The sequence below is a fragment of the Argopecten irradians genome, chromosome 1, assembly GCF_041381155.1.
Source record: "Argopecten irradians isolate NY chromosome 1, Ai_NY, whole genome shotgun sequence".
Taxonomy (NCBI): Eukaryota; Metazoa; Mollusca; class Bivalvia; order Pectinida; family Pectinidae; genus Argopecten; species Argopecten irradians.
In genome coordinates this window covers 50,321,215-50,393,303 of record NC_091134.1, presented here as the reverse complement: position 1 = coordinate 50,393,303, position 72,089 = coordinate 50,321,215, and the positions used below count along the sequence as shown (strand labels likewise).

The window sequence follows — 72,089 nt, the reverse complement described above, 5'->3', positions numbered from 1 at the left end:
CATGCCCGGTCGGCCAGTTCCGGCAGCCTCCCAATGCCGTTACCAAGGTATTTGAGGCCATAATCTCTCAAGATGAAGACGATGTTCCAGTGTCTCTGCGAACGCGGTCAGCAACAAGAGGCTTCGCTAATGGCCAGGGCGACAGGTCAGTGCTTCAGCTGAAGGGGCTTGTCCCTTCATTACCGAGTACTGGCAATTTTGAAGCAGATGTTGAAACAAATACTCGAACTAAATATATGAGGAGCCCGGATGGTCACATGGAAGTGGTAATGGATGCACACGAAAGTGTCCGGATATGTCCGATGGAAGTGGATGACGTAGAGCCGGACTGTCCAAATGACCATGTTGATGGATTCGAACCTGTAGCCAAAAAAGGTAAATGTCCATTCACTACTATGGTAGAAACAAGCATTGATTTAAGTTGTGCATCTGAAAAAAGAAAGTACATATGCAGTTAGTATTTGCATCTGTTTCAAACATTTTAATCAGTTTCATCTAATAAGCAAACATCCTTTTCTATTGCTATACAGGCCGTGGAAGTAGTCGTCGTAAACGTATACTGGGAAGCGAGAATTCACTCCCATTCGATGAACTGTCTCAAGAGGAAAAGAATAAGCGTATAGAAACTGTGGCCAACCGCCTGGCGGCTATAGCTGATAACTACGTCACAAGGGCGGAAAGCAGTCAATCTGACAACGAATGTCACTCACCTATTGGCCTCCCGCCGGGCAGAAAACCTCCAGGTAGGTACCACTGGTCTTTAGAGGACAATAGTAACAATTCCTACGATGTAAACTGTAAATATATTGTAAACTGTAAATAAATTATATCTGACTCTCTATCATTTAATTCCAATGATTGTCTTTCGAGAAATATCTGTCATTGCATTGGTTTCAGTTCTAATCATTAACTGTAGATAAACGTTAACTGACTGCCTATCATTATAATTCCAACCATTTACTAGTTTCCATTTGTTTCATTAAGGGTTTCATTAATAGTTGTTATTTTGACTAATACTTATTGCTTACAGACATATTTGATGAATATTTTGTTTTCGTCCATTAGATAGACTAAATTCAATCGAAAGAGACATAATCATGGAACTGCGGAAGGAAGGAGACCGTCTCTCAGAAACTGTAAGTAAAGTTCATTTTATAGTCAGTGTTTTGCATTATTTCCTTCATGCCGTTGGCATTATATTCTTTTTCGTACTCCTGATTCGATTGTCCCAAATCATGGAAACAATATATATCATTTAATAATTTTGATTCTCTTTAATTTTGTTACACATTAAATTGGAAATAGGACGGCAACTATCAGTCTGTAAGATTACAAAGAAGACCTTGTACTTCTGTTATAGCTATCTATCTAGGCTTTTATGTTCATGCCATGGCTTTTAGAATACACCGTATTTCACATAATACTTTTCAGTTATACAATTCCTAATTGTTTTTTAAGTTGGTCATATTACAACTTCATGATTCCCTTTAAACTTACACAATTCCTAATTGTTTTGTAAATTGGTCATATCACAACTCCATAATTCCTTTTAAAATTATCATACCTCTATTGATATATTCCATTACTCCACCCACAGATCAACATGCCATCGGTCATCATGCCTATAGCCATACAGTTGATAAAAGAGACTGACCAGTACAGCCGCTTCACCAATGTCGTGGAATCGTCGCTAGGGGGCACTGTCGGCTGGCATAATGTTGCCATGTACTTCTATGTCACCAAAGCAGCAGTACATATGGCGGGTGCAGGAGGCGCCGTGGCGTTAAGACTTAAGGATATGGCTCTGCAGTATTTCTCTGATAAGTTTGCAGGCTGGATAACTGACAAAGGGGGATGGGTAAGTAATTCAAATGGACATTTCTAATACCTTACTAGAACAATTCCTCACAGCCCTTCAAACTCATGCCCATCAATGTATTAATTTCTGATTTCACAAAAATTAGAGTAAATTTCATTTTGTTAAAATTTTACAAATAAATGAATATCTAATGCATATTCCCTTTTTTTCTTCTTTAGATGAAATGTACAAACTATCTTGACACTACATTGTATTTTCTTATGTCGTTACAGGACTCTGTGTTGGAGGAAACTGATTCAGAGCTAGACTGAGTGTGTGCTAGTCATCAAAGAGGACCCAAAATCTCTAAAGGATAACGTATAAGCCGATTGATGGTTAGGATATGCGAAATCCGGCCTCGAATACCGTGCCAGTGTTGTTAACACCGAACCAGACAGAGAAATATCAAAGAAGATATCGCTAAGGTACGCACAACTGGATAATAAAAGGCGCATGTGTTCGTTTCACCTAAAGCTTGCGGTATAAAATGGAAATGTATATTGCCTCACCGTCATTATAAGCTTATAACATACATGTATGCGTCTGTGAATTGTATATCATGATGAGCTCAAACTGAAAGGATGCAAAAAGAACTATTTCATGACACGTTGGAACAATAAAAAATCGGGTTGTGATCGTTCAAGTAAACATTGACATCAAATTGTACAAATCAGAATACAGTGTATGCATACATTGAAACTTTCGACCTATCAGAGAGATCCAGAATGCGCCAGAACCATCAGAGTGGTTGTTGGTGGGCAGGTCTACCTGTACATGGACTTCATTTGACGGTGGGACAGAACATTGTATCGATATATCATTGAAATCCAGAAACATTATTGACATTTTTAGTAGACCTGAATCCATAGTTTGAAAGATTATTATAAAAATTGAAACTCTTTAATTGGTAAATGTTTGGATTAGTGACGTTTCCTCTTATAGTTGTGCTCTTCTAGATGTTGTGATGGAATTCTTAACATACAGATTTTGTTCTAATGATGTTCAATTCTTTTTTCCATTAGTTTCCTAAACACATTGGACACATTTGTTTTCACACTTAGGGTTTGCATGACTAGACTTGGTGGTTATGAAAACATACAAAGTGTCTTATTGTCATATTGCATTTATATTCCTTTTTATTCTATTCTTTCTTTATTTTCAGTCGTTAATGTGATTTTTTTTTAATTTTCAGTTGTTAATGTGAATATCATGTATTGCTGATCTCATTCAAAGTTACATAAACATGTCATGTGTATTTTTGCACTTTTAAGTGTTATTTGCAAGTCATTGCTAGGTAAGAGATATATGTTTACGTTGTCAAACAACGACCGAATACAATGATAACAAAACTGCTTAAGTGTTCGACTAAGCATGTACAAGAGACGCCTAAGGAATTCTGTGATACAAATATAACACGATTGCTCAAATGAACAAGGGATAAAGGTACTGATGAAATATGTATCAGTAGAAAGCTGTTATTTGATATGGAGATCTCGTCTATCTGTAGGATATTAATTGATAAAATGTCATTGATTTGCAGTTTATTCTTTTATGTTTGTGGCTTGTGTGCAATAAACTATTTCTTTTAATGAAGTCATATTCTTATTTATTTTACTGAAGCTTTATATTGGCTTGCTGAAGTGATACTGTGATTTTGAAATACATGTAGTGAAATCACATTTCCATTGATGATTCTCCAAATCAAATTCCTATTTTAGCCTTCGAGGCAAAGTTAATGATTAAAATAATATTTGTTCCACTAAAATGTTTGAAACAATGACATCTTGTTCTGTTCTATTACGCAATCATTCCACTGTAGTACTTCACTGGATTTCAGTATGTGCCATTGGACACGTACGATTTATCTGTCCAGAAGTAATGCAATAAACAAGTTATGATATGGTATTGATGTAATACCTGTCGGCCAGGTGGATAACTAATCAATTATCTGATTAGCATACAATGTATACAAATAATTATCCGTGTTGTCATGTTGTAGAAGTAGGAAATATACTTTCCACTACATAGTTTGTCAAATCTTAATGTGTATGACGTCATATATGTGATTTAATACTATGATTTAAATGTTGTGATTTGCTTTTTTAACTTGTTGCTGTTAAAACGCACAGCTAAATCAAAATCGAAATCCATTTCTATTTTTGATTTTATTTATTTTTATATGTGTTGTCGGTAACCTTTAAAAAGGTTCTGTGTCATATGTATATATAAAATAAAATTTACAAAAGAAAAAATATCTTGTTGTTAATACAACAGATAATCGTTACTCAAAAAGATTAAAACAATCTTCAGAACGATATTAGGAAAATATTCTTTAACCCAAGCCAAAGTTCATGGGTATGACATACATGTACATCATGATGACATGATATCTGTGAACATAACAACCGTTGTTATACTGGATCATCTTATCAATTCAACACAATATGAAAATTAAAGATTTTTTTTTATCATAAGCTGTTTACATCATGTAGTAAGAAAACGATTATTATTTAAGCCTTATAGTTCCACTGTATTAGATTCCTAGTCCCACTTTATAAGATTCCTAGTTCCACTTTATTAGATTCCCTGCGATTGGAGTCCACTAGGAAATATCACTTTCACACAGTCTTCACAAGCTGTGCATTTATACAAGCTACAACCACCACATCCATTAAAATACGTATCTTAACAGAAAATAAAAAAAGCTTTCTAAACCGAGAAGTCATCCGTTAGATATATACCTGATTTGATACCATTTAACATGATATTTAATTAATTACCTATTGTTATATTCTCATTTTCCTCAAGCTACAGAAATCATAGACAGACATAATAAGCGTGAAGCTTGTTACTGTAAACCAACATATTTTCGCGGCGATTTAATTTCACGTTTTGCTGCCGAAATGCGTATTCACGATGATTTAATTTCACGTTTTGCTGCCAAAATGCATATTCACGATGAATTAATTTCGCGTTTTGCTGCCAAGTGGCGTATTCACGACGATTTAAAATTTCGCGTTTTGCTTCCAAGTGGCGTATTCACGACGATTTAAAATTTCGCGGTTTGCTTCCAAGTGGCGTATTCACGACGATTTAATTTCGCGTTTTGCTGCCAAGTGGCGTATTCACGACGATTTAAATTCGCGTTTTGCTGCCAAGTGGCGTATTCACGACGATTTGATTTCGCGTTTTGCTGCCAAGTGGTGTATTCACGACGATTTAATTTCGCATTTTGCTGCCAAGTGGCGTATTCACGACGATTTAATTTCGCGTTTTGCTGCCGAACGATGTATTCACAGCGGATTAATTTCACTTTTTTTTTCTGCCGAGTGGCGTTTTCAAGACGATTTAATATCGCCTTTTTCTGCCGAATGACGTATTCACGACGATTTAATATCACTATAAAGACCAACGATTTTACCTTTGCTGTATTTAAAACTATTTCGCGGAGATTATTTTTTTTGCGATTTCCTATCGCCCGTGAAGTACGTAACGTTATAATAAGTTGGTTTACAATATTTATAGATCATAGAAAAAGATCACATAACACCTGTTCATACTTCTGGCGTCACAGTTGAAATTATTTGTTAGATAAATGGAGTGAGATGACTTGTTTGCCTTTTGTTTTAAATAATGTGACTATAGGGCGTCCAGTTTGTTGTCACCGAAAGAATAGTGTAGTGTATATCATTGTAAACTGGGCGAGAATTCACTTTTGTGCTAATAGCATACACAACCGACGTGTATCACAGACTACAAAACACGCAGACATTCACTTAACGTAACATATCACAAAAACAAAACACCTGATGATTGAAAGGTAATCAAATTGGCAGGTGATTATTATTATATGTAAAAAATGAAACTTTAATTTAATTTTTATATCAAATCCAGTTAAACAAAACTGTTACATATCTTCTATTTTATTTGGTGATAGGATGCAAGTAGAATACAGATCAGTTGAGAATTTTTTTCCAAAACACTAGTTAAACATTTTACAATAAATCATCTATCATAGTTTAAATGTGATACCATCTATGATTTCTGTAAGTGAGATGTTTTACTTCCTTTTAAAACAAAACGAAATCGTATAATACGCATACATAATATAACCACACCTTTAAAATGCATGTAAATTACATGCATATGTGTTAAGGTCTTTACTATCGGGTAGATTGACGTTCATGGATTTCCATGATACACGTCGGTAGATATCTACAATAAACACAAAACGGGTGTATTACATAGCATTGTTGGGTAGGGGTGATTTATACTACGAAACGTAGCTTGTGGGGATCCCATGGACTACCAAGTAATGGTCTATTTATAGATATAACGACTGGATATATATTTTGCCATTTGAAATTATTCCTTTAAAAAATATTCTGACGTCATTATTTCAAATGTATGAAATTCGATCGTTATATTACAATCAAAGTCTATCTCTTAGTATGATAATTCAGTTTTATAATCATATTTAAAAACATTATTCGTAACTCTAAGGCGTAAAATGAAATTAACTTCAAAAAACAACATTCGGTAACAACATTCCTTCTACGTTAATGCTATGACTTTTGTTTTTATGCACAGCTGTTCAGCTATCACCAGTTAACATTCCTAGGTGGTTACTATCACAAGTAGTATATAAATCGATAAATACTTCGGGTATTAATTCCCATCTCTAAAATAAAATGGATAGTGATTCATAAAACTTTAATGGATAACAACATTTAACGCCTCTCCACTAAAAATAGAAACGAATGTGCTATTTATAACAAATATATAGGATATCACTTATTAGACACAGCCGATTATAGGTAGTCGTGTTATTGTTACACTTGAGATAAGTACATATTTGACAGCATAAGTTGATGTATCAGCTAGTCACATATCTACTGCGTATTTTACTCTAAATGCAGAAAACATTGTCAGATAAATGTTATGGACACAATAGTACTATGAGTGACACTAAGTGTTTAGTTCAAGTATTTACATTTGTATAATGCCATGGAATTCAATTAAATGAATACATGCATATGGAAGAATAGATACATTTTTCTAGCGTTCTTATTTGACAATAAAACCTGGAAAACTCACTAAGTCATTTTCATGTCATGCGATATATTTATATACAACTCAAACATTACAGGAAAGGGTATTAATGTTTATGCTTTATTCTATACATTATATAATAGACATTTCTTAATATTAGCTCGTGATATTCATCATTGAACCCAAACTTATTATGAACAGAATACTTTATAATCACATCTGTCTCACTCTATTGCCAAACCCATGTGCAAACACACATGAGAGCAGTAAAGGAATAAGGAAAATGTTCAAGGATTTGTGTTGACATTATACATGTACTAATAATTGTGCGAGACATTTCAAAATTTTCAAATAAATACCTGATGTGTGGATTCACCGTTACGTTATAATGGCATTCTTGTGACGAAGTATAGATTTATCAGAGCAAAAGATTTAGAAAATACATTTTTATGAAATATCATATGAATTTCATTAAAATCCACAAGTACACTACTTCATGATACTCTCGTCGATAAAAATATATGCTAATCTAAAAGTTATCATTAAGAGTAATTGTTGTATAATTGACCATCACAGACTAAGAAATTGTCTATTTGAAAATTGGTTATGAAGCAATTTAAGATAAATTAATGATAAGAAATTGAAGAGCAACATAAAGCGTCATGATTGCATGGGAAGTCCCATTCAATTTTTTTCTGATTTTTCAACAATGATAATCCATTTTTTTTTCTTTTGCTTTTAAAGCTGTATGATGTACATTAATGAATGAAATTAATATTAGCTGATTATGATGCACATTTATTGAACATCATGGGATTCGAGCAGCAGAGCATGTGGGGATGGGCGAACAAGTGAAAGTATGGCTTTGCCATCAGTCTCAATCATATCAAAATCGTCAGTCATTTTTCTCTACTATAGATGCTATAGATAGTTAAGTAATGTAATATTTAACTTAATTTAATTTCCCCAAAAACTGTTTTGTAGCTAGTCTATTAATAACCCTATTTATCATAATAAATATATCAAATAGATATCGGTTATCGTATTCAAATAGAGATAAAATGACGCAGGGCTATTATTGGAGCTGGACATAGTTTTATGTGACGTACGTAATCCTAATCTGAATTGGTATATGATGAGAACAAAGTCTGTTTTTTGTGTGTTTATTATATAGATCCGTAGCATAAAATTTATGCTCACGTTGATCCTTCAATTCAATATAAATCATAAGAAATTCAAAATTATCATTATCAGTTAATCGGAGGTGACGTTACAAACGCTGACGTCATCTTTACGTTATTATATTATATCAATACATAATAATACAATTGTTCAATCAAACGAAAATGCACGTTACAAGCGATATTGAATTATCATGTTTTAGACAGTTTATGTCATAGATATGAGATACAGTTTACTTAATAAAACAGTACAGATGAAATTAATGTATATATTACTAAATGGTTATCCCAAAAAATAGATATCCAGAAATATTGTGATGCGTCTTCAAACAATCACCATTGTGATTGTTACATGTAACTAGAGTTTGGTTTTTACATCGAGACAACAATATAAAACATCCTGTAATAAATTTCAAAGATTTTTTTTAAACTCACTTTTACTTAAAAATAGATGCAGAAATGTATTACTTCACGGTGGAAACTTTAAACTTTATTTTCTGGAGGTTGATAAATTTGATTTTTTGCTGAATCTTGAATTGAACAATTATAAATATATATACATTCTTTCCTTTAAATAAGAACGTGATACAGAATGCATTGGGTGACAGCCAATATATTATACATATCATATAAGATACGTACGTGGTACACCCTCAATTAGGAAGAACGATACCAATGGTGTGACACAGAGATAGATTTATCTCTAACATGGACACCTCCCAAATTGTCCGATGACAAATTACTAAGATTAACGTCTGGCTACAGCAATGGCCGAAACTTTACCATTAACAGAAGTACGTCCGGTATTCTGGTTGTAACGCAACAAAAACGGAGTATAATGACGTCATAATTTATAAATATGTCATTAGGATTCTTAGACTATTTAGAGACAAGGACCACATGTATTTCTATAATTTGGCATTTAATTTAATTTCTTATTTCCAACTAAATAAAAGACACAGTCATGATTAACGCTTGGATTATATTAAAGATTTCAACTTTAAGAATTTAAAATGAAAGTTTTATAATTGACTACACTAAAACAAAAACATGCATCTTGCTCATGATTGTATTGATATTTGATCCATTACCATGAAGTAGATGTATGTAAAATTTGTGTTATGATAACTTGGATGTTAATATTATCTATATGTTTAAATATGTTGGTGATGTAACGTAACTTGATATGTATTGCCATCACCATATCCATTTCGCCATTCTTGTCCAGACCCGTCGCCACAGTCACGACTGGAAATTTTCTCAGTAAAATAATCTTTAAACTCACATTCTCATACAATAGATAGCAGCGATTGCATAACGATTTTTGTGTCAAGTTCAAAAAATATAGAGTACACACGACAGCAGTCGCGTGATAAGAAAAATGTCTTTGTTGTGGATATATTAGAGTTACGTATGGTATACAAATTGTCATACGATTTCAAGGTAATGACTATATCAACCCTCGCCTGTACAACTTAAAGTAATTGACCACAGATATTCACGCATAATCAGTATTAGTGATGCCACATTTAAATAAATGTATCGGGTATTTGTGATATATGCTGGTATCATTTCCCACAGAAAACAGCTCTATTTACATATTGACCAACTCATAGTTTACTTATAGTACTTATCAACAAAGTAGAAATGCAGTCAATACTGTAGTTGTGGCTTTCCGTACATTATAATGTTTTAATTTCCACTGGCATACTTGACACCGCGAGGTGTTGAGGCGCCTGTCTTCATAGCGCCTGTCTACAGTACTGGCGCCCTAATCAGTGAGAGTTGTCTTCTGCCTAGACTGTGTAGAATAAAGCCATTGTTTCTGCTTGTGACTGATTAAAACCTATAAAGATATCAGCATTGAAATGATGTGGTAGGAAACATGATCTCCATTCTAACACAGAATGATTTTTTAGAAATCCAGCACAGGCTCCTTATAGATCCTCTTTGCTGGACTCGTAATATTTTTAGTTACATATTATGATTATAGTCACTTCCTAGCTGATATTCTCTTTATAGTTATTGTATTTGATTTCCTGTTCGTTCCAGTGATTGTCCAATCTGTTTTTGAAGGTGTCCAATGTCTTAGATGTAACGACATGGTCTGGTAGGTTGTTCCATATTGAAGCAATCCTAACGGAGAATGAGTTCTTCCTGATCAATGTTTTAGTATGCTGGGGGAATATTTTCAGCGAGTTTGTCCTAGTGCTAGACCTCTCTGATGTGTCGGACCACATCCTTATGAACTGGGTTGCTCCTTTGTCGTATTTCCCTGTAACTGCCTTGTAGGTTTCTATCATGTCACCTCGTACACGTCTGTAACTCAGGGTTGGGAGTTTTAACTTCTTAAGCCTCTCAGGATAAGATAGGTTATCCATTCCCGGTAGTTGTTTAGTTGCCTTTCTTTGTACTCCTTCCAACTGTTCAATGTGTTTCATTTTATATGGTCTCCAGACAACACTTGCATATTCCAGATGGGTTCTTACCAAATATTTGTAAAGTGGAATAAATAGTTTAGAATCTAGGAACTTAAATGTTCTTCTGATCATACCGAAAATTGAAGTTGCTTTTTGTACTTTTTCGCTAATGTGTTTGTCAAATGTAAGCTCTTTATCAAATATGACCCCAAGGTCCTTTTCTTCTTCCACTTCTTCTAATGTTGTATTATTAAGCACATATCCAGTGTTCCCTCCAGTGTGTTTCCCGACGTGTAGTGACTTGCACTTGTCCTCGTTGAATTTGAGTAGCCAAGTCTCACTCCAATGTGTGAGTTGCAGCAAATCTTCTTGTATTGACTTTTTGCTTTCTTGTGAGTTAATTATCTGGAATAGTTTTGTGTCGTCCGCAAATAAGTAAACAGTTGACTTAATCATCTCAGGCAGATCATTTATATAGATGACAAACAGCAGCGGCCCCAACACCGAACCCTGAGGTATTCCCGATGTCACTCTGCCCCACTTGGATGTTTCGCCGTTGATAATAACACGTTGTTGTCTGTTTACTAGGAAGTCTTCCAACCATGTGAGGGTTTCTTTATTGATTCCATAAGCTTCCAGTTTTTTCATCAGACGGTGATGGGGGACGGTGTCAAATGCCTTTCTGAAATCTAGGTATATACATTCTATATCCAGGGCTCTGTCTAGGGCTTCTGTCCATTCTTCTAGGACATTAAGGAGTTGTAATGCTGTTGATCGTCCTGACATAAATCCATACTGTTTGTTTGTGAAAAGTGAATTGGCTGACATGTGTTTGGTAATATGTGTTCGAATGATCTTTTCCATGGTTTTACATAGTATTGAAGTGAGGCTTATAGGTCTGTAATTTCCTGCAATTGAGACACTTCCTTTCTTGTGTATAGCACTGATGTTTGCCGTACGCCATGCTTTTGGGAGCTTTCCTTTTTTTAATGATTGCCTGAACAATCTTGTAATTGGGATCTTTACAGTGTCAGCTGTTTCCTTGATTAGCCGAGGGTGTATACCATCAGGACCCGGAGATTTTTCGGGATTTAAACCTTTCAGCAACTTTTCAACTTCAACTTCATTTATTTCTATACTGTTGAGTGGTGTTTGAATGTTTCTTGGTTCAATACATGGTATTTCCTCTTCTGGTTCTAATGTAAACACACTACTGAAGTACTCCTGTAAAATATTAGCCTTTTCCGTGTTGTTGTTTGTTTTTTCTGATTTTGGATCCGCAGGATCTTTGCATAGATCTCCAATCCCAGCCTTGGTCTTACTTTTTGAGTTGACATACTGCCAGATTGCTTTAGGATTAGATTTAGTGTTTTTTGAAATGTTCATTTCAAAGTTTTTCCTAGCTTTACGTGTTGCCTTAACAACTTGGTTTCTCACTCTATTGTACTCTTTCCTTACATTCTCATCTTTCGTTCGGATAAATTTTCTGTTTAGGGAAGTTTTTATTTTTATTTTCTGTATGATTGTTTTATTTAGTGGGAATTTGGGTTTCCTGGGGTTACCTAGATGTACTTTCTTTACAGGTATATATCTGTCTTCGAGCTCCTTTATTTTTGACACAAATCTATTCCAGTTATGTTCAATATCTTCAGATTCTGGTAGTTCATCTTCCCAATTAATTTCCTCAATTTCTTGGTTGATTTTCAGAAAATCTGCTTTTTCATAGGCTTTCCGATGTTTTATATACCCATATGTCTTAGTGTAGCATTGAAAGTCAAAGACAATAAAGCTGTGGTCACTTTTCCCCAGGGGACTTTGGATTTCGAGGTCTCTAATCATGTGCTCTTCATTTGTGATTACCAAATCTAGAACGTTCGGATTGTCTGCTCCTCTCCATCTAGTAGGCTTGTTGATGTGCTGCCAAAGGTTGTTTTCTTGGAGGCATTCTATAAACTTGTATTCTCTAGAATTTGTGTTATCCCCTTTTGTATTCCAGTTGATCCAGTCTATAGCCGGGTAATTGAAATCTCCCATCAGTAGGTAATGTGAAAACTTCATACTACTTACCTCTGTAATGAGTTTGCACAGATTTTCGTTATTTATGTCTATACCAGTGTCAGTAGGTGACCTGTATATGAGTCCAATGAGCAGCTCATCCTTACCATTTACTTGTACTTTCACAAATATATGTGTTCCTGAAATTTGGTGTTTGTATACACTTCTGTTACCGAAAGTGAATTGTGGACATATAGTATCATACCTCTTCCCGTGTCATTGTCAAGATTTTTAGTAAACATATTGTATTTTGAACCGCTGCCAATATTAAACTCGGACTGATTCATTTTGTTTCTGTTGTTTTTTGACTTGACTTCTGTAATTCCAATAATGTGTGGTTCTATATCCCTAGTTCGGACTTCAAACTCCTCCATTTTATTTTTAAACTGGTCTGCATTTGTATAGCAGCATTTAAGTTTTTCAACAAACATAGTAACTCTATCTACACTATTTACATTGTTTTGGTTCTGCCCGAAAATCTTGTTTAGACACTTTTTGGGACTTTGGTTATTCTCCTTGCCCAGGGTGGTCCTCTTACTCTGTACACATATTCCCCCGATTGGTTCTGTTGATTTTTTGCTTTGGCTTCATCCCACAACTTTTTCTCTTGATCCCTTTCTGCTTTTGTCAGATCATTACTGATTCTCACATTTTCATACTTCCCAGTTTTCTTTGCTTCTCCTATGTTTTTGAAAAGTTCTTTCTTGATCTCACCGTTCTCTAGGGTTACTAACATGGGTCTAGGTTTCTTTTTCCCTTCATCAGTATTCTGCTGTTGCTTATAATTATCATACCTTCCTAGTCTAGTTACTTTCACAATTTTTCCATCTTCTTGGTTGATCTTGCATGCAAGGAGAAGTTGTTTGATAAACTTCAGGTCATGGTCCTGGCGATCATCTCTATTCTCTGAATTACATTCCTCTATTTGAAATATAATCAGGTTATTTTCGCGTTTTTTTCTTTCATTAATTTCTGTGATAATGTTACCAGTGGCGACTGCTTTTGGGTTATCCTGGGGTGTTTTTCCTTGCCCGTCATATGTTGCTGTAACCGAACTGTTCTGTGCTCCAAGTTCCTCTTTGATTAGTTCTCTTACTCTTGTTTCGCTGCACTTTTTAGGGATCTCATTTTCTAACTGTGTGATTCTGTTTTCATACTCTTGCATGATTTCCTGACATCTTTTTTCGATTTTCATGTCCGTTATTATGTTCCTTTCCACGATTTTCCTGCATGGTGTGCAAAACCACATAGAGTCAGACTTTTCTAGCATGCTGTACTCCTCCACACTCTTATTTAAACATTTTATACAATGGTGTTCTTTGCATCGTTGGCACTCCAGGACTTTGTCGTTTGGGTCAGTGAAATTCACTTTACATGTTGTGCATGTCCATGCATCATTTTCCTCATCACTGTTGTACGGCGACGCAAAGTTGATTTCTGATGGTGATTGGGTCCTAGAGTTGCTTCTTGAAGCTGATTTGGAGCTCGGGGGGCGCCCGGGCCGTTTGTTTACATTTTGGGTCCCGTCGTCCTGCTTTCGCCGGTTGGGCCCAGTCATCTCGAAGGTGGAAATCTGGTAAAATCTCCTTTACAATCGATGGAAACTCACGTATAAGTGTGAAAAGTGTACTTACATACGTATTTGTTACTATTTAGCAACAACAATCTGGATTTATACTTGTTACGTCCTTTTTTCCTTTGAAGTTGGCGAGAGCTTCTAAAAGTTCATGTTTACCGGTCAACCGGAAGTGACGTATTTAGTTGTCTTACTGTGTATACAAATTAAGAAATCAAATGATATTTGTGACGTACAGACAGCAAGTGTGTGAAAATTAATGCTACGATAGGTACCCCTTACATAAACCCAGGCCTCACACTGTTACAACGCAATAAAAAAATATATGAAACATACAAATAGTAAGTGTGAAAATAAATTCTATAATATGTTACCCTTACATAAGCCTAAGCCTACTACAGGTATACGTTATATTTTACACATGCCCAACACACGCCCATACAGATGACACAGCCGCCTACCATATATGCTGCCGACATTGGAAAACCCAACTACCTACCCGGGATGGCAGCAGCAGCAACAGCTGCATGAAATTACCAAGTTTGCTAAGCTTCACCCGATTTCAAACTTTATTTGTATTTTGATATTTTTAAAATGCGTATACAGTTTGCCAATAAATATGCCAGACACATCCTAAAAGGTAACCTCAAATTGTTTTGTTTGTGTGGAATGAACTATTTTTCTTCGCTTTATTACTAGAAAATTATATGTATTAGGTGCTATATTTCTAACAACATTAAAGTATCAAGCTATCAAGTCGTGACAGGTTTATGAAGGAGCTGACAGTCTGGTTACTGAACCCATCCAGCCGGCGCATCAATACTGCATAATTAATGCAGAGTTCGTCAAGTGTATTCCGTGGTGTGAAAACACACGATGTCTTCAATGTTTTCAATCGATAAATGTTTCATCATATCCATGACACAAAACAGTAAGAATGCATGGAATGTCTGGAATTTCATATATGCCTTTGTCTTTGACAGATTAAATGTAACTGATGTATAATTTGTAGAAATCCCTCATGTTGAGTAAGAAGTTGATTTCACTTTCGAGTCACCAATGACATCACATGTATTTATGGTGGCTGTCCCTTATCACGACCGTCCATATGGTACTTTCTGAACTACTCATTTGTAGGATGGCGTCATTTGAATTCATTAAAAATGGTTTTAAATGATCATAACTTCAAAACCGAAAGTACTACTACAGCGGTACATTGTACATGTTAGCTAGTACAATCTGGACACATCCCAATGTCACTATCATTCGGGATCTCTAAATAGTAAATACATATGTACCAGAAACCAAACCATGCAAACATATCCGACGTGTACCAGCGCAAAATGCAATATTTGATTTTCTCAAAGAATTTCGTTAAAAACAGAATGTTAATACATTAGTTCTAAATGTTCGAGTACGTCATATGTATCATCTGTTTCCTATTCCACTCAAAGATTGTTTTTGGCTTATTTAAACTAGATTTCTAATTCATTTAATTACCGTATCCGTACGTAATTCATTACCTCTTCCAAACATCTTTGAAACACTTATGTATTCTGTCGGACTAAAGTGTATCCGAAGGTATTGTTTCTAAAATTTTCTATCTTCTATTGAACTGCCATTACTCGTCACATTGTTTGTTTTCCACCTGATCTAGTCATTATTCATACGAGACTTCCACAACTTGAGTTTTTGTACCGAGTGACCTTTCTCCCCAGGGAGGTTCTGTTCTGTGCAGCTGTTTGTGACACAGCCTAGTGGTTTCCGTTTTGTTGTAATAATTTCGCTCGATTACTCCAGGAGCTTACTGCTAGTTAAATATTGGTGTAAATGATTTTTTTTTAAATAAACACACGATTACAAATATAGATAGTATAGTATTTCCTTTTGAAGAATGAAAGATAACTTATTTTAGGTCATTGCTATTTTCCTTTTTTAATCCGCTCTGAAAGTGTAATGTCCGCTAAGAATGACTGGTTGAATTGTTTACTATTTTTGTAAAAGCTCGGGACAATGCAAATACTAAACAATTGAATACAAAAGTTTCCGCACTAAGTTGTATTCAGATGACATCAATAAGTAAATAATAAACAAGAAGCTTGATGACTACTGATAGAAATGCGATATATACAACAGTTTGGCACGTGTTTTAACCCCAAGAGTGTAATTGCACCTGGTGGCACCACCCTGTCAAACAGATGTGTATGTGTCGAAAGCGTAGCTTTGTCAACTTGCCAACAATATCTCGTGAACAATATTTTGATATGAATTCCATATAAGATACTAAAATGTAACACATATACGGTTTGCGGATAGTTGATATAAAAAAAAAGTACATAAGGTCGTGAATTTTATTTTCTTTCTCGCTATGTATTTTTTTTTTTTTTTTTTTTTTTTTTTTGATAAATCGGAAGCTGACAATTCTTTCACCAAAACGATCTGCTATAACGTTGGGGGAAACCCCTGATGGGGGATTTCCATTGTTTACGAAAACGATTTGAATTTGAGACATCAACTGAATATGATGTAAGTGTTCGTGAACAAATAATATCTGGCATGCTTGCCAGGAGTTGACAAAAGGAAACTATAAACAAATAAAACGCGGATGTATCGCAAGAAAATTTCTTTTCTATAGTTGTTATATTAAATTTAAGATAATTAAAACCAGACATGTTTGTGTGCATACTTTAATAATTTGAAATCCCCAAGAGAGACACTGCATTAAAATATTTCATTGTGACTAATCAAACATAGTATACTATATCTGGACTAATGTAGCAACCAACTTGAATTGTTTATCACTTACTATCACTCTATGTACAAATTGCCTTATAGGAAATGACAAATGTAACATAAATTGTATGTTATCGAGATGGAATGTACCTACACTGTCAAATTTAACGATTACATGTCGAGGCCACACAGAGACAACTGTATTTATTTGTTTGAATTGTTACACTGTTTGTTGCTGTTTATTTACTCGTTATCGAAGATGAAACCCTCTATGACCTCCACAAGGAAGAGGGTTAAACAGTATTGTCATTGTCTATCGACCCCCGGCCAGTATACCCTAAGTACTAATGTGGACAGTTTTGTTGTTTTTTGGGGTGTTTAAGTTGTTTTTCGAGTGCTTCAATGGGATTGTTGGAAAGACAGACCACAATTTAACATTTAAATTACCATTCATATTGCTCATTTGAATTCTATTACATTGGAGATGATCGAAAACCTCCAGACATATCAAATAGAATAAACCTCAATTGAACATGAATTCAAAATTATGATTATTTTTTTCATGATAGAGACTGGTCGTTACGCTAACCTAATGAATTTAAAATTAAGCTATTGTATTCTTTTCTTGTTATTTTTAAAAACTCACCAAAAAGCACTTGATGGTTTGCAAAACTTCTCATCTTGTACAATGCACAAAATGCTATTTTATTCATTTATTTTCGCTTTCTCACTTTGCTAATTTTTTTTAAATCCCAAATCGCTTCCTGGGTGTGGCAGACATCAGCATCCGGAGCCCTGTCAGTACCCCAGTGACGTCAGAGCGCTGTAAACAGGACACATCATACATACATATACATTGTAGCCTGCACCCCAATAGTCTCAAAATACACTCCAGTGCACTATTGATTTATCTCCCTTCACGGTTCACTGGCTACTGCTGCTGTGGTTAAATGTTTACAAACAAGGTGACACATTTCACGTGACTTTTACAGGTATCAACTTAACAGGAAGTGAATTAAGAAGTCTTTGTGTGTTTATCCTTATTAAAATATATGGAATGAGTATTTTTATTAAGTCAATATAAACCGATTGGATAATATAAATATTACGTTTTTCCAAGTTTGTGCATTGTTAGTCAAGTTGCTCAACTATGACAAGCGTAATCGATTCATTTTCACATGAAATATTATTTAATCATCTGTATGATTTAAGCACTGTACAAACTTATATTGCATGGAAGAGATGTATTTCCATAATATACGGTGTAGATGCCCCCTGATTTTTCTCTGAAAATATTGACAGTTTACTCTTAAATATATCACGTGAATGAAAATTGAAGTTTAAGACTGGGAAATGCTAGATAAATAAAACAAATTATCAAAAGTTAATACAGTCAATTTAAAATGTTGCTCTCAATTAAGAGTTCTTATTCTTTATGTAATTTGATGCTGATATTACATGTATCAATGACCGTCTTCAACCAATATGCATTGCTAGACCCTAATGGAGCAGTTTCTAAATAAAAAATAAAGTAGTGTGTATGTGGTTGAGGATTTTATGTTGTTTTCTTTAAATAAAACCTGACGCATTTTAAATCATCATATATATATATAACAGTTTAATGACGAAAATACATACAGAAATTAGCAACCAAATCGTGTCCATCTATATCAATATACCTTTTGTTATGAATTAAATAACTTCCTCTTTCATGTTGATCTTTTTAAAAATATTTTCGGGGTATATATTTAATATACGTGTCTAAAGGTAGTGGGTTGATAACAAGTTTTACATTATGAGTAAATGTAAAAGAGTTTCTTGTTAATATGCACTTTTTAAGAACGTTTCAATAAATGTGTCATCTTTCATGTGTCAATATAGCACTTGACAGGTGCGAAGTTTCCCCCGATAATGATTGAAAAGCATATCGATATCGTATCAATTAGCAAATATCCGGTGTACAGTGAGATATTCCTGATTCAAAAATTAGACTACCTTATCCCATTGGCTAAAATATTCTGACATCATGACCTGCGTTCAGTGCTTGTGGGTATTCCTAGTGAAGCAGTTACATTGTTATCGTCATATTTCATAATTTGATATTACAACTGAACCCGGATTTGACGTACATTGATATGACTGGAATCGTCGTTGAAACAGATGACGCTTATCACTTTTGAACCCATGGACCTTCTAATCAAAACGTAGCCACGAACCAGAAGAAATTTACCCTTATTCCAATCCCTTGTCAAATTGATATTTAACTCATATTCATAATCATGTTCATTTTATGTATTATTGGAAAATGCAATATTTTTTCAGATGAAAAACAATTTTGCATTTAATATTGCTAAACAAATTATAAGAGATGGAAAAGGGCTTAAAACGAGTTCATGATCTAGACTACGCACCATAATTAAATGACATTCATGTATGGAGAATTCATTTTCAGTCGCAGTTTTCTTCGAACTTATTTCAAAATGGCGGGCTATCATAATTATAAAATTGTAATATTGGGACATGAGGTATGAAAGAAAAATACTCAAGGAATCACAAAATGCTGTAAAACCCTCGGCAATCCTATGATTTTACAGCATTTTGTGACTCTCGGGTAGAATATCCATATCCTCCATATCCACAGTAGACAGTCTCATAGTATTCGACTTTCCGATAGTGCACATAGTTATTCACACGGTAAATATTATCTTTATTGAAGTTAAATGAAACTGCAGATCAATTGCGCAAGTAAAACAAGTATATTCTTGTGAAATTTATATCCTTTATATATAAAATCAATATACAACAGCGGTAAAAAAAATATTAATCAAAACCTCAATACTAAATGTGCATCGCGATCCTGTTAAAGTTAAAAACAAAACAACACATACAAGAAAATTAAACTTTGTTAACATTTTATCATAATTGTAGCATTGTACAATAAAACTGAGAAATTACCGTATATGAGCATAGAATTACTTTTCATGTATAGCTAAACGAGTTGCTCCCCTTCATATGATAATCCATCGAAAAGGATGGTTACATTCTAACTAATCAGAGTTAGCTCCCATCGTTCCATCAAACTATAGCTACTGGAGGCAAACTCTAATGACCTGCTTTTTATTGGTTGATTTATATTTTTTTTTACTTTCTAGAAGTGTTAAAATCTATCTAACTAAATATTATTATAGTTTTCTTATTTTATATGAAGTTAATCAACGAAAGCGAATTTCAAGGCACATACGATGAGGGTTAAAATCAATTTATTTTATTTTAGAAAAATATATACCTACTGTAGTTGTTTCTGTAATGTGGGTGACATACTATGACGATTAAAAGCAAGTAAAAGTGTTATTGTTCTGAGTGGATATTTATCAAGCCCACCAGCACAGACCTGAAGATGTCCAGGACTGAATCCTGTCATGAAAAGTACAAATGACGAATTACAATCATTGATATTTAGAGGGGGAAATTTGATGACGTTAGAGTGCGTGTTGTTGAGCTGAATTGTTTCTGATCATCTCTTGTTCTCTGATCTCCCTACGTTATGTCATTTAAGATATCGGATCAATAGTCAAATGTTACATCATTTTGTAGATGAGAAAGGGTAATTCTGACGTTTGCTCTTCGAATAGTATTTTTTATTAAGTCAATATAAACCGATTGGATAATATAAATATTACGTTTTTCCAAGTTTGTGCATTGTTAGTCAAGTTGCTCAACTATGACAAGCGTAATCGATTCATTTTCACATGAAATATTATTTAATCATCTGTATGATTTAAGCACTGTACAAACTTATATTGCATGGAAGAGATGTATTTCCATAATATACGGTGTAGATGCCCCCTAATTTTTCTCTGAAAATATTGGCAGTTTACTCTTAAATATATCACGTGAATGAAAATTGAAGTTTAAGACTGGGAAATGCTAGATAAATAAAACAACTTATCAAAAGTTAATACAGCCAATTTAAACTGTATCTAACTAAATATTATCATAGTTTTCTTATCGTATATGAAGTTAATCAACGAAAGCGAATTTCAAGGCACATACGATGAGGGTTAAAATCAATTTATTTTATTTTAGAAAACTATATACCTACTGTAGTTGTTCCTGTAATGTGGGTGACATACTATGACGATTAAAAGCAAGTAAAAGTGTTATTGTTCTGAGTGGATATTTATCAAGCCCACCAGCACAGACCTGAAGATGTCCAGGACTGAATCCTGTCATGAAAAGTACAAATGACGAATTACAATCATTGATATTTAGAGGGGGAAATTTGATGACGTTAGAGTGCGTGTTGTTAAGCTGAATTGTTTCTGATCATCTCTTGTTCTCTGATCTCCCTACGTTATGTCATTTAAGATATCGGATCAATAGTCAAATGTTACATCATTTTGTAGATGAGGAAGGGTAATTCTGACGTTTGCTCTTCGAATGATAAAGTGTTCCCATTATAAAGATGTTACCCTGTTAGTGACACAGCCTTGCTCGCTATTTGTTAACTGACCGTAAACATAGAAGTGTGCATAACCCTTCTATGGAGATCATATCAAGTTCTGTTGTCATAAGGAATTCCACTTTTTTCTATAGCGTCACGATCTGCTTAAAACAAATATGCAGTCTGTCATCAATACAACAGACAACTCATAGCAAAAATATGTTTATAAGGAGACTCTTACAAACGCAAGAGATCAAATATGGTATGTTATAAAAAAAAGTTAGAGATTGCCTTCAGGTTTCCACTGCAGAAACCCCATATATTATTTTATGACATTTCGGATGCGAGGTGAAAATATTAATAAGTAATTTTACTCTTACTTACAAAATACATCAAACCAATACAATTTGAAGATGCGTTAATACGAGGCAACTTAAATACAGTATCAAAGATACAGGAGATGTATCAAAAATAATCAAACTTATTTTTAATCTTTCTCGGTGTATTCACTCAGCGAACTTACTGGGAAAATTACATTATATTCGACGTTTTGAAGTTGATACAATGTAGAACCTTAAGTACATTAAAGGGAGGTTATGCATCAAATCAATGTTGAATTCGAGCAATATTTGTGTTTGTGTTCCTTTGCATTGCATATTGACTCAGGTTAATTGTTTACTTCAATGTCAGTTGCATATTTACTCAGGCTAATCCTTTACTTCAATGTCAGTTGCATATTGACTCAGGCTAATTGTTTGATTCAATGGCGCCACGTTTGATAGTTCGTTATCAAATCTATGCTGAAATCAAGCCAAATGTGATACGAAAATGTTGTCTGCATCTTATGCATGTTTCTTATTAATGCGACATTCACAGGATTTATAATATGCTGAAGCTCAGCTGTTGAATTTTGTAGATAGCATAAGGATAAAACTAATTTAACGTGTCTATTTTTTAAAGTGAGAACCCGGTTTCTGCCCCATCAGACATATAGAGATATCTACATTTCCTGTGATCTCTCTGTCTTACCCTGGGCGTAAAATGCTGTGAAATTTGTTTATTGACGAATATCCAATGACTTCTATATATTGACGTAACGTTACCGTACACGTCACTTGTTTAGAAATGTTTGCCCTACAGGAAGGGCATTAGAATTGTACCTGCTGCCCCTATTGCATGATCGTAAAAGGCGACTAAATTTAGGATCTTATCTTTTCTTCCTAACTGACTTTATGTTTCCTAATGGCCTCCCTTGGCACCGCCTCACTTTTGGCCTTGAGTTGAGCGTTCGCCCCTGTGAGGAAGGCTCTGGGTTCTGCCCCTGGCCGAGACACACCAAAGTCTATAAAAGTGGTAGTTTCTGCTCCTGCTTAGCACTCAGCATACAGGGAGTGGGACGACTGGTTCGCCCGTTGTCAGTATAATGTGACCGGGTGGGGTGTGTTGCTTGGTGTCTTCGGTGGCATGCTTCAGTGATATAGCACTATAAAAAGGGCAACAGTTCCACTATACAAGAAGACACAACACGAACATACCGCAGTCTCCCAAAACACGCACCTCGCACTTCACACATGCTACACATTGCATGCATGGGAGGCCGTCCTTACATGACCATAGCTATTAATAGGACGTTAATTAATCAAACAAACAAACAAAAAGTTTAGAAATGCGAGAACCTTTGGCTGGCACGAGTGTAACTTATGTATTAGCAGAGACATAGATAATTTATATATTGACTGATCAGATTACACTTAATAAGTGAAATCTATTTTATTGAATCTGCCTTCAGGTTTCCACTGCAGAAACCCCATATAATATTTTATGACATTTCGGATGCGAGGTGAAAATGTTAATAAGTAATTTTACTCTTACTTACAAAATACATCAAACCAATACAATTTGGAGATGCGTTATTACGAGGCAACTTAAATACAGTATCAAAGATACAGAAGATGTATCAAAAATATTAAAATTAATTTTTAATCTTTCTCGGTGTATTCACTCAGCGAACTTATTGGGAAAAAATACACTATATTCGACGTTTTGAAGTTGATACAATGTAGAACCTTAAGTACATTAAAGGGAGGTTATGCATCAAATCAATGTTGAATTCGAGCAATATTTGTGTTTGTGTTCCTTTGCATTGCATATTGACTCAGGTTAATTGTTTACTTCAATGTCAGTTGCATATTGACTCAGGTTAATCCTTTAATTCAATGTTAGTTGCATATTGACTCAGGCTAATTGTTTGATTCAATGGCAGTTGCCACGTTTTATAGTTCGTCATCAAATCTATGCTGAAATCAAGCCAAATGTGATACGAAAATGTTGTCTGCATCTTATGCATGTTTCTTATTAATGCGACATTCACAGGATTTATAATATGCTGAAGCTCAATTGTTGAATTTTGTAGCATAAGCATATAACGTATTCAACGTGTCTATTTTTTAAAGTAAGAACCTGATGTCTACCCCATCAGACAGAGATATCTGCATTTCCTGTGAAGGTAAGATATCTCTGTCTTACCCTGGGCGTTGCGGTAAAAAGCTGTGGAGTTTGTTTATTGACGAATATCCAATGACTTCAATATATTGACGTAACGTACCGTACACGTCACTTATTTAAAAATGCGAGAAACTTTGGCTGGCACGAGTGTCACTTATGTGTTAGCAGAGACATAGATAAGTTATATATTGACTGATCAGATTGCACTAAATTCGTAACTGAATTCTATTTTATTGAATCTGAAATAAACAATTAACGTTCAACGTGCTAATGTTCCCTATTCCGGCCATCACCGTATTTGTTCTTAGGTTATGTTCACGTTGTTTGGGCGCGAATTCATGAGAACAGGTTCTCGCTCTAACCGGATAAGAAAAAGGTTGTCGCCCAAAGACACCCTTGGTGAGCGAATATGGAAGATCGCTGTCTCATTTAATCTTCTGTTTATCAATCATAAAAAACCTACTCTAAAACTGCGGAAGTCACTGTGTACCTTATAACATATTCTCTAAGGGCTACACAAAGTAATTATATAATTCAGGTATGAACAAACAAGTTCCAGCAAAACAGGCCAAAGATCTATTTTTCAAAATTTCAAAAGATTAGATAACAAGAATCAAACAAACGCTGTATGGTGGGGACTAAAATTGAGTCGTCAAAAAGGAAGTAATCTAATGACGACGCAGTGAGGAGAGCTGAAAAATCGACAAAGAAACAAAATGTCTATTTTGATACGCAGATTTGTCCTCATTTTTAATGTTTACCTATCCACATGCTCTGACAGACTAACATATAAGTGTCCAACACTTGACCATTTACTGATTTGTAAGCAAAGTTTCGTTTGGTGTGTCTTTTGTTAGATATAAGTTTGGGTTCCTTTGTATAACATATTGACTCCGGCTAATTGTGCCATTTCTGTCAGTTGCCACTTTTGAAAGCTGATTTGTGTATACTCTACCTTTAGGTTGGTCGCTGTTATTTCCCTCATCATAATCCCTTACATGTCCAGTCTTATACTCTACGTACACTCATTATAATATAGTTCATGTGATGTTATTGTAACTTTTTATTGACAGGAATTTATTTCTATGTCAACATTAAACCTTATTTCATGTTGCATTAAATGTTAGGAACAGATATTTCTATCACTTTTCACATAGTTAAAGGTAAGCTATAAACGCTTCATTTAATGAAAGAAATCCAGAAAGTTTCGTTTTACCAGCCACGAATCGCAACAATAAAGATTATACGCGTTTCATAAATCATATGAAATGAGGAAGCATTTTAAATTATGAGTTAATGGTAATTATTCAAAGAAATATTATTAGACTTTTCTTAATTTATGATTAACTATTTTATATACAGTATTAGTACCATTTTTTATATTTCCCTCGATCGATCGTAGTCGATCGAGTTTATCTCATATTGGTTAGCGTTCAAGTGTATAAACTAATGTTAATTTATGTTTAGGGAGATTTGAAGAAGATGATAGTTTGTTGTATGTCGGCACTGGTTTTTTCAAAAAAAACTTTTGTACCTTCAATTTTACACATCTGTCGTATGGTAATTAAAACTATTAGTGATCATTTAATCAACTCATTTTTTCTGACTTAACTGTAATTTTACTAAATAATTTTATAACCTTATGATACTCTGTATGAATTATGATAGTGTATTCAAAAAGTACGCTGATGTGGGTACCGCTAAATACCCCCCTGGTTAGGTACCGCTAAATATCTCCCTGGTTAGGTACCGCTAAATATCTCCCTGGTTGGGTACCGCTAAATACCTCCCTGGTTGCACTAACTGAATCGAGAGGGAGATACTTAGTATCTTAGTTTATTCAAAACTAAGTACGAATAGAAATGTCTCCTATACGGATCATAGAAGTATATTGGACAGTAAATAAAAGAATGCAAAACAGAAAAAACACTATTACATAATGTATATAGGACTTATAATCGACTGCAATCAATAACAGTCAATAACATTAGTAAAAGAGGCAAGTAATGATGTGTTATTCATGTGATGATCACATCAAAAATAATTAGAGTAATACGTCATAAATGAAAAAAAAATAGAGCCATACATAATATGTTAAATTTAATGTAATGGATATAACTAACTACATTTTTATTTAATCAAAAGCTACGATTACAGCTTATATCAAAGATTTGTTAAAACCGACTTTGTAAGTTTATGACAATAAGCACGCTTATAATGTATTTCGCAAGGAGACGGTACGTAAATATCACTCAATCTACCACAACAATGATGTCAATTTAACCTCCAGAAGCCTTGATCCTCACTGCCTGACGAACACAATGTATCAAAGTACACCACATTTCTCCACTCAATAATGTAAACATTCCGATATCATTTAAAGCGTCATTTAAAAGCACATCGCAAATATATATTATTCCGCCCAACTATGCCAACAACGGGTGCATCTGTTTACTCCTTTCATCCGTCTCACTACACAGATAAGATATAGAACCAATGAAGTTTTTGATCCTACCATTCATATTTGTATCTGTTTGTGCGAGTCGTCTGCTAGTTTCTCGCTGACTGTTCTCAATAACGAGTTTGTCCAATATCTTTGACCGAGCAGACTTGGATAGGCGAACTTCTACCTTAACGCTATCTTTCCTAACCTGCTCTACAATATCGGGGTCATCCTTGGCTAACTTTGTGAAAAGTTTTTCTCGCCTCTTGAACCGAAATGGGTCTTGTTTATATCGCCTTTGTGGACTGACGTAATTTCGTAGTTTTTGACCTTTGAAATATATTACATTGGCTCCATCCTCTCCATCGGAACTGCTTTCAAAATCCAGAACTTCCCCTCCGGCTACGGTTGATGGACGCGGTTCCCCTTGTTGAACGGAAACAGAGCTCATGTGTGACGTCTGTCGTTCAGTGCCGATGCGCGTGACTGGTCTCGCGACCTGGTTTCCGTCGTTTCCATTTGCTACTGATTCATCAGTGAAATGTACATCACAACTACTAGATGCATTTATTTCATTAACACTTTTATCGGTTTTTGACAGATTATTTTCAGAAAATTGTAAAGATGCAAATTCTTCTACAGCAGATATAATCTCCCTTTCGGTACCTTGACGGTCTTCATTAATTGCAATCCCGTTTTCACACTTTGATACTGAATCTGGTTTGTGTTTTTGAACACCGTCTTCTGACTTAGTTGTGTCAGTATCAAAAGTCAGGACTTGTTTGTTAACTTCAGAAACACTTGGTAGAACGGTCGTGAATGCTGTACTCGGTCTCTTAGACATGGATTTACGCTTCTTTTTCTGCGTTCTAGACTTTATAGTGTCATTATGATCTTGCAAATGCTCTCCATTAACATCACTTTTATTTCCATTCACATCACCAACGTTGCGATTGAGCTTTCCATCCGTGGCATTTCCATTGGAATCTTCTTGTGAAGTAATTTCTGTCTTAGACTTGCATTGTTCATCTAAAACTTGACCTTTTTCAATGCTACCATACATTTTCGTTTCTTCCAATACAGACTTATCTTCATCACCATGTATTTGCTCGGGTTTCGATTTTTCAATATTGTCCGCAGCTTTTTGTTCTGAATTCCCTTCATTCGAAGTAGAATTAAGGTTCCTTGTGGACATGTTATCTTTTTCACAGAATGTTAAGTCTTTATTTATTCCAACTGTTCGACCATTTAACGAAGACCTCGGAGTCATTGACTTCCGTTTCCGGTTAGGCTCACTTTTTGGTCTAGGAGTATTGACAGAAGAGATGGGCCTAACCGACGAGATTTCTTTAAACACGATGTTATGTGTAGTCTCGGCAGGACATATAGACCATGGCTTAGAGAATCTCCGCATGAGTGCCGGATCAACTGATTGGCTTCTTATCTCTGGGGCATCCCACAGAAAAGGACTGGTGCCAGATGATCGCCGATGTTCCTTGTGGATGCTCTTCATCTTTGATTTTTCTTTTCCGGACATATCATGGTAGAGACTTCTCTCTTCATCAAGCTTTTCCATCCGTGTTTTTAGTGCCTTTGCTTCACGCCTATTTCGAGTCAAGGCTAACAGTTCGTTGTCTGTGTATTTTCGGGTCATCTCTCTCAGACGGTTATTGTATTTACATTACAGAGTTTTTCCATACTCACAATGCAGACTATATGATCTAGATATGATTTCAAATCCCACAATTTGTCACTACCGCATAGTTTCTTCTTTTTTTTTCGAAATGCAGAAAATAGCCTTGGAGTACCTTATATATCGCTGTATATCGGTCTCATACACCTACTCCAGAAAATGTTGAAGTATTTGTGTAAAACATTGTTCGCACGCTACCAGGTCCACATTCAATTTAGCTATCGTCCCTTTTTCCGGCAGGTCTTATCTGCACAGCATGTCCCTCTTAAGTCGACGTAATCTTGATGACTTAAGGTATAAGATCAGGGAATCACACATCAAACAAGAAGCCCTGACGTTACAGGGGCCCACAGTTACGCCACACAGAAGTAGGTACAGAGCCCTGTCATATAGTCTGACTTTCTCCGTTAACAGGTTCGATATGTCACTAGTATATATCCAATCACCTTGATCCCAGATAAAAAGTATACTAATGACAACTAATATTTTTTCACAATATCGATTTTTAAATTGATATGATAAGCGTGGTCATGTTTGAATTTATCCTTGACAAAATCGATCAGTCAAGTGATAGTTATCATTAAGGCTTTGACTGGTCAACATGTCAGTTTATACCTGTATGTAACACTCTAGACTCCCGCTAACCTGTCCATCACCTATATATACAGGGTTGTGATTGGCCAATACTTACCTGTCAAATATCAATATGACGGGGTGGCAATGTTACCGTGTACGAAACATGCGTAATTAATTGTTCGCGAAATCTTTTTGTGTACTTTGGAAAAATCTTGAAGTGGTGGTCTGAAAAAAATGTTTTTACTTCATTTGAAAACAATTTAAGCACACAAAGACGGTTTAAGAACTCGACTATTGTTGTATATCGAATTGATTGTGTGTCGACTAAGCTTTGTTTATTTTACCATGATGGCGGGCATATAACTTTATAGACTTAAACGTCACCAAGAATAATGTTTGAGTTTTGAGAAAGACTTCGTCAACGTATTGGTTTTGAACGACTTTAATCGTCACAATTTGGCATGGCTTGAGTTGGATTGCTCCCACGGTAATTCAGATCAGTTTCACAAACCACAATTCATAAATCAAACACCTTTTGTGACCGTTTTCTTTGGAACATATTTCGAATACATTATTATGATATGTGCCTGTTGGAATATCGGAAGTGTGTTTAAGTTGATATACTAGTGACAATTACAAATAAGCAGTTCTCACTTGATGCCATTGTCGTTTGATATTTGATCCGTTTTATCGGATAGGTTTACATGGTTTTGTAGGTTAAGGTTTCTGACTACTTTATTGATCTAAACTTATAAGTTGTATGTTTATCCAAGTGAACGTTCTTTACATTTTTTGTACAAAATTACAGGGAAGAAATGTTAGAAACGACATGCTCATACATCAATGAAGGCTCTTTTCCTCGCAAATATATCAAAACAGTAACCATTAATAACTGTAAAACAAACAACATAAAAAAATAAACCCCTACTACTATATATATAAATACAGATAACTTTGGGTAAAAATGCAACTCTGAAAAGATAGATATTCTAAACAGAAGCTTAAAGATGCTCCACCGCTGACAAATGGTATTTTTTCACTATCAAAAGCAGGACCAGACGATTTGGTATTTTTCTTCAGTTACTAAAGTTACTTAATTTACACCATTTCCACCATTGGAAAGTTTGAGTTTCTAATTTTACTTTAAGATAAAAATATTAGAAATAATTAATTGCATCCCGAAAAAATTCCGTGGCACTATGTTCTATATAGAATGAATTTCTGACTGCGCATGCACCAAAAGCAGAATAAATTATTTTATATTATTGCTTGTGTTAATCAGACATATATATACACGATTAAACACCTATTGTTGTTCATATGATGAGTATCATTTATGGTCTGTCGGCGGTGGAGCATCTTTAATATTAGAAAGTGGATTTCAAAGGGAATTTTTAAAATGTTGGGTACAAAAAATCACGAGTGGGTGTGTGGGTAATATAATACATGCTTTGTAATGATTAAGTGAGTGTGAAAATTATTTTACGAAGAGTGAAGAGGGATTACGAGTTGGCTATCTCCGTAAAAAGACCCCCTCCTCCTCACGACCCACGACACAGATCAATATACTGCATTAACACACCTAATTTATCAAAGAATCGTGCCGGCATGTTTAATGGTGAAGATATACCGTACGTCGTCAAAATTCGCCAGGTATTATGGACGTTAATCAAAAGGTATGATCTTTATTTTGACATAAAAAGGGATAGCGTGAAAGTGGAAAATTTAATATGGGAGAGAGTTATCAGTGAAACTCCCCTTTAATATATGTTCTACTGGAGTAGTGTATGATTAAGGGAAATCGACGTGTAAGTTATGCTAGTGTTATAGGTGATATTTATTTCACACTCGATATTAAATGTTTATCAGCCACTTATCGTCAATATTGGAGTCTAGATCAAGGCGGGCTGAAAATCATACTCTATATTATGTACATAGTGATTGTAACAGTATCTTCTATATTTAATATCAAATTTGAAATAATCAAATCAAGTTTAAACAACATAATTCACCAATTTGTCCTTGCGAAATATATCTTCCTAATGTCTTTTGATATATATATATATATTTGAATTGTGCATCCCATTATTTTTAGACTTCAATATACTATGTATCATAAATAACTGTAATTTGACGTCCATATGCTATTAGGTTGTTTCCCCATTTGGTTCTCAGGGGAGGTAACTCCGGAGTTAATTTTATCAATCCCTAGGATTATCATGGAGTTGTGGAGATAGTGTTTGATTGACCAAGACAGTGGAAGATCCATTGGATTATTTATAAACCTTTATAATGATAAAAGCAAGTGATACCAGACAAAATTAAAACATTTATTCACACGGGTTTTCAATTTTATCGTGGTTGTCATAATATAGGTACCCTTGGGAGGTTAGACTTAGATTGTTATGAAGACGTTTGCTAGGTTTATAAATCATTACTATTTGTGAGATAGTAAGCGCAGTAGTATTACCGTAGTTCACTTACTATTTACTTATAATGAAACAGTGTACATGTTTTCGCCGTTTTCGTGTTGGATATCGTCAGATTGGTGATCATAGTTATTTTCCATATTATCACAAATGCTCATAAAACATTGAGTAATGATATTTATTTAGCCAATTCAACAGATTCAATAATATCTTGTTGTTTTTTTAAATACATACATTTGTATTTCAATATTAAATCGCTGATTACATTTCACAGCATTATTCAAGGTTGTTAGCTTTAATTTATCGATGTACACGTGTTCAGATATAATAAATGTAATTAAAATGTTGAAGCTCTTGACGGCGCGTTTAACAAAATAAATCCCATATCCAAACTTTAAATTGTGTACAGTGTTATTGGACAAGAAACCCTTACTGTTATTAACAACCACATTTGTCATGATCAATATAAACGTTATTGTCTATATTATCTGGTGTATGTTTTGTCAACTGAAATATTTCCTAACATAAAGGAATTATCTGGCTTCAATTATCCATAGGAGAAATAGTAGATATTGTCTTCAGATAATGAACAATCTTCTGGCAGATATTATCTAAATCTTTGGAAAATCTTGAATGTAAGGTATTGATAGCACTCTGGTGATAGTGACGTTTCTGAAATTATTGTAAAACTTATGTCTATGCCCAGTCAATGCACAAGCTATTGAAACTATCAATTTGATTTCCTCTAATAGAATCGTTTAGGTAATTTAGTTTATGGTAAATTTAGGTAATGTAATTGAATTTTCGTTTTATTGTCTATATAAGCATTTAAAACATTTTGTAATAAAGACACATTGTCAAAGGCCGTGCACTTTAAATACCAAAATTAGGCATTTAAACACAAGAAAAAAACTGAAAGCACATTCAGCAAACAGATATAAATTTTCTTTGATTATCGAGTCAGTGTTAAGTTTTGTACAAATATGTATTTTGTTTGCAGACCAGTACTCATGGATTTTTCACATGCACTTCGTCTGATATAAGGCCCTACTCTTGAGGTCGATAGCTTTGAATTGTTTGAAGAGGGATAAATGTCATTGATTTAATTTATGAAAATTCTGGACGAGGACGTGACTTCGAAGTACATTCATGACTGTCTTCGCGTCTTTCATCGTTTGTTACAAAGGCAAAGTTGTAATATAGTACAAAAATTCAACAATCAAATGTGACTTTCAGGACAGCTAAGCAATAAAGCAGTTTCTGGCATACAGTAAGTACACAATGCGATGTATAATGTTGAGTATTGTATCGTATCTTCTCTGTACAAGTAAACATTAATCCCCGTGCCCAATTAGAGATTTTTCCTCTGTATCTTTATTTTCGACGGAACATCAGAAAAAATGAAAGAGATCGCCTGACTCCATTGTAATTGGCGTATCAGACTAAAACTGCTCTCTGTCCTAATGTAAAGGCGGTATTAACATAAACAATATTTTCCTAAACGTAACACCATCAAACGGTCCATTTCTTCATTTTACTATTTCTCTGTATTGTTTTCTTCTGTAAATTGCATGCGTCCTCATGTGTCGCTATAGATTGTCCTTATGTGCCATGGCTGTTGGGGTCCTTTTGCTACCTGTTCATAAAATGATAAAGAAACATAGATGGCAACATGTGTCTTCTTCCACAAGACCTAATGAACTTCTTTCAGATGTATAAAAGGACATTAAATAAAAGTAACACGTATTGGTAAAAGATATTAGGGGTACAGACCAGAAAAATTACATAATACAGTGATCGTCTGGTTTTGTTTCATCAACAGTGCTTCAAGTCAATAGGCAACATCGAGTCATGAAAATTTTAAGGACCAATCCTAAATGCATGAGTTAACAAATACATGTTGTTATATTTGTAATAATTGATAAGACAAAGGTCACTCCTTGTCCGATAAGAGAGTGTGTTGTTAGTGGTAAATTACAGTGATCGACATACGTAGCCATGGTAAAAACACTCCTTTTTGTTTTCGTAATTGCCCTCCTGGCAAAGGTTGGTACGAATATATATTTGTTTTGTATTTTTGACGAATTTATCCTCCGTCATTATCATTTACCGTCATTATCATTTAGTAACGATTATCTTCACTATCCCATGTCCATATTTTATGTGAAATGGAGACAATGTAAGGTAGGTATTTCACTATACTGATAATAGCACCGAAGACATTCTTGTCAGTAATAGTGAAGTTGTTGGTCATACATTAAAAATGCTCCACCGCCGACAGAGCATAAATGATATTAATCACTTGAACAATAATTGGTGTTTAATCGTGTATATATATGTCTAATTTACACAAAAAATAATATAAAATAATTTATTTTGCCCTTAGTGCATGCGCAATCAGTTCTTAATTCCATATAGGATATAGTTGCACGGAATTTTTTCGGGATGCAATTAATTATTTTTTGTAACTTTAACTTGAAGTAAAATTAGTAGCTCAAACTTTTCAATGGTGGTAATGGTGTAAAGTAAGTAACTTTTGTAACTGAAGAAAAATACTAAATCGGCTGCTCCTGTTTTTGATAGTGAAAAAATATCATTTGTCAGCGGTGGAGCATCTTTAACAAAAATCAGTAAGAATGTTTGAAATGTCTAGAAAAGTGACGATTGATAGATATTCTAAATACCTTATACTACCTGTAATATATAAATAACGAACATGCTGCATCATGCGCCATATTATATAATAATGATTATGTCGGTGGTAGAGAACTGAACGCCGAGAGGCGTTTGTATTCCAAACATGTTTAGCGAACGGTGATTCAAACATGTGTGAAACACAATGAGGAAGATTCACAGTAAAACAAGTGGATCTTTCCTATATTTCTCTTCAAGTAACGTCAAGATAAGATAAGATAAGATAAGATTTATTCTGGTTCAGGACAATCATGAGTCCTCTATACCAGACTCGTATAGATACATATTACATAAGTCATAAATGCATTTATAATCTGTACACATCATACAAAATTGTGGTATTATGATATTGTTGCTTCGTAATTGAAAACAAGTTCCTGATTTTTCCAGTGATTATCCAGCTTATTCTTAAACGAATTTACATTTAGTGCTGATACTACATGTTCTGGAAGTTCATTCCAAATATTTATAGTTCTTATGGCGAAATAGTTCTTTCTGACTAATGTTGTTGATCGTTTTGGGAATATTTTTTTCGTATGTCCTCTAGTACTATTGCGGTCTGATGCATCTTTCCAAATTAATATGGCATTGAAACATTCTTTATCGTAGAAATGACTTGTTATCTTATATAGTTCGATCATATCTCCCCTGATTCTCCTGAAGGCTAGCGTTGGTAAATTTAGTTTCTTCAACCTGTCTTGGTAGGTCATGTTTTTCATTTCTGGGAGACATCTGGTTGCTCTTCTTTGAACACCCTCTATTTTTTCAATATGTTTTTTTAGATGTGGTGCCCACACAGGACTGGCATAATCGAGCTGAGATCTTACTACACATTTGTATAGGGGAATAAATAACTCTTTATCCATAAACTGGAAAGTTCTTCTGAGAAGTGCGAACTTAGAATTTGCTTTCTTAACTTTTTCTGATATGTGTTTATCAAAAGTTAATTCCGAGTCTATAGTTACTCCTATGTCTTTTTCCTGGATGGTTTTCTGCATGTTGTTTCCGCTGAGATGATATAATTGTTCAGTTTCTTTGTGGTTTATGCTACGTCTTCTGCTTATCCTCATATGCTTACACTTTCCAGGGTGTATTTTTAGCAGCCAAGTGTCGCTCCACTTACACATAGTGTCAAGGTTTTTCTGAAGATCTAGGCTATCTTGATTACTTTCAATTATTCGAAATATTTTAGTATCATCAGCAAATAAGTACATATCCGAGTCCACTGTTTCAGGGAGGTCATTCACGTAAATAACAAACATTAAAGGGCCTAGTACAGAACCTTGTTGAACTCCTGATGTTACGTTGGTCAATTCGGAATCTATGCCGTTTACCGATACTTTTTGCTGTCGACAAAGAGATTATTTGATTGGAAAAATTATAAGAATGTAGTTTGTTGATTAATCTGTTATGAGGAACCGTATCGAAAGCCTTCTGGTAATCCATATAAATACAATCTATTACGTGTCCTTTATCCATAGCTTCAGTCCATTTATCAAATAGATGTACTTCAAGTAGCTGTAAAGATGTTGATCGCCCTGATATAAAACCATATTGCTTATCCGAGAAGTAGTTATTTGTTCTCATGAATTTAGTTATATGTATGATGGATTCTAGAACTTTAAATATTACTGACGTTAATGAAATTGGTCTATAATTTCCTGCCTCACTTTTGTCCCCTTTCTTATAAATGGCAGAGACTCGAGCATTCTTCCAGTCGTCTGGTAGTGTTCCTGTTGATAATAATTGGTTGAATATTGTGGTCAGAGGATCTGATATTGACTCAGCAGTATTTTTTAGAAACATTGGATGTAGTTCTTCTAATCCTGGAGATTTTTCTGGTTTAAAGGTCCTAAGTAATTCAAATACCATTTCGTTGTTGACAGTTAGCCTTGCCATTTGCTTAGTTACTTCCTTTGGGTTTAGATGTGGTGTTTCCTGCGAGTCTTCCTTTACAATCACACTACTGAAGAATTTTGATAGCACCTTAGCTTTTCCCAGGTCCGTCAATACCTTCATCGAATTTTTATCTATTGAATCTGAATAAAGATCTCCAATGTCCCACTTTGGTATCGATTTAGATCTAATATTGTTCCAAACAATTTTGGGGTCTATTTTGGCTCTTTTGGCTATATTGTGCTCGTACTCTTTTCTTAATTTCCGAGTTAGTTTTCTCACTTTATTCCTTGCCCTGTTATATTGTGTCCTTGCTTCTTGAAGCTTTCCTAAATAACGAATGTTTCTTTTTAATTGCCTCCAACATGACTTGATCAGCTGGGAAGCTATGTTTGTTATTCCTGCCAACTTTAATTGATTTGGTTGGTATATGTTTATCTTCTATTTCCTTTAATATTCGTTTGAACGTGGTCCAATTTTCGCTGACGCTGAAAGAATAGTTTATCTTTTCGTTCCAATCTATTGTGTTAAGTTCGGCGTTTATTGTTCCGTAGTCAGCTTTATTGTAACAAATTTTATGTTTGGTGCGTAGATTAATCTTTACGTCACATATAATTTCGAATATTAGGACAGAGTGGTCACTTTTTCCAAGTGGACTCTGATATTTTATTTCGGACAGTGAGTGTTCATTCCTTGTTATCACGAGATCAAGGATATGGGGGTTATCTTTACCTCTCCATCTTGTTGGCTCATAAACGTGCTGAGAAAGGAAATTGTCTTGCAGCCTTTGTATAAATTTGTATTCTTGATTTTCAGTGCTCTCCCCTCTTGTATTCCACGACTGCCAGTTTATTCCCGGGTAACTGATATCTCCCATAAGTATGAGTTTTTCATGTCCTTTTCTGTTCGCTTCATCTATTAGATTCAGCAGTTTGTTGTTATTATCAGCAGTTCCTGAGTCCGATCTACATATAAGGCCTATAAGAATTTAGTACCTTTGCGTATTGTTATTTCCACGAAGAGATTTTCCTGATGTGATGTTTCCATTTCCACTTCCTCTGCTTTCAGTTTGGGGTTAAGGTAAAATATCAGCCCTCTGCCCTCTGAGTTTTCAATGTTTTTGCTTATGATCTTGTAGTTCTGGGTCCCGTCTATATCGTATTCTGTTGCTTTTATTTTTTGTACTTTTGATTTTGCCTTTACTTCTGTAATTCCGATTATGTCTGGTTTCGAATCATTGATTCTGATGTTTAGTTCTGTAAGTTTATTTTTGAGCTGGTCTGCGTTTGTATACATGCATTTAATGTTTTTAATTGAAAATTGGTTGTTCCGGTTGTGTTCCGTTTCTTTCATTTGCGATGATGTATTGCGTGTTGTTTTTATATTCACTTTTTCACGACCGATTGAAAGATCGTCTTTCTTAATTAGCTGGGGTTTCCTGGTGTTACTGTGCTCAGCCTTACGATCTTCCTCGCCCACGGAGTCCCTCTTACTCTGTATGAGAATTCCCCCGATGTGTCCTTGCTTTGTTTCTCCTTAGCCTTTTCCCACAGTGCCTTTTCCTGTTTTCTTTCCTGTTTCGTTAGGTCGTTACTTATTCTGTATCCATTGAACAATGGTTCAGTACCGATGTTTCTTATGTTTTTAAATAGTGTTTTTTAACCTCTGAGTTTGAGAGAGTTACCAATAACGGTCTCACAAGTGTAGCTTCGTCCTCGTCTGGCTCCTCTTTGCGCTTTCCGAGTCTAGTGCATTTTGTAACCACAGGTACAGCCTCGCTTAGTTTGACACAACATTTTCTGAGAATTTCGTTTGTTTTCTCGATATCATGGTTTAATTTTTCCTGCTTTTGATTTGATTCAATTTCTGTAATACCGAAAATTACAATGTTATTTTCTCTAGACTTGCGGTCGTTGATTTCTGTTAAAATCTCTTTTGCGTTAGTCTGCTCTAGATCTTCTGTATTCCCTTTCTTTTGCACTATTTCAGGCAAGGAGTTGGTGGCCTTTTCGTTACTGATCAGTTCGCGTACTCTATTTTCGTCGCATTTTGAGAAGATCGATTCTTCCAGAAGTGCGATTCTCTGTTCGTACGCATTCATTATAGCCTGACATCTTTCCTTAATTTTGCGATCAGTAAGGATGTCCTTTTGGACTCTAGGTTTACATTTTATACAAAACAACATTGAGTCAGAGTTCTTATGAAAGTTGTACTCCTCTGGGGGTTTTTCCTAAACATTCAATACAGTAGAAGAATCTACATCTTTCGCATTCTAACAGTTTTCCGTTAGGATCTGTGAATACGGCACTACAATCTTGGCACTCAGTATGACTTTCCTCGTCTTCGCTTACCACTGGAGACTTGAAAACAATATCCTGCTGGCTATCGCTATTTAGAGTAGCTTTTGATCCTGCTGATGCCGTGACTTTGGTGCCAGATTTCGCCTTAGAAGATCTTGCTCTTCGTTTCTTTGGATCGTCGCTAGGGACGTCGCCATCTTGTTTTTCCTTCGTCGGTCCCATTCCGACTTGAAAGTCGGTCGACGTTACCTGAACTCCTGGTGTAGTCTCGTTTTTTAGCTCACAAAAGGTATAGCCCTTTGTGAATTGTACTCTTGATAATAATCCTTTATGTCCTTTGATGCATTCAGTTAGAAATGGCAAAAAACGGAGGTTCTACCGCCTCCGTGATTGTTTACCAACCGGCACTTATGACGTCACAATCACTATACTGTGAAGTACACTGAGTCTTGTATACTTGTTTTCTGATTCTGTCTATTGTGTTACAATTATGTTTGACCATAAACTAGAGGAAAATAATTGACGCCAGACGTATTCCCATATTATTTGACAGGTGTCCGTGAGTTTAGATTTCGGAGGGGATTTTGGCAGCGGCTCTTCCACTCACCTTAACGGCGTTATACATGGAGACACTCTGGTTGTAGATAACTGTGACCCTGATGATCCTAACTCATGTGGAGCCGGGAAATGTTGTGTGAAGGAGGTAATCATTTGTGGCCACACGTGAATGAAAATGTGTTCAGAATGAATAACTGTGTCTTACAGTATTTAAAAGGTTTAGCGCGATAATAATTTGGTTGGATATAGATATGGTTTAATTAAGTTTCAACATATTGATTAGATAGCCCATTACCTCAAATTAGTTTCTGTATGATGATGATGTTTTCCCATACAAATGTTCAATTATTTCTAGATTTCTTAGTGTTCTGTTTATTATAAACCAAAGTGAACGAAAACCATCAATAATTGAATATCACAAATTCGCGGACAGCAAAAACGCCTGAATCTATATAGGATATCGCTAATAAAAACTATTTCATAGGAAATTAAATCTTGTCAAATTCAAACGTAAATATTCTTAATTGGATTTATATTGAATATCATGTATACGTTGTATAATTTATATACATTATACATGTACTAAGAGACAGGGGTCTGTTCTGAGATAAGGACATTGTGATATTAAACACATTCTAAAACAATACTATGAAGAGCATTTCTAAGCTAATTGTGTAGATTCTTCCCATGTATGTTTTTTCTGATTGCTATTTTAGGGTATGATGTATATCCCCGAGGCCCCGGGACCTAAGCCTGCTTATCGACTCAGCTGTCAGAGCCTTGCCAGTGAAGGTCATTTCTGTATGACGTCACACACCACAGAGATGTGTCCATGTGCTTCCGGTCTGTCTTGTAAGGCTTCCCTCGGATCATTCGGTCATTGTCATCAATAGATACCATAAGACCGCTTATTATAATTACAATGTAATAAAACATATACAATGATGCTTATTTTTTGTTATATTATTGCCTTTATATCCTGTTATGTATTCTTTGATTTTAAAGTATTTTGATATTATGATATAACAACTCCTATCAATAATGATCATCAACGATTAATTTGAAACTTATGTTACAAGTGCATTTTATTGATAAAATAAAATCTTTTACTATACAGTGATATGACCGAATCATGCCGTGTTAAATTCCATTCCCATGTTATCCTACCTCAAACGCAAATGTAAATTTCTTCCGAACCAATATACTCTACCACTGATAGAAGGTTACAGCAGCAATTCTATCATTATCAGATGCCTTCGCTCTTGTTTGTGCACAAGCCAATCAATGTCGGCAGAAAGGAAGCAGATGTTGCTAAGTTTGTATTTCTTCTGGAAGTATTCTCAGAATGAGAGTCCCTCGGTACTTAATCGTAGGATCTAATTTTTCTTCTTATATTAATTCATAATGTACATTCGAATACTTAACTACAGTGTATCACTTTAGTGATTCAGAACATCCAAACATTGATCTTGAAAATAATTTGAAATTTTATCCTCATACTATTGAACTAAACATAGCTTCCCTATTGATTCTAAGTAATGAAACCAACTTTATTTTACCAATTTTACAATTTACAAATTCTTCAGTCATTATCATCACTAGATTTGATTAGATCGCATCCACTTTCATAGACAAGAACTTGACAATGCACAGATACCAGTACTCAATACAGATAGAGTCTAAATGCTCTCCCATGCTACCGATGATGAAATCTTGTACAAGAAACTGGGACGTGACGTGCGCAAGAACGATACAGATAACGCCAACAAAGGTTTCTAAGGTAGACCGCAATCCAGGTCAATGAAAATGAACATTTATCAGCTTTGTACTAGATGATGAGGGAGAACACACCTTCACAGAAGTTCAAAATAAAGTTACATGCTGATTTTCTCAGACATTATATGGTAATTGCGTCACCGCAGTCAAATCAATTGGTAATATATAGTGGAACTGTCAGTGCGGAGACACATAATAGGAAGAAGATACAGTTCAGGCTTAACAATAAAGTGTGTGGTTCTTTTCACTGGAGATCGCACGCAGAGGATTTCAACACATTATAACTCGGAGAAGGCTTTGGCATAAGAGACTGGGGATGGGGAACGAAGGATGGAAAGTATCTGTGGATCGACCCTCGGGAACAGAAGAGATGTCAACCAAATGGATGTGGTGAAAGCCACAAGACTTAAGCTGAAAGTCATCCATCCACAATCGTGGTGTGATTTTGCAAATGAATGTTGATCATATATTTTAGGTTAGGAGTCGTCACTCCACCAAGAGAAGAGGTGGTCAGCTAGATGACATTATACCTGTGGAACTGCAATCCATGGATCAATGTAAATAGCATCCAGACGAGATTAAATGCATTCTAGTAGTCAATGAATATTGGTTCCAAAGAAAGATGACACTGCTATATTACCAGTGTGTATAACGGGCAGCGTTTATATACTAGGCCTAGTATCATTGTAGTGACACCTTTCTATATATTAATTATAGTGATACCTTCTTTCTTTAACTAATCAAATGACCTTTTCATAATTATCATATGACGTTGTCCAGTTTTTAGCCCCGTGTAAATATTAAGCACAGTTAGAATCAGAGATTTAAATATATACTATTTAAATCTCTGTTAGAATGTAATGCATGATTTTTACCGATTTTTTTATCTAGACATCTGAAATGTTTAAAAATTACTCTCAGGGAACGTGTTGTTACCTCCCTTTTATTACATACTATCGCGCGCGGCTGGTGCAAGACAAATGGAGCGGAATGTAACTGAATGATTATTTACCAATAACCCGCGGAATAGAACATATTATGACTGTACATGTCATTGTTTTGATATGTTACTACGAACTGATTTGATTATAAGATTTTTTACTCATTTTTCTATTTCAATAATGTTTATATAGGCCTATATATAAATAAGTCTACCTGTCACAGTCCAGTCTTCACAAACATTCTGACCAGAAACATATAGGCTACTATAGGCTATAAGAAAGCTCTATGTATACTTAACAGTATATGCTACGATTCTGATATAAATCTGTATAAAGGAAACAATATATACAGAAATTAGAATAGTGACTATTATACCATATGAGATAGTAAACCATATAACTATTGGACTTTTGGGCTTGTACAAGTCTATCAAAATGATAACTTCGGAGTTATTTTATTTTTGCCAATAATAAATCTGGCCGGTTAGCTCAGTCGGTTAGAGCGTCGTGCTAATAACGCGAATGTCGTGGGTTCGACCCCCACACTGGCCATTAAATTTTTCCCTTTTAGTATTTTTAATTTATATTTTCAATGGTTCCTGTTGTTTCATATCTGTAATTGTCAATCTATCATCTAACAAACCAGGTAAATATTATTTTTCATTACATAAATGATAAATGTATTAGATCCGGGCGGAACTTTTATCTAGGCTCAATTTTCCGTAGGGAACCACCCACCAGTCACTGCCGCCATATTGCTGGCGCAGGTGCTCGTCAGATAAATGTCGAGCCTGTTGTTCTCCCAATTGCAGGATTTTCTTTTCTTATTTGGTAAGTTGTAGATACCATGTCTGCATGCTAGTGTGAGGGTTCATACATTTTCAAGATCTCTTATTTAGGCGTTGTTTGGCCGTCAAAATCCTTGAGTAAAGGCTCCATTATGAGAGCCGCAATGGACGACGCAGACAAGTATTTATTGACCGCACATAGCTGCTGGAGTGATGATTCAAGGTCGATAAACCGGTGTTTATGGTATTTCATACCACCATAAAATATACCCTGTAGTTAACCTGAATGAATAAATAAGCCATAGCGTATTGACAAAAATAATCGTGGTAATACTGTGTAGGGATACATGTAGATTCTACGTATTATAAAAAAATAAAATGATAGTAAAATAAAAAAAAAAGATAGGTTCATAAGGTAAAAAGACACATGCACTGTTTAAAACCATATGATTTTTTTAAGGAAATGTGTTAACATGTATATGTTTCTGGTTTATAGTTATCATATATTTAAACAGTAATTCCACAATTTAATGAAATATTTATGTAGGCAGAAACATATGTTTCTGAAGTAAGGCAGAGAGTAAAAATAATATGACAGCATTCATATACATCTATGTACAAATAACTAAATGTACATGCATGACATATCTATAGTCCAGTATTGTCAAAATAATGGTGAACACTTCGAAATTTTGCTAATTTGAATTTACACATTTTGTACATTTGTAAGATACAAGATAAGATGTAAGATACTTTTTCTCATGTTAATGTTAAAATTGCGCAGAAATCTCCGAGCTTTTCTGACCTGTACAGGTCTATAGATCCAATATCACTAATGTTGAAAAGGGCTAGATCAATATATCGATATGTAGGTAGGTTTTTGCCAGATTATAGAATTTTTTATCAAAATTGTTTTTTATAATATCGTCACAATATTCAAAACACAATGGTCAACTGAATTTGAAAAAAGAGGTTCGTATATCGTCAATACGTATCATAATTGTTTCAGTGTATTTTCAATATGTATTGTATCGCTTTAGACCAGCTTCCAATACCCAAGGCCCTAATGTTGAACATCACTTGATACGAATCAGAAGCACAGGGATCTGAGAATTAGTTACAGATTATATATTCATGGACCTACCAGAGTGCAGTAAGACCATTGTTAGACGTTTTAGAGGTCTAGATCAAAAAACGATAAAAATCATATAGGTATTATTTTACATGGTACTATATAGGAGAAGGGTTGAAAGCTCACAGCTCAAAATTTCTAACCCGCCTACCTTTAGTAGCTATAAAAACACATTTCTAGTACATCGTCATAAAAACGGTTACTATACCGTTGGAAAGAGCGGTAATTTTCCTTTCAAAATCATCCTTCACATATATACAAAGTGCCATCATTAAGACGATATAAGCCCCATTATGACAAACACCTTGAACAGCAGCTAATTAAAATTCGTCCTGGCAGTGTGGCCGATATAATATGCATGAGCGAGGCTTTGGCTGCAATCTCATTGGCTGGCTATCTTTTCGGGACGTTGTACATCTTTATATGGATTTTGCCGTTACTATTCAAAGATATACAGTTCAACTGTACAACTGTATGTGGACTTGAACATATATATCATGTAAGGTTTTGAATACATGTGTATTAAATAATATAAGTGCTGTATATAACAAATTTGTGTTTTCTATTTCTGTGAGACTCACTATTAACTAGGATTTAAGATTAAGAAGGAATAATTTGTGTTCGCTTATTAGATACATGTACATATATCATTTAAATTTACAGATCTGGATCACAGCTCTTTTCAACTGCCGGACCCATAGTCTGACCATGGCTGATATTTACAGAAGTGATATTGAAGCACTGGTGTGTATATGATATATATATAGGATGAATCCTACATGAAACCTGATCAGGTCATGAACCACTTTGGAAATTTGAGACAACTCGGGGTCTCCATTGCTAGCAAAAAACACAAAATTTTGTAAAAGGTCTTGTTTTGTACATATATACAGTTTGTGTAAACTTTATACAATTTGTGTGCTTTATATGACTGTAAAATCAGCTTTGTTATATGTATACAAAAACTTGAAATTTTAAACCTTGACAAAGTTTGAAATCCATTGGAAAACAAAGAGATTGTCTTGATATTTTCAAAGGTGTTTCTTTTCAACCTGTATTAAAACAATTTCAAGAACTTTGAATGTGTCATTATTATAACTAATTCAGCTTATTAGAAACAAGCGTTATTCTGGCAATGGACTGCATATAGTACTGAGTTGTTGGTAAAGTCCTGATTAGGGCATTTCAATTTCTGTCTGCAATGTAATATAGTTTGAATTCATTATTAAAAATTTGTATTATACTGAATTGTGCTTTCTACAGACATGCTGTGACAAACATTTTTTTAATAAAATAATTTACCACGTTATAATTATAATTTAGTACATGTAAAAAAATTGTTTTGCATCAAACGCTTTAAACTTAACAGAACATATTTCTCAAATAAGAGTAACAACTGTATATTTACTACTTTGACTTAATGATTTAGTGTTTTATTTACCCTCAGTGTGACAAGCTGAAGTTGGCAGGCGAGGAGTCCTTGATATTGACTACCAGTATATCTGATGGCAAAGTGAATCACTTTGGTTCAAGTGTCGGAGTACTTTATGCCAAAGATATCACAGAAAGTTTCTTACAATTCTGTAAAGGTAAGCTAACAGCCTTAAAGAATACTTATTTTCATGATAAACTTGACTCTGTCTAGTTAATTAGTTGGAAAGCCCCAAAAGGTAGTAGACACCCCCTACCCCACCCCAAGAAAAAAAAACTTCCAATACATGGATTAAACAAATGAAATGAATCAAGAGGGGTCCGGCCTTTCAAAAAATTTAAGTGCTGATAGTCTATTACATCTTGGTTTAAGGCCAGCTATAATAAAATGTTTGTTTTCCCTTTACTGACCATACTAGATAGTGTTAGGTACGTAGGTAGGTCAACAAATTACCAAAATTATTAGTTTTCTATCCAAAAAAAGTTATAAAAGTATAAAATGTATCATAAGAATAGAAACAAAACAAAGAATATATTATATATCTATATATAATGATAGACAAATCAAAGTATTTTGAAAGTAAACAAAATAATTTAATATCAGAAATGATAAAATATTTTTTGTATGGAAAATGCTAATATTAAAATATTTTTGTAAAGGTGTTTTGGGTGGGTAGGTCGGAAAGGGGAAACAAACAGTATTTTATTTGAAACCTTATTTGTTAGGAATATTTCAGATTGCATATCAGGATGTACTGTAAACAGATAAGAACCAAGAAACAAAACTATGTAGAAACCAGTCTATAATTTGCTCTGTAAATCTGTCTCTGTAAGCTTTTAAACTAAACATTGATGATTTACCCCTTCTTTATATTAAAGCTTTAAGTATTTTAATACTATATTTATTTTTCACCGTTTAGACAACTACAATGTTTCTGATGTCCAAGCAACTGAGCGTGTTACGAGAGCGACTGTCGCCCGTCCAGCTACGTCCCAACGTCCCAGACGAAAGAGGAAAGTTCCTGCTACATACAAGGACAGTTACAATGACAAGGATGACGACGATTATGTAGATCCTTTAGATTTTGATGACAATGATAGAGATGAAGATTACAACGTAGAACTAGTATCAAAATCTGATGAACCAGAAAAACAAGCTAAGACTAAAACACCACTCAAGAAACTCAAACTTAAGTTATCAACGGTGAAAGTAGAAAGTGTAGAGGAAACAGATGGCAATGGTACTGTGAAAGAAGATGACAGCACCAAAAATGGAGAAGGTATTTACCAATATTTATTAATGTATTCTGGAGCCATTTATATGGCAAAAAGTAAGATAATGACTTAACATGCAAATTTTCATTTGCTTGTTGTAGTTTACTTGCACAACTGTTATGATAACGGAGATTCAACATCCATATAATGCTCGTTGGAAGTGCTTTCTTCTGCTTGTCTGTATACTTACAAGATGAAACTGCTCTTATTATGTCTCTGATATTATGGACTGATTGTATTCTTAGACTGGCCAATACAGCATATAAAAAGGATTTGCCACTCCTATTATCCAATGATATAGGTATTTGTATTCATATCAACCCATGAAGGCTAACCAATTTCATGGTTATGATATATTCACTAGCCATAAACCAAATATATCATATGATTATGTGCAGTGATTATTAGGGCAATATATGTAGTACGAAGTAATTAGAATAACTCTGTTTGTCTGTCTGTTTATCCGTACATTTTACATCCATTCCTAGGATTTTCTCCAAAATTGTACTGGACATTTTTTTAGGGAAAAAAACATATTATAACAATAACAAGGTTCAAATATTCTGATATTAATTGTTTTTGCATGCATGCACAGACATATGTAATATAACTATGAAACTGGTTTTGCATTTTGTTATGCACATATATACCGCTCAAGATTTTCTCAAAGTGTGTTTGTACTGCGCAGATAGTTATATATAGGGACTCCAGGATGTTCATTGCCAAAATAATAATGCTTTTAATAGACAACATTACTGTTTTTGAGACACATCAATTAATTTCAATTTTCCAAATGTTACAAAATGCATGTTGGATGCTTCATATAAACTAAAACGTTTTGCCAAATCCTTTATCGAGATATTTACGAAGTGTTGGGAAGACCGGGAAAGAATTTTTCAAGATCTAAAGCCAAAATCTACCCAGGTGAGTTTAATCAAGTCATTGGTTCTAGTTATCTCCCTTTTATTGTAGAAATCTTTGTTTTGGTAAAATTGTTCATATGCTGCATCCAAAATGAATTTTTGTTTGTTTGCTTTTTTGTCAAAATGAAAAATGTTAATGAAATGAAGTCTACCATAGTTCTTTCCAGGCATGAAACAGCAATGAACATCCTTAACATTCTAAGGACTTGACATATTTGTATGAACAAATTAATTTCTGCTAACTATATAACTTCTTTTGGCTTTAAAACTCAAAGTCAGGTTAAATCCTATTAAAACTTTCTGAAATTTACATAAAAATTAAAAAAAAAAAAAATTCAACTGTATTTGCTTTATTTGGTCATTATTTTTTGTTCTTATCCTTTTCCAGATGAGAAAACAGATGAAGAGCCATTAGAACATGATGATGAGGTTGCTGAACCAAGAGAAATGTTCACTTGTCGCTACTGCTCTGAAAACTTTAAAACTATGGCAAACTTGCAAACACATCTTCCAACTCATTCATCACGGTCCAAAGAAAAACAATTCAGTTGTCCACAATGTCATAAAGAATTCTCAACAGCCAGTCAGCTACAAAGACACAAAAATTCACATTCAGACGAAAGACATGTTCCGTGTGACCTTTGCGATAAAAAATTCAAAACGTTAGAGAGTGTTGCTAAGCATAAGAAATTTATTCATCAAGATAAAGATAAGAAATCAGAAGCTGAATGCAAACAAAAGACATTTGACTGTGATACTTGTGATGCATCATTTAAAACTAGGTTCAATTTGCGACGTCACATGATGGTACATGTTAATGCCCGTCCATTTGAATGTGAAATATGTGGGAAGCATTTCCGGGGGGCTGATAATCTTGCCAAACATCTTGTCCGACACAGTACTGACAAACCGTACAAGTGTGAGGATTGTAACAAACAATTTAAAAGTAAAGGTGGGCTAAAGATACACCATATTGTGTTCCATGGCGACAAAGGACTCAGTAAGATTGAAGGAGATAGCTTCAAATGTGCCATATGTGGACGAGTGTGTGGATCATACTACGCTTTAAAGAGTCATATAGCCTGTCATAAGAACGATGAGAAAGTTCTCAGTAAGTCTGGAAAACTTGTGGAAATGAATGGTGAATCTGCTGATGCGGATGTCTCCACCGAGGACTTGTCATCTGGAGTGGATTTAGATTCCTCTCTTGAGATGACTAAGCCAATGAATGAACAGTTCGTGATTGAAACCATTGGGACAGAGCAGGAGGATGGACAGAGTTTAAGGACCAGGGCCAAAAAGAATCTGCTGAGTTGTGATCAGTGCGACAAGCAGTTCACTTGTAACAGGGATTACAAGACCCATATGAAAAACCATGACGGTCAGCGTGTGAGTCATGCCTGTGATTTATGTGGAAAGGAATATCTGAACATTACAGCACTGTACAGACACCGCAAGCTGCACGACAAAGATGGTACATACACATGTAAAGCATGTGGATTGAGGTACAACAGCATGGAGAGTCTGTGGAGACATGCCAAGACACATCTGGAGGATAAACCATTCAAGTGCAGTGTCTGTCATAAAGGTTTTATCGAGCGACGGAACCGTGACTCCCACTACCTAACCCACACCAAGGAGAAGCCATTCATCTGTGACCAATGTGGGAAGGCGTTTAGGACCCAACAGCAGATGAAGAACCACCAGGGCATACATACTGGTGAGAGGCCATTCAAGTGTAACACATGTGGGCTGACATTCAGACTTAGAGACACACTCAGAAATCATAAACTTGTCCATAGCGATTTTAAAAAGTTCATGTGTCATACTTGTGGTAAGAGGTTTCACCGCCCGGCTCATTTGAGGAATCACCAATCTGTCCACATGGATGTGCCGGAACATGTCTGTCAGCATTGTGGAAAGGCGTTCAAGATGGCCACTTCACTGAAGACACACATGGTGGCTCACCATATGACGCCTGAGGAGTTGGCACAGTGTAATTTTAAAACCCACAAGTGTGAATATTGTGGAAAAATATTCCGTGAACGCCAAGATCATGACAGGCATTTGCGAATGCATACGGGAGAAAAGCCATATGCATGTGAGCTGTGTGGGAAGGCATTTTCTGACAGCAGCAACTTGCGTACTCATGTTCGAAATCACAAGGGAGATAAGTCTAAGTCCTGCGACATCTGCCACAAGTCATTCATGTTTAACAAGGACCTTCGTAAACACATGTTGACTCATTCCGACAATGATCCACAGCCATTATATCAGGAAATCTCAGAGAGACTTCACAACCCTGGTATACAGAACCAGATGGTGGTCCAGGAACTGGTGGCTCCACCTTTGTCTCAGCCGATCCTACAGCCCCACCCCACACAGTCGCTCCCACAGTCCCTCCCCCACCCACAGGTCCTCCCCCAGGCAATACCACAACAGGCCATGTCTGTTGCGGATCAGGAGGTGTTGAACACAGCCTATGCCGCTCTCAGTTTCCCGCAGCATCTACAGCCTCTTCCCCCGGTAGCAGTGTCTCACATGGAGCCCATCATGCCATCTCAATCTCACCCTGTCACACACCAGACTTGGATGACTATGTGATGAGACGCTACATTTATATGCACTTGAGTAATGAGTACAAATGTTTATAGAAGATTTAGTTTTATGTAGTCATTTGTTTCAGAACAGACTTATCAATGTTTCTCTGAAAGGAATGATATATTTGAACTCAGTCCTATATAACATAACCTGCTAGTCAGCCAATTTGTTTATATCTCGTGTTAATTTGCTTATTACCAAGCATCAGTCAAAGTTTTTTTACCATGTTTAACATCTTGCATAGTTAATATCATAACTGAAAATGCCAAATAATTGACTTATTTAGTACATTTCTTTATTGAGTGTATTTGGTGTCTGGTGCTGTGATGCAATATGTATTAATTAAAGGCAATAGATATATATAGAAAGGTATAACATTAATCTGTCTCTTTTGGTTAGTTGTGTTTCAAGTCTTATATCAAATACATTACCCTATATCATTATGATAAATATGTACCAGTATATCTCCAAGTTTATGTGGAGGATTTCAATTTTTACATTAATCACAGGTTTGGTTGATAATTGAATAATGTAACATCATCATTACATGTACAGTGTATTATACCATTTCATGTTCTATTGAAGTCTTTCCTACATGTATATATTACAGAGTTAGCTCCCCTGTGGGTAGGTATCAATTTTTACGTCATTATTTGGTGAGTGCAATTCACATCGTTTTCTCGGTTTTCGCCAAAACATGACGTCACAATCAATACCTACCCGAAATGGCAGGTAACTCTGTAATATGCAAATACTGCATATATAGAGTATGCATATCACAGTTTAAATTCCATTGCAATAACAATGCCATATGTTATTCTCTGTATTTGCATATTGTGCTATCTGTCCTTGTGGATAGATATTTATTATGACATCATTTGTTTGTGAGCAAAACATTGTAAAAAGTCAATGATTTTCGATCACAAAATAATAGTGTCACAAGTGACTATAGGACAGCTAGAATATAACAAAAATATCCTCTTCCATTGTGGGATCTTCCTTATTGAATTTGTGGATGACATATTGTAGGCTTTATGATGATGTGAAAAAGAAATATCAGTTACTTATTTGTTATGGTAGGTTCATTTTGACATACTGATATATGTAATTAGTACATCATGTGACAGTATACCTGATTCTGATTGGCTACATACATGGGTACTATTTGCAATAGTGACCAGGCAAGCGGGCACTATTGAAGTGGCGGGAAATTGAACGTGTATGTATTGTGACGTCAACGTTACATGGAGTAATTATAACGTTGCGCTTCGACCAAGATGGCGGACAGGCTGTTGTGTGAGGGGATGGAAGCAAATGTTGCTTTTCTACAAAAGACAGTTATTTATGTTCTATATTGATCTACTTTTAAATCTTCGTGAAGCTGAATCCCATTTTATAGAATCACAGATTTCTGCGACAATTCATATGTTGTACTTTTAATGTGACAACGTGGTGTGGAAATGAAAATAACGTTGGGAGATGTCGCCTGACGTGCTTCTGCTACGATGACATGAAAACAGGTCTCATGTGAGGATGATGTACTAAACCCATTATGGCCTGGTCGAGAGGGCGCTATTGCCTCATAGTATTGTCTCGTGATGGGATAGTGCCCTCGCCTTCAGCTCGGGCACTATTCCATCCCTTGATAATACCATGAGGCAATAGTGCCCTCTCAACCAGGCCATATTAGATAAATAGTTATCTATATAGATGTGTGTAAGTACATGTATATGAATATGTTAGTTCCACAGGTACTATATAAAGACTATGATTATATTCTGATTACAATTAGGTACATGTGTATGTTGTCACTGTGCAATGTGAGTGTCTGATTAAATGTATGTACATAGACAATATACATCATATATAGTATACATGTATTGTGTATACTATACATTTTTTTTAGTGTAAAATCTAGTCAAACCCCTTGTACATTGAACATTGTATATTGGTATTTACAAAATTCAACTATTTCTAATATATTGTTTCCAATATACAGAATTAAAGTTTTTTTTAAAGTTTTGCATTACTTTTTTTCTTGGCTAGCAATAAATTTTCATGTTAATGCCAATTGTAGAATTCAAAGAAGTGAAGGGATTATGTTGTTTTATTGTTAAACTTTTACTTTTGATTTTGTTACTTTTTAGTACTGTCAATGAAATGAATAATCATTTAAACCTTTAAACCTTTTTTAAGACAGCAAGCATGAATTTATTCTTAATATGATTACACATAATATAATATGGTTGTGTTGTGAAAAGTGGTGTTAACGATACATTTTAGTGTAAATGCTCTGAAGTTTGTACATGTAGCTCTCAAAAGTTTGATGAATGTGCAAATTTTGTTGATTTCAAAATGTCTTCATGTCTTGTAAATGTATAAATGATTAATGTATGTTTTCTTTGCTACGATTAATATTATCTTAATATGTAATTATTATAATTACAAAATTCATTATTGGAGTAGTATCTGAATTAGATTTTGAAATACATAGAAAAATCATGTGATGAATTTGAAAAGCTATAAAAATGTAAAGCATGTATAAGCTAAAAACATCTGTTTTTAATTGTATGCCCAATAAATGCATGCCTCTATTTTCTGTTTGTTGTTTTGTTATCATGAGAAAAGTTTATCATACTCCTATCTTATATATCCAAAAGGGTAGTATATTTCATCTAGATCTAATGATTCTTATACAGGATTGCATTTACGACTGTAATTATAGAATACTGACTAATGCCTTAAATTCCCCATATACGTTATAGTACTGTATAGTAATTAGGATAATTCTATATGCATGTAGGTATATCTATCAAAATTACTTCCTTTAGTCTGACAATGTCTGTATAAGGGGGAAAAACATGTGTCTGTTTAGGGTTACCCGACCGACTCAAATTTGTTATCCCTGACCCTAATTTCTTATTTTTTTTCACTTTTCTTCGAAAAAAAAAATTTAAATGTCGTGATTTCGATCTCTGGATATGATTATGGCCGGTATTATTTGGGTTTTGGTTAAGAGCGCTCGGAGTAAACCAGCAACCTGCTGTCAGTATCTGGCAACTGCCGCAGGTGGGTGTCTAGAGGTAGTCAAGTGATTGAGGTGTCCAGACACTTTAACACTAGTCCTCCATCTATAGGTATAATGTAGAAAGTTTGAAACCTATGTGGGTCCGTTGTTACATGTAGGTGCTGACTTAAATATAATGGTCGGTGATATTTTGACGGGTACTCTTGACTTTTATTGGACTATGATACTCTTAAATGACCCATCTGTCAATAGATAGTAAAACAAAGAGCAAACCTGGTCGGCGGTACATTTAGTATAGATAAACAATATGCAAAATGCATGGGGATGTCCTTGCAAATAGCGTCCCCTCACGATATCGGCGTTGGTCGAATAAAGCCTATGCAACGTCAACGTTAACCACGATCGACATTCCGCTGAAGGATATGTCGCACACATTAGGTGTCGTAGATAGTGACAGAAATTATACAGTTATTAAAGAAACTTGTGGACTGATATACCCCTATTCATAATTATGCAGCCAATTTATACAAGCAATTGCGAAGATAAGAAAAAATGCGCCAGAATGAAACCAAATCGATGTGCACTCTTTCTTTTTAAGAATATTCATACTGAATATTTTCCAATTTGGATGATGAGAATAGGGAAATATACAGACTTCAGAAAGTTACTGATTGCTTGCTGCATACTCAATAACTTATCTTAAAAACCTTCTCTTTAAAATGTAAATCGATCAGCTATCTTAAAAACCTTCTCTTTAAAATGTATATCGATCAGCTATTATTCAGAGTATGTTATCGTGATCGGATTATGGTCTCATTTGGTTATCCAAAGTCAATAGTGCCAATTACATGAAAGCGTTTCTCACTGACCATGCCATTTTACATTGCACAGATACATGTATACATTGAACGTACACGTACTGTTACAAAACACGAGCTCGTTTATTATATATATTTAAACGAAAATAATAATATATAACGGTTTGGCTTATATGTATATGGTATAGACCGAAAATTCAATTTTTCTTTTAAATTCAAATATGATATGAATGAAATTTTGTTTTTGCTTCTTTTTTTTCCAGGAGAGATTCGACGTGATAAACTGTCCACAGCCAAGGGAGCGAACTCTCATATCTGTCCTCACTGCAAGGAGACGTTTGACACTTATCTGACTCTAACACGCCACGTTAAAGACCATGCTTCCAAAAATAGCCACCCTTGTGTTCGTTGCAAGAAATGTTTTGCTCGAAAAAGTGAACTTGATAGACACATGGCATCACATTCCAAAGATAAGGGTTTCAACTGTGACATGTGTTCGCAGAAATTTAAAACTAGAGATGGCATGATCCGCCATAAAAAGAGAATCCATAAGTTCAATATGACCAAGAAGCCAATACCTCTTCCTTTGGGGAAGATCTTGAACGTAAATAAAGGCGGAAAGAAATACGGTTGTGATTCGTGCGATGCCGCTTTTAAAACAAGGTTTAATTTAAAACGCCATATGTTGACACACTCTGACGAACGTCCTCATAAATGCGATATTTGTGGAAGGGCGTTTCGTGATTCGGATAACCTTGCCAAACATATTGTCCGACACACGAACGAGAAACCGTACAAGTGCGACCTTTGTTTTAAGTCGTTCAAGAGTAAAGGCGGACTGAAAATTCACGGTATTATTTTCCATGGAGAGAAGGGACCAGGTAAAAGCAGTTCAGAATCGTATAAATGTAGCATTTGTGGAAGAACCTGTGGGTCGTATTACTCTCTCAAAAGCCACGAGAATTGTCATAAAAATGATATGAAGATTCTGAACAAGAGCAGGGAATTAGTTGCTACTGAGGCAGAACAGCAAGAAATTGCACCCGTCCACAACATCGAGAAGGAGGAGCCTCCTTTCGAGCCTCTGCAGAGCCAACCTAAGCCCGGAAGGCCGTGGTATACATGTGAACGATGTGGAAAGAAGTTCACGGCCCTACGAAATTACCGAATCCACGTTAAAAACCATGATAACCACAGAGAGAGCCATGCATGTGATATGTGTGGTAAGGAATACTTAAGTCCAGTTGCCTTGTACCGCCACAAGAAGCTTCACGACAGGAAAGGTACATACATCTGTAAAACGTGTGGACAACGATATAACACTATGGAAAGTCTAAGGCGACACGCAAAGATACATCTGCCTGAGAAACCCTACAAGTGTGACATATGCGACAAGGGGTTCCTCGAGAGACGAAATCGAGACTCTCATTATCTCACGCATACGAACGAGAAGCCGTTTATTTGTGATCAGTGTGGAAAGGCGTTCCGCACGCAGAAACAGATGACCAACCACGCCGGTGTTCACACTGGCGACAAACCGTACAAATGTAATATCTGCAACGCTACGTTTCGTCTGAAAGACACTCTTAGGAATCATAAAATCATCCATAGTACATTCAAAAAGTTTATGTGTCATACTTGCGGGAAGAGATTTCACCGCCCTGTTCATCTCCGAAATCACCAATCTGTCCATGCGGAACACCCTGAACACTTGTGTAAGCATTGTGGGAAAGGATTTAAGATGGAGTCTTCCTTGAAAACGCATATGGTCGCCCAGCACATGAGTGCAGAGGAACTTGCCACGTGTTCGTTCAAGACACATACGTGTGAATATTGTGGTAAAGTGTTTCGCGAGCGTCATAACCACGACCGTCACATCCGTATTCACACAGGCGAGAAACCATACGCTTGTGAGATCTGTGGGAAATCATTTGCTGATAGTAGCAATCTTCGTACACATGTTAGAAACCACAAAGGAGATAAATCCAAGACATGTCATATTTGTGAAAAATCGTTCATGTTCAGCAAAGACCTGAAAAAGCACATGTTGACTCACACGGGGTCATCGTCCAAACATAATTCACATTATCCTAACCCCGAGATTGAGGTAGACTCGCTGAACCATACTGTGACAGTACACGTTCCAGCTCCTGATTCTTTGATTGTCGGTCACCAGCAGCAACTCCAGCAAATCTCGTCGCATCAGCATTCTGTCCCAGCACAGGCGGGCCTCACTTCCCCTTCGTCGATATCGATTGTTGAGCCCCAGCCTGTCTCTCTTACAGCTGTTCACCTTGTGCCTCAGACTTCGCAGCATTCTGCCACTCTGTCCATCCCCCATGCCGTGCCCCATTCTGTAGCAATGAAGATTCCTCTTGGCCAGAGTCTGCCGTTATCAACAGTGTACTCCGTACCACAGACATCCCAATCTACACACCAGTCCCCGGGATCCGCTCTTTCGCCGTTACCCATGCACACTCAGCATCTGACCCACCCACCCACACATCATTTACCACACTCATTACCACCTCCCACCTCTCATGACCAGGAGGTGTACAATGCCGCATATGCTCTGAATTTCGCCCAACATATAGCACCACTTCCGCCCGTGTCTGTGCCGGCCATGGAGTCCTTGATCCATAACCCTTCAATGGCCAATCAACATCAGACATGGCACAACATGTGAATGTCTTAGTAGCTCTGGAAATGCCATATTAATGTTTTCTTTTAGAATTGATATATTAGTTGGTACGACTCGTTCAATAGCCATGGTTTTTGCCAAAGAATTATGCTCCTTCAAAATGATATATTGATTTTGATATATGTTATATAACGGTATTACTTTTTAAAAATAGAACGTTTTATATAAAACCATCAATGTTGGTTACATATGCAGAGGTCGTCTTCCCTTCAGATTCCAATGCGCATTCAATATCACGTTATCTAATAGTTGGTCTCTGGAAAACACTTGTTTTGTCTCTACAATTAAGTTCTTTATTCAACTATCTTTTTGATGTTCTAGTTTATCAATAGGAATAATGTATACAAATTTTCAGCTATTCATTCCAAAATGCCTCTCACTAAGAGCATACAACCTGTTATAATTATATATATGTAAGTTCGATTCCTACATTACATTGTGATCTGAATACATTGTGCTATTCTATCGGTAATGTAAATACTGGTTGGTTGATTGATTGGCTTTCGTTATTGGCCATGTAATTTTACAATCAGCATCATTAAGATATTCTAGTCGTAATCAGACTATTTGGGTTTTGTTATGTTTTTCCGATACTTATAAAGTATCTAACGTTTTTACTTTGTTAAGGAGTTTTAGTAAACTACTTCCACTAACAATTTTCTCTAGTCCATGAGAATCCCAGAACATTGCATTAATAGAATGAAATAAGTGTTGCAAAAACAATGACGGGGCTTTATACATTGAGTGCAAAATATGCCTGATTTTATTTTAGTCTTTAAAAGGCTAGCTAATATCATTTGTTAGACTAGTTACCTATAATCAATATTCATGTATTTGTATTTACATAATTGTGTTACATATTTGCTGTTATACATTTTATGCTTTAGTGAGATACGGTACTGGCCTCGATTTCTCGGAACAAAAGTGATGACTTAAGACAAAAGTTAAGTTACATTATATATAAAATGTAATTCTATTATGTAACCTATGTTAATAATTTCAGACTTAAGTTGATTTTTGTTTCGAGAAATCGGGGCCTGATCATCTTTATACTAAAATGTCAACATATAGATATACTTTTCTCTTACCCCGGACAGGGATATCCGCAATTTAAACGGTGTGAGATATTCTACCACACTCCCTAGGGTAAAGACAAGCTCTCAGATCCTTACACGTGCTCACATAGGGTAAGAGAAAACAAGAATCATTCACCCAGGAGATTTCAACACTCCGGATAAGATTCTTAAGCTGTCAAACACTCGCGAATCGACATAGCCTCGCGTTTAACAACCTAAGATTCTTACCCTCGGGTGACAGATTCTATGAATCTCTCCGATATCCTGCATTGTTTCATGTCTGAATGTTTAAAGGCATGAAGTGAATATGAATATATAATATGTCTATGCTTACTTACCGAGTTATTACTACGAGGTAGTATATGCCATATATTACTACCACAGAAGTAAAACCACAATTGATAGGTCCTCATCTTACAAACATGTCTCCATAGTAACAGACCTTCTGAGAAGGCCACTTTCTATGCCTACTGGAATTATTTCACGTATTTACAAATACATTTTTGCTGACTGCTCTAAGCAATGAAGACATGTTTGGATAACTAGTGCCCATTACATCTTATAAAGAGATTAACTTAATTATTAAGCCTAGTTAAGCTATATACTAACAAAAATGAGAGTTGACTGTAAATCAACCTATTTCCGTGGCGATTTAGAATTATATAACTTTACTGTAGATGTGCTGGAAACGTGCACGAAATATAATCGCATACGAAAAAAAGTTGGGTTAGAATACTCATCAAGGTTGATACACATAATAAAGTACTTTAAACATACTTATTTAGATGTCGTCGATTTTTTGGCGAAAATGCGAAAAATATTTTTTATTTGTTATCACGGATATAGATAATTGCAATTCGGTAATTGAATACCGGAAATACGGATGTTAGCAATGTACATTAATTAGCGCTTCAAAGGCAGCGCGAAAAGCGCAAGTATATGTTTACTATCATTTAATGGGGCCAAATAATAGAATATGCTTTAGAAGCAATCCAGTTTTAGAGAAACATGATTTTCGATATACTTATAATGTATGGGTCATTTGATTTGAGCATCAACTTTTGTTGATATTTTATGTTTTAGTTGTCTTGATGATTTTAGTGTTAAGTTTTGTAGCATGAAATGATATATACATGTATACATAATTATGTCTTAAGAACGTATTTGTAAGTTAATCCACATCTCTGCTATCTACAAATATAAAATCATTAAGACATTGCTTTTAGATATTGTAAGATATATAAAATAATACCATCTTGATTTACAATAAACAATGATTTAAAAACAATCTGGGTTTTTTCCTTTTTATCAATCAATGTTTTGATTTACGGCCTTATAACCACAGTCGCTATAGGGATGTGCAACTAGTCATGTATAACAAACATTTTGCATTATAAAAATACTGTTTTGGATATTTACAATATTCGGAAACTCGTGCAGTTTTCAAGAGGATTTTCCATATAATTATAGTTATACAGATATGTTAGGTTTTACTTAGAATATGCAAGCTGTTTGATCCATGTTCTTGTAACCAATTATGTCATCACGTATAACATAACGGATATCACAATTAATCATTTTACTAATATGTTTTATATGTATTGGTATTTTTCCTTACCAAAGGTTACGTCCCAGAACCTAACTGTTCTGAAAAGGGATTGAAATGTGTGTTATTGGCCTTACTCTGAGAAGGAAAATACATGATCGCAATCTTCAGTAAGCAATAAAATGTTGGGGTGTCAGTGGGGTAATTTGAGGATATTCAATACGTACTTTTCAGAAATATCTCTTTATAATGGTTTATACAGAGCTGTAATTTATTGGTCAAATATTTCATTTTATCACATAGGCCCTACCTATGCTATGGTACTGTAGTGATACATATAGGATCTGACATGAGTGTTCATTTAATAGGACATTTTATGAAACGAGTCTTTTATTTTTGCGAGCCTCGGAGAGCAAAAATGAAAACTTCGAGAGGAGTTTCATAAAATTTCATATGAAATGAACAAAAATTTAAGATACTTTTTATATCACATAACTCCAAATACCTACATAATTAAGAATTTAACGTCAAATGTATTCCGAACATCCAGCAAAGGCCGCCATTTTGTCCCGCCGTCCACGTAATCCTAACGTCATTTATTGTTTCTGTCTGACGTCACAATGAATTTCTAGCTAATGAAAATCGCTCCAGGTCATATTAAACTAGTAACATATGCAAAATTAGTGCATCACGTGACAGAATGCTGGATTCTGATTGGCTAAACACATGGGTACTATTTGCAATAGTGCCCGGGCAAGCGGGCACTATTGAAGTGGCTCGAAATTGAACGTGAATGTATTGTGACGTCACCATTACATGACGTTATTATAACGTTGCGCTTCGATCAGGACGTCAAGATGGCGGACAGGCTGCTGTGTGCGGGGATGGAAGCAACTGTTGCTTTTCTACAGAAGACAGTTCAATCATCTTCATGAAGCTGAATCCCGTTTTATAGAGTCGCAGATTTCTAAAACAATTCATATGTTGTACTTTTAATGTAACAACGTGGTTTGGAAATGGAGATAGCGTTGCGAGGTGTCGCTTGACGTGCTTCTGTTACGATGACATAAAAACGGGTCTCATGTGAGGGTGATGTACTAAACCCATTATGGCCTGTTTGAGAGGGCACTATTTCCTCATAGTCTTGCTCATGATAGGATAGTACTATTCCATCCCTCGACAATACTATGAGGCAATAGTCCCCTCTCAACCAGGCCATAATAGATAAATATTACACGGGCGAAATCACTGGATATCAAGCGAACTATGTGATAAAACTTATTTCGCTGAGTATGTTCTGTTGGTTTGTATCACACACATGTGTGATACAAGATCTTGTATCACCCTACTAGCTGGAATTACTTCTAAGGGGAATTCCTTTTTCACACAAAACACGTAATTTAGGGAAATGCCCTCTTCAGTCGAAGCATGAAATAAAATCAAGAACACAGCACCTGTATTTAAAATGCACTCTTAAAATACCATGCTAATATTTTCTAAGTAGGTTGCATATGTGTTTATCAACATAGCTTATTACTAGTAGTTCCCGTGAATTCTGAATACATCGTCCACGGGTTCGCCGACTAAATTTAACCAGCGGTACAGTACAGATAAAACCTAGCCAATATGATTTAACAAACAAACTGTATATTACTCTACTCATCCGATAGGCAACAAATTTATCCAATATCTTGCAACTTTTGCTAACCATGCGTCCAACTGAACACATTTAATCACGGAAACTACAGCACAAGTAGCATAAACCGGCCACGATGACGAGATCATCTAGCGATTAAAATTTTACTGCAAGCGTTTCATAGTCCTTTTTATAATACTTGCACATCTTCCTTCTCATAGCACACACTTTGTTTTCAAGAAACACAGTGAAATCTAATGACACATGATTTTGTCAGAGTGAATTCCATCATTGTGTTTTTATTTTTATGAATGAATTGTGACGTGATTTGACTAGCAATGACGGTGTGACTATGGCAGAATTTATGTTTTAGATGAGAAAACTTTAGTTTCAGGAATTTTAATGTATTCATTTCTTAATTTATAGTTTGACCAGCATCACATAAATGTGAAATTGTTTAGATACTCAGATAATATTTGCACAATTTAGACTAAATGAACTTTCGCGTGATTGGCAAACAGTAAGGAGAATTTACGTTCTCGGGAAACTGTTACGATTACCCAAATCTACACGTAAAGCGAAGCGGTTATGACTAAAACGTACAAAACTCTAAAAATCACTTGTGATATTTTCCTTCGCACAACAAACTCATGAGATTCGACTTGTCAGATCGACACATATGGGTAGTGTTATCTATTAACATCAAGTTTTGCTAGGTTTCATGTAGATCATTATGTTTACAACGCAATTTATTATGAATAATCAGAACAGGTACAAACATAGATAAATAAATACAGGCTCTTTCAAATGGACCTAAAACTGATATGTATTAAAGAATAGTAAGGTGGTTTAGGATGGAATATAACAGTAAAGGGGTGTTCTACTCGTAAACGTGTTGATGAACATGACTGTAATGTAATCCTGAATGCTTTGTTACTACACTGCATGTAGGCACGGGATATTATGTAAATAGAAGAAGACGGGTCGATAATTGGCGGTGTTTGTTCTTGCCTTCTTAATACAATTTATGTTCAGATAAATCGACAATAATTTGTTTTATGTTTATATAAAGCGTCATTATTCTAATTCAAAACCGATTTAATGAACAAGTTCTCGTCTTCATAATCATCAATAATTCATATAAAGTCTAGTATTGATATGGGGTGTTTATGACGTGCATGTTTACATATCATTTGATTGGCATACACCTGTATAATGCTGTAATTATCGGCAATATTTTTATTTAAACGTGAAACTGATCAATGTTTGCCCTTACAATAAAGCTTCGTGACGTCAGTGTCAACAAAATTACTATTTTCTCGGTACATTATTTTAAAACTATGCTGGGTTAACTTTAAAAGATACAAACAACGGAAATTGACTTGCAGTCGTGGTTTTTGTTTCTAATTTATTTCAAAGTGGCGGAAAATCATAGTAGTAAAATTGAAAAAAAACGTCGAGGTAAGAGAGAAATACTCTTCCATACGTAAATATGAGGGTAGGGATATTCTACCCTCGATATCACAATGTTGTAAAACCCTCAGCAAGTCTCGGGTTTTACAACATTTCATGACCCTCGGGTAGAATACTCCTATCATTCATTTCCACATATGAAAGAGTCTGATATTATACATCGGCCAATAATGTTTCGGTATCTATCGGCTTTAGAACGACACCAAGGGCAGCATTGTTATGTGTATCCTACCCACTAACACGGTAATGATAACACCATCGTTATAATGTTGTGTAGGTTTCACACCGGGCTATTTACACAGGTAAATGTTGTATATTATATTTACCCTTAAACATATCAGATACACAAGCCGAGTTCGTGTCAATAAAATGATAACTTTACGAACACTCTCACCTTTGTGTATTAAGACGGCATGTCAATACTCCGTATAACTAATGTACACAAGTAATACTCCGTGAAAAGAACCTTAAATTCTTAACTTTAATTTAATGAACACGTGCCCCTCTTTCTTCATAGGCATCGCAACCCCATGCGACCTCTGCGATTGTTTTCTTGTCACGTTCTTGTCAATGCTAATTTTAAATCTGTTTAAACTATTCTAGTTTAATAATGATTAGTTATAAACTCATTGATCACAGTTTCCTTATTTTTAAAAGTTAATTTAGGTTTTAATGAAGCAAAACTTTATTTATTGTGGTCAGATCAACGTGAGATTGCATTAAAGAAAAATATAGACATAATATGTACATTTACTAGTAACTCATATTGTGATTGTTATTTGATTTTATTTTTTCTCTGAGTTTATAAGTAAAACCTATTGCTTTAGATCTACATTCGGCAAGGTTAAGCAAACATCCTGAGAATCACAGAGGTCCTACATGAAGATCTAATTATACATAAAGTATATCACAACGTGGAATTATATACTCTGATATCGTGTAATAAACGACCAGCCAAACGGTCTATTTTCTAAAGATGAGGTCGTTTGATGTTAGTGATTGATCAAAGCTCTCTTTGTCAATGACGGATTTATTCTAAATTTCCTACTTTCTCGATATATTTCGATCAATGTCCAGTTCTTCCCCTGTTTTCATCGCGATTTGTTTTATCCGCGAAATAGCAAATGATGAATAAATTAGATACAGGGTACATATTCTTTAAGTCTGATTACAAAATGTTAATTTGCGAATTTCTTGTTTTTTTAGTACAAATGGGGAAAATGTCAACAACTATAACCGGCAATAAGGTACTACTGTATGTATTGGTGAACCGATGTTGAGGCTAAACTGCCAGTTTATGTCTTACCTACATAAAACCGAAATGATCTGTAATAATGTGCAGCACTATACACAATGTTTTTTTAAGTCTTACAAACTTCGTTCCCACGCTGTCGTGGAAATTATCAGTCGCTATGAAATGTGTGTAACAATTTAATGAACTGCTAAGTTCTGATACATACTTGGTGATAAATGGACCAATTTTGACTTTCCAAAACAAGTTTGTATTAGAAATCCTTATATTTCCGGCTGATAGACGCGAGTCCGGTAGTCTGATATCGATCTAGAGTTGGTTTCTAGGCGATTCCTAGACTGTTTTTCCGCTCATATATGCCTGATTTAAGTAATATCCGGTACTCGATCCTTATTAAATGTTGTTTGTCGCTCGCGTACACTAGAGTTGTATTATAAACCATTATAGTGAAACTAAACCGTTACCAATTCTAGACGTTTCAAAAATAATGGGCCAGCTAAGATTTGTCACACAAGAAAACTGTTCATGTATTTCATTATTTCCATGCCTTACTATTTATGGCCTGTTAATTTTGATTAGCTATATAAACCATGTATTAGTACATCACGTGATAGAATACTGGATTCTGATTGGTTACACACATGGGTACTATTTGCAATATAGTGCTCGGGCAAGCGGGCACTATTGAAGTGGCGCGAAATTGAACGTGAATGTATTGTGACGTCATTATAACGTTGCGCTTCTACCAAGACGTCAAGATGGCGGACAGGCTGTTGTGTGCGGGGATGGAAACAAATGTTGCTTTTCTACAGAAGACAGTTCACTAATGTTCTATATTGATCTACTTTTAATTTTCATGAGCTGAATCCTGTTTTTTATAGAATCCCATATTTCTGCGACAATTCATATGTTGTACTTTTGATGTAACAACGTGGTGTGGAAATGAAGATAGCGTTGCGAGGTATCGCTAGGCGTACTTCTTTTACGATGACATGTCAGGGTGATGTACTAAACCCACTATGGCCTTCGGCTCGGGCACTATTCCATCCCTCATAATAGTATTGTCTCATGATGGGATAAACCCACTATGGCCTTCGGCTCGGGCACTATTCCATCCCTCGACAATACTATGAGGCAATAGTGCCCTCTCAACCAGGCTATAAAAGATAAATAGTTATATGATTGTGGTTCTTTCGTGATGTTGATATTATACAGTTATTGAATGGGTATGAGGGAAATAGCACTTTTATTGTCCTCCGAGACATAAACTATTTCCCGAGGCGGGACAATAAAATTGCTATTTCCCTCATATCCATTCAATAACTGTATAATATCGACCTGGTAGAATCCAAAACTTTCAATCTTAACAATTATGACAATAAAGTTGTCAATAATGATAAACTCAAAATTTCAAATGCTAAAATTTATTCATATTTTTATTTATTTTTTTTAAATAAGTAAATTTTCTTTAGTTACGTTATATAAAAAAAATAGAATTTCTCGTAGTCTGCAATTAAAACATACTGTAACATAAAAACATTGTGTCAATCAATATCAGACATTGCAATGGTATCGGTAACAATTCTACTCTAGGATAACATTGAATAATTGTGATATCGTCATAACAAAAGTAGAGAGTAAGCATTGCACTTATTTTCTATGACGAAATTTATGAAATGCGTGTTACTGAGTCAATTAAAGTAAACTTCGAACACAATACTGCAAACGTGGATATTTACGCAAGGTTAAAATTTAAGCCAATTATGGATTTCTTCAGCGCGAAAATTTCCCACGCGTGTAATATTGGGTGCAACAACGTTGCGAAAAGTTACTTGTGTATTTTTCGCGAAATATGTTCTCATGCGAATTTAACTCTCTCGAAAATATCCACATTAATAGTATTTCTGATTGGTTTAATGTTCCACCTTGATGCTATTGATTCAACATGAAAATCGTTACATTATGTTAATTAAAAGACTCTTTCTGAGTGAAAATACTCAACGTAAATGCACTCAAACTAATAAAACAAATACGCTAAAACCAGTGGCGTGATAAATGAAATGGATTTGAAAGTATATTATAATGCTCCGATACGTTTTATTATAAATATCCAAAAAGATAGGTATGAAATAATGTCGTACTAGAAATTAATTAATGAAAAAATTTAATGGATAAAAGGAAAAGTATGTCTTTGATTCCCTCTCGATATTTATGCGAGAGTCAATGGAACTGGGTCACAGTAGCTTTAAAAATATATTGCTCCCTAAACACTGGTTCATAAGTCAAGCTTACAGGAAGATTATATTAGTTGCATCTTTGAATTATCAAATGTTAACATGTAACTTTTGTAATGGCCATGCCAAATTTGATTTTCAACAAGGCGATTTGATCAGATTTCATTTGAAACATGCATTTGGAAAGGTTTTACTGAATTTAAAAATAACAGTACTAGCTAGTTTTTCGTGGGTTTTTTGTGTTTGGTTCCTGAGGCACTTATGTGGTCTAACTATATATTCCATAAACAATTAGGGCGCATGACTAGCATCGCTGGAGGTATATCAGTATCGCGCTGTGTCACAATTCAGAGAAATAATGATTGTATAATGTATAATTACTTAAAGGTTTTATCTGTCAATTACAAAAGTATAAAATTGTATAATAGTTTTGTGACGAATCTTTAATGAAGATAGGTAGACGAATGCCGTAATGTAGTTATTTAAAAGTTCTTTAAAGGGTTTTTTAAAATGATAATTAAACTGAATCTGTTTAATGATTACCAGTATGTATTTTACAAATCCTCTTTTAAAACTTATGTGAGATTGAATAAAATCGGGTCAGGGTAGTTTTGTGACTGTATTACTCCATAAATACTTGTTCATAAGTAATTGCACATCTTTGAATTATCAAATGTCAATATGTTACCTGTATAATAGTAAAGAGAAATTTGATTTTACATAAAGGTGATGGTAGGAAATCAGAATATCTTCTACCATAGAAGATACATTATGTACATGTATATCACATTTTGGCCAGTTGCCATTTGGAATATGCATTTGAAAAGTTTATCAAACTGAATGAAAAATCTAGATATAATCTATTTATTCGTGTTCCGTACGAAAGCGCATTTGGTCTTAAACAGTATATGAAGTCTCGTTATAGACCTGAAGACCTTGGTAGCTATCGATTGGCTGTTTTAACACAATAACATATGATGTATTCCCATCCCATTGATTTATAGGTGCGATAACTTTAAATAAACCCAGTCATTGTGAGCTTGTCGCCGAGTCCCTGAGTGTTGGCATACATACTGTTGTTAATCATAAGTGAGTCGTTCGTTTATAGCCCCGCTGTGTCGTTAAGACAATTCAGAGAAATTTGTCCCTAAACTCGTAATCAAATATTAACTTTATGTTCACTTATTTACCTAATTAAATGTGTAAAAATTGTCTCTATTAAGGATGTAAAAGTCAAAATTTCTTGTATTAAACTTTTTTTCTTATATAGATTTTTGGAAAGGGAGTTCAAAAATGTCCGTGTGCTCGTTTTTGAGCTAGAAAAAAGTGAATCATTTCATACATTAATGCTCAATATTTTAATTATCACGAACCAAGTAAAGATTTACAGCAAAAATTAGCTCAATACAGCTAAAAATGCTGGTGCAGTGATGATTTAAGTAAAAACATTTTCAGTAAAAAATGTAAAAACTGTGGCTCTACTTGAAGCGAAAAAAGACACAATTTCAAAATGGCCGCCAAATGGGCCATTTCTTAAAATCCCCGTATGAAAAAAATCGGCTAAAGTTAGAACTGTAATTTTTTGACAAAATTTGCAACTGGCAACTTGCTACAGATATTGATAAATTGCATTTGAAAATCTCGTAACTTCTTTGATCTTTGTCGAAACGAGACTTCAACGGGACTGAAACCTCAGAAGAATACATCCTTAATAAGTCAAATCATTATGTTGATGGGAGAAAGCACAAAGAAACTATTTCAAATGGGTCGTTATGTTTTGACAGTTTACCAGATAAATGTAGCTGTTAAAGTCCCATTATATTTTCGTAATGTATTTAATCCTAAAAAAAATACCAAATTTCGTCAAATGATACCTACAGGCACATAGGCTACTCCGAGATATACACATTTACGTGTTCTATTTATATATATTTTCAATATGCATTTGTGTCGAAACTGTACATATTTGAACAAATTAAAACTAGATAAATTCATAGAGATCTTCGATGTGTAGTTTGTAGAGCATTCATAAAAACATAATGGGACTTTTAATATTTGTGTTACGAATCATATTAAAGTCTGTTCTATTCTTGTGGATCTATATCCTCACGACAACAAAAATGAGATTTTTGTGAAAATGTCTAACCATGATTTATGACACTGTGATCAGATAAAGTCAAAAATAGAATTTGTTAATACGACAATGAAGACACCAGATATATTCTTTTGGTACTGCGAAAAAGGCTTCAATTAGCATGAAATCTTGACTAATTGGGATGATCTAGCTCAATGCAACTTCTGAATTTAAAATATAAACTAACCTATCAAACAACCATTCACACATCATTGAGATCAAGTTCATCATTTCCTTCTGAAAATATCATCTTTACGACATCGTATTTCTAATTTTCAAGTTATCTAATAATATTCTGAGCAGGAGCTGATAAGTTTTGCACACTTCTTTGAGTTTTAAAACTGATTAAAATTATCACTGGTCTTGTTCTAATTCTGGCGAGTTCCACTTACTACACATCCATTCGGAAGGTTTCTCTCTGTCCATTCGCTGTAAGTATTCAGTGACTTTTTCCCTGCTAGCAATGTATTTCTCCTTTTCTTCCTTGAGTGCTTGTTCCATACTAAAAGGAGATGATGCAACGTTTTGCTTTCGCATTCTAGCGAGACGTTGAAGTTCTTTACGTAACTGATAGGCCGCTTGTGATTTATCAAAAAATAATTTGTTGGGTGTCCTCATTTTAACGTCAGTATTCCGTCTGACGTCAGTGCTTGACGTCACATTTGATGAACTTGAAACAGCTGATCGTATCGGTCTAAGTTTTGATGAATCACTAGACAACCTTGGAAAAGTATTCCCGCATGAAATCGTGTCTTTTTGCGTCACGTCCGGTACCACGCTTTTGCTTCTTTCATTTTGAAATAAGAAAGATTGTGATATATTCCTCGGTTGAGTCGCTGATAAACTCCGTACTTGTATGTCTTTATTGATGGGTTTATGTTCTACAGTTAAATGAGAATTTTCGTATGGTATATATTCCCGATACACCGAAAACTTGACAGTTGGTTTTCGGGTTTTAGTAACAACTCCCTTCGGAGGCGATGTGTTCCAGACATTTGTCTCTTTATCAGAACTTCCAAACGACGTGAGGGAACTGCTATCGTCTTGTGTGTCCTGAGACGCCATGTTCCTAGAAGACTGGCTCATTATTTCAGAGCCAAGATAGGAACTACTCTCCGAAGTATTTCTCTCTTGCATCAGCCTTGCACTACGTTGTCGAAATTTGTGTGCTTCGAACCTAATGGTTCTCTGCGTTGACCTCTTTTGGTTTTCTATATCATCCAAAAGCATGTAATAACGCGTCTGCACCACTTTGTTACGCCGGAATGCATCTTTCTCGTTATCACTCCAAAACACAATCGGCCTTGGAAGCTTCCTTTCGCCTTCTGATAGCCTGAACTTGTTGTTGGTCTGATTTTGTTTGTTTGAGTTCTGACGTATGAATATTCCTTCCGACCCGTGATCAGGCATAGTCAGTGTTGACATAGCTATAGCCGATTGGTTGGTACACTTATCCTTGTGTTTACACTAACCAACAGATGCTGTCAAAACTTTCCCCTCTAAAACTCTCATGCTTTAAACCGCCACCGTTATGATCAAAAGTCCGACGCTAGTTCTCCGGGTTCGCGTGTTGTTGTTCAGAATGCATACAAATATGACACTTCAGTCGACAGTTTAGAAGGGGAGGGGGATTGTTGTTAAGTGCGTTTCAAACGCTCTTTATAACACTTACACAAAACACAGACGTAACACGTTTATGTACTTCACTGTATCCAACCAAAGCCTAAACTACTTCACTTTCTCAATGCCCACACTGGTGGTTTATGGAGCCTTGGACAATTTGTATGGAATTTTAAATTCAACATAGCATTCAAAAGGTTTTGTCTCTTTCATTGCCTTCAATATTCCTCTATTTGTTCGGAGAACAGAAAGGATTGTCACAAATGTACCTTGTATAATATGTCGCCATGCCCTGTTGTCTAAGCAAACACATAAGTATTGTCACTTTCATCTGCTTTTATACATCCATACTTTTAATTCATAGATCTATTTTCTATATATTGATATTTTCGTCTTTTCGAGGTTTTACAATTTTCAAATATTGGCTTATCTTTTGATTTGTAAACCACACTCTTTGATATAATTATTAATATCAATATTTAAAATGTTAAGTTTTTGGTATTCCCCTGTTTGAATATTCTTCTTGAACTCTCACTTTTCATATATCACTACAGGATACACTTGTGATCAATGGAATTTCAAATACACCTAAAACGTGTACGATTTGGGTGTCCTTTATGTAATTAGTTACCTGTAGGCCTACATACATCCCATATCTGTTTTATCCTCATACCTGTTCAGGTAATCTGACGACATGACAGGTAAATCACCTGAAATCCCTGTACTTGGCCTCTATCAAAGTGTTGGAAACATCTTCTGTTTATCCCGTGCTTTGTGTGAAGGTCGATAGGTGTCTCTCCCTCACATAGGTTCTAGGTAGTAAGCAACTCCGGGAGGTCAAACTCACAGACAGACACGGCAACGTCATATATATGTCATATTACACCTAGGAACATCCAGATATGTTTCGATAGAAACGCTTGAATATAAGATTCCGGTCTATAGTTCTTGAATTATTATCAAAAACAGCGTATAACTTATTTTATTTCAAGATATGCAATTGTCATTATATATAAAGGATTCGTTTGTTTCGTCTTCAAACACATTTTAGGATGAAATTACTGTCCTATGTTTCCCGTTGTACACAACTTTACCGTTGTTGTCTAAACCACTACTCCAACCTTTGGTGATTATAGTTTTAGCATAAAAGTGAAAATCGTGCCAAACACAAAACTTCCTTTGAAGTTCCAATGTTTTTGTGAAGTTCTGTAATTAATCCAATATGTAACTAAACTTTTTGATATCTTGAAGTTTTGTGCTCCATGCATCAAGCTTTGCTTGCCCAGAACAAACTGTTTCGGTCAGAAGTCACAGCCTAATGCTGTACACAGTTACTGAGTTTGTCACACTAAGTATTAGACATGAAATCGATAACTGTTAATTATGGCATTTGCGTCAAACACTGGGATATTTGGGACTGGTTCTCTGGTACTGTATGAGTTACAGTAATATTCAAAGAAATTCCTTTCGGTCAATATTACAACTTCTGTTATTCAAATATGTAATATCGTCTGCGGATGTTTCCGTAAATTCTCTACCACAATAACTCCTTGTCCTCTACCGAGGTAATATCGTTTAAAAGCCATTCGTTATATTTGATGCAAATTAGCCATCGTTTTTCTGGGTATTGATCCTCCATAGAAATATATTGTTGTCTGAGTGTTTTAATATGGACCAGAGAAAAACCGGAAGCTGTTCAAAACACCATATTATGCATAATAATAGTATTATTTTACATAGCCTTGATCAATACTTAGGATATTATACAGTTTAGTTATCTGTTTTTATCAAGTGAAAAATAAACTAACGGTCATAAAGGGATTCGACATGTGTGTTTTAGCCCTTGTGTAAAGAGAAAGGAACATGTTGACGCCAGTCAAACAGCTGAAATTAACTCTTATCTGGTACTCTTAGGACATTTAAGGCATTAAGTGATCGATAATATGCACATTGAAACTGTTGAAAGTAGATACCTGTAGATAAGGTAAATGCAAACACCCTTGCGTCATGACATTGCAATATATTTAAAACTTTTGCCTAATCATTTCCTCGTATAATCGCTTTATTGTATTTATGGGGACATACCAGAGGCAGTAAATTGTGTGTTACAGGGATTGTATCTTATTTATTTTACGAGTCCAATGTTAGATAATCGGGAAATCGATAACTTGTCTCTCATAAATGTGTGTTACATTACTTTATTATGGATTTGGGATACAAAGAAAATCGAAAAACATAGAATGTTCGGTCCATCTTACACCAACACCTGAAACCACCTCCCAACCCAATTCTACCTCGAACGATCAATAGGATGCCAAGTAATCAAATATAGATTACCAGTTACTAAGTCTTGTTATCCAATTCTTCTCTTCTTTTGGCTTTGCTCGTATGTTTTTGAATGACATATATTTTTTATTAATTCTCATTCTTTCCGTTCACAATAAAATTGCACATCGCGTGCCAGAAATTATGTTGCGCTTTCAAAATGCTTTATCAAATGTGAGGAATGCTAAATATATTTTGAAATATGAAGACATGCTATCTAAAGCTTTGTTGTATCAAATATGTGTGATTATCACTAGAATGAGAGAATGCAGTTAAAAACGTCAGAAAACACTGACCAATTCATCTTTCAACCATAATAAAAACGAATGTGCTCTATAATTGTTCGCATATCAAGGATATGGTTGATCGGGTGGTGTAGTGGTTAAGCCACTCGCCTTTCACCTAGCCGACCGGGGTGGACTCCCCAGCACGAACGTGAAAGGTGTGAGTCACCTGCCCAATCACGTGGATTTTCTCCGGGCACTCCGGTTTCCTCTACTCGAAGACCCCTCGGGCGTTGTATAACTTCTTTCGCAATTGATGTATAAAATATATAATTTATATAAAAGGTAGGTTTCGTCCAACAAAATAAATATTTTTGTAAAATCCGATAAACGGAAGAAAAGGTGAAAAAAAACATATTAGAAATACCTCCATTTAATTTGTTAATGCGTATGATATTGAACAAATGTGCCTTGAATACAAAATTGAAGGAAATGCTTGATTTATTACGATGTCAGGCTGACAGGATAGCAAATGAAGCTGCGATGGATTATGTTGTCGAAGTTTCGGGCATGCGTATTGTTACTCACTAAAAGTAAACAAAATGGCCAAACGAAAGCGTGTGAAATAAAAAAATGTATTTGGATCGGCAACAAAGAGGAGGAAATTAGAATGGAATCGGTAGCTCGTGGTGAGTTTAATTCAACACATATGCCATCGCACATACAGCGGCATACTTACTCA

The 72,089-nt window shown here is 35.1% G+C and overlaps 3 protein-coding genes and 1 non-coding gene across 6 annotated transcripts in view; all 4 read left to right on the top strand.

Moving 5' to 3' along the window:
- The window catches only part of LOC138331032 (uncharacterized protein DDB_G0286299-like), a gene marked incomplete at its 5' end in the record, with an annotated part of 5,859 nt that extends 2,412 nt beyond the window's left edge, over positions 1–3,447 (top strand). Inside the window, 5 exons of the mRNA XM_069278517.1 lie at positions 1–375; positions 531–743; positions 1,066–1,136; positions 1,598–1,858; positions 2,092–3,447. The exon at positions 1–375 is cut by the window's left edge and continues 108 nt beyond it. Of these exons, the coding sequence (XP_069134618.1) occupies positions 1–375; positions 531–743; positions 1,066–1,136; positions 1,598–1,858; positions 2,092–2,130 (959 nt within the window). The remainder of the gene's footprint in view (positions 376–530; positions 744–1,065; positions 1,137–1,597; positions 1,859–2,091) is intronic.
- Positions 3,448–32,903: 29,456 nt separating this feature from the next.
- On the top strand, positions 32,904–39,359 carry LOC138331663 (uncharacterized). Of its 2 annotated transcripts, none has more exons than XM_069279394.1 (3): positions 32,904–33,011; positions 38,409–38,558; positions 39,130–39,359. In XM_069279394.1, the coding sequence occupies exons 1-3, from the start codon at positions 32,964–32,966 to the stop codon at positions 39,304–39,306; spliced, it is 375 nt and encodes a 124-aa protein (XP_069135495.1). In that variant the 5' UTR covers positions 32,904–32,963; the 3' UTR covers positions 39,307–39,359. The 2 variants fall into 2 exon arrangements, with proteins under 2 accessions (XP_069135495.1, XP_069135503.1); XM_069279402.1 differs by lacking the exon at positions 32,904–33,011 and adding an exon at positions 33,099–33,149.
- A 2,249-nt stretch (positions 39,360–41,608) lies between these two features.
- On the top strand, positions 41,609–41,682 carry Trnai-aau (transfer RNA isoleucine (anticodon AAU)). The gene has a single exon. It is a non-coding gene; the product is annotated as a tRNA-Ile (tRNA).
- A 178-nt stretch (positions 41,683–41,860) lies between these two features.
- On the top strand, positions 41,861–58,185 carry LOC138331631 (zinc finger protein 665-like). Of its 2 annotated transcripts, none has more exons than XM_069279355.1 (5): positions 41,861–41,961; positions 43,714–43,794; positions 44,498–44,639; positions 45,402–45,761; positions 47,068–51,879. In XM_069279355.1, the coding sequence occupies exons 2-5, from the start codon at positions 43,759–43,761 to the stop codon at positions 49,281–49,283; spliced, it is 2,754 nt and encodes a 917-aa protein (XP_069135456.1). In that variant the 5' UTR covers positions 41,861–41,961; positions 43,714–43,758; the 3' UTR covers positions 49,284–51,879. The 2 variants fall into 2 exon arrangements, with proteins under 2 accessions (XP_069135456.1, XP_069135462.1); XM_069279361.1 differs by lacking the exon at positions 47,068–51,879 and adding an exon at positions 53,390–58,185 and having other exon boundaries at positions 41,885–41,961.
- The last annotated feature ends 13,904 nt before the right edge of the window (positions 58,186–72,089 follow it).

What these genes read in the sequence shown, in the direction of transcription:
- LOC138331663 (XM_069279394.1), top strand. Translation starts at nt 32,964, where the DNA reads ATGGTAAAAACACTCCTTTTTGTTTTCGTAATTGCCCTCCTGGCAAAG. An exon ending in TAATTGCCCTCCTGGCAAAG is followed by an intron (nt 33,012 to 38,408) that starts GTTGGTACGAAT and finishes ATTATTTGACAG; the next exon opens with GTGTCCGTGAGTTTAGATTT. An exon ending in GGAAATGTTGTGTGAAGGAG is followed by an intron (nt 38,559 to 39,129) that starts GTAATCATTTGT and finishes TTGCTATTTTAG; the next exon opens with GGTATGATGTATATCCCCGA.
- LOC138331631 (XM_069279361.1), top strand. Translation starts at nt 43,759, where the DNA reads ATGGCTGATATTTACAGAAGTGATATTGAAGCACTG. An exon ending in GAAGTGATATTGAAGCACTG is followed by an intron (nt 43,795 to 44,497) that starts GTGTGTATATGA and finishes ATTTACCCTCAG; the next exon opens with TGTGACAAGCTGAAGTTGGC. An exon ending in CAGCACCAAAAATGGAGAAG is followed by an intron (nt 45,762 to 53,389) that starts GTATTTACCAAT and finishes TTTTTTTTCCAG; the next exon opens with GAGAGATTCGACGTGATAAA.